Source organism: Jaculus jaculus, chromosome 1 (assembly GCF_020740685.1).
Source record: "Jaculus jaculus isolate mJacJac1 chromosome 1, mJacJac1.mat.Y.cur, whole genome shotgun sequence".
Taxonomy (NCBI): domain Eukaryota; kingdom Metazoa; phylum Chordata; class Mammalia; order Rodentia; family Dipodidae; genus Jaculus; species Jaculus jaculus.
In genome coordinates this window covers 204,240,778-204,312,866 of record NC_059102.1, presented here as the reverse complement: position 1 = coordinate 204,312,866, position 72,089 = coordinate 204,240,778, and positions in this window count along the sequence as shown.

The following is a 72,089-nucleotide window of genomic DNA, read 5'->3' as shown; positions in this document are numbered from 1 at the left end:
TACCTCCTAAGTGCTGGGATTAAAAGGTTGGCCTGGGCTAGAGCGAAACCTTACCTCAAAAAAAACAACAACAAAAAAAAAATGTATTTCCTACTTTTTTAAGATGATCCATTCATACCAAAAACAATTTCTGTAACTTACAATGAGAATTTTCCAAATGGCTTTGAAATCCAGATTTGTATATTTTTATTTTGTTCAACATTGATTCAGTGTTCCATAAGACTCTCTTGATATATAAAAGTAAATATAACTGTGCCTTTTTGTAGTTATTTAAAATTTAGTGATGAAAATATGATATGTTCATAACTAACTATATTACTAAAGGCAATTCATGATAAATTCAGCATGGAGGAATAAGAAAGTGCTACAGAGTTAGGAGAGATGTGAAAATGAAAAAGGAAATGAATGGTTGCCATTTTAAAATGGACTCTATAGAGTAATATGTCAATAGGTTGTGATTATAGGCACAAGACAGGCTGAGAATATATAGATCAGTGGCTAAAAGTGCTTGCTATGTAAGCCTGAATTCTGATATCCAGAAACCACCTAAAGTCAGATGTGTATGCAGTATGAGTCTCTAATCTCTACAGCAATTGACAGCAAATTCAGGAGAATATTTAAGATTCTTTCAAGAGAGTTCATCTGGCATTGACAAGAGTAAACAACATAAGGGCTGGAGAGATGGCCTAGCAGTTAAGTGCTTGCCTGTGAAGCCTAAGGACCCCAGTTCGAGGCTCGGTTCCCCAGGTCCCATGTTAGCCAGATGCACAAGGGGGCGCACGTGTCTGGAGTTCGTTTGCAGTGGCTGGAGGCCCTGGAGCACCCATTCTCTCTCTCTCTCTATCTGCCATCTGCCTCTTTCTCTCTCTCTCTCTGCCGCTCTCAAATAAATAAAAATAATAAATAAATAAATTTTTTTAAAAAAAGAGTAAACAACATAAGAGGTTTTTCTTCCAACAAGATAGAAGAATAAACCAACATCACAAGATAAGCCTATGACCTGCACATGCATGCCATGGCACACACACACACACACACACACACACACACACACACATACACACACACAAAATACATATAGATATAGATAGATATAGATACACATCACATACAGATAGACATGTATATATACTGGCACAAAATATAGAAACAATGAAATTAAAGTCTGATTAGAAGAGTAAATATAGAAGGAAAAAAAAACAGATTGATAATAGTAAAATTTAAAAAGAGGCCCCTGTCTCAGATTCTTCAGACTTACAAAGAAAAATAAGGTGACATAAGAAAAACTTATTTATGATCACAAACTTGACAATCTAGGTTAAGCAAGCATTCTTCGAAAGGCCCCAGACTACCAATGCTCAGTGAAGAAAGAAGAAGATAGGAAGGAAGGAAGGAAGGAAGGAAGGAAGGAAGGAAGGAAGGAAGGAAGGAAGGAAGGAAGGAAGGAAGGAAGGAAGGAGAGAAAGAAAGTAATATAATTAGTCTAAAATCTAAAAAGACTACTTTAGAGCAGGGATATCTAACCTTTTTGTTTATCTGAGACATATTGGATGAATAATTATCTTGAATATAAAAGCATTATGAAAACTGATGAACAAAAATACGTGTGCATAACTTTTATGACAGCTATCAATATAGATAAACAAAAGAATCCTTACATAATAATCCTAAATATATAGCACCCCAGTTCAAAGAGTCTTCTAAACTTGTTAAGCCACAGCTGGGGTGATGCCTCTGTGAGTAACAACACTTCCTGTGGAAGAATGAAAGCTTGAGCAGGCCTGAAATACCACAGGAGGTTGACCCACAGGACCCACATAAACACCTGGATATTGCCACATTCATCTGTAATGCAGTGCAGTTGGAGAATAGAGACCTTAGAATTGCTAGAGTTAACAATAAAATGGCAAGGTTCAGGATCAATAAAAGACTCCAGCTCAAAAAGGAGCAGGTTGAGAAGTAATGGAGATGGACACCCAATGTTCCTCTCCAGCTACCTCAGGCAAGGGCATCCCACTGCATACAGTTGCACAAGGTACCATATACATATGCATACACTAACACACACACACACACACACACACACACACACACACACACACACACACACACACAATATCTGTTGGGCAGGTCAAGTTTACAATCACTAATAAAGAAAATGAATATATCTAAGAAATAAAACTTCACAGGGGCTAGGATGATACCTCAGTTAGTAAAGTGCTTGCATTATAAGTATAAGGATTTGCATTTGATTCCAAGAACTCCCCCAGGACTGTAATCCCAGGACTGTGAAGCTGGAGACAAGAGAATTCTTGGAGCTAAAAGGTCAGATAGTACAACCTTAATGGTGAGCTCCAGACCAATGAGAGGCCTGGCTCAAAAATGTGAATGAAATTCCCTACAAAGGACACCTGAGATTAGACTCTGGCCTGTACGTACACGGGCATATGCTCACATACACATATACATGCACCATGTACATCAGCACATGCACAGACATGTACTATGTATACCTGTGCACCCACACAAATATTTACACACATGACCATACACTTTAAAACATTAAAATTGTTCACTTATATTTTTATTATAAACTTAAAGGAAAAGAGGACAGCATAAAACTAAAGGGATACTTGCATTGTACTTGATAAACTAATATCTGATTCAGTGGAAACAGTGGCAATTATCAGTGAGTTCCCAAAGTGCTCATAAGATAGTTTGGTTTTATTTTTCTCTTAGTTGTTTCATTATTGAAAATAGTTGCTCACAAAGGTAAGTGCTCTCAAAAATCAATAACATGAGCCGGGGGGGGATGGTGGCACACACCTTTAATACCAGCACTCGGGAGGCAGAGGTAGGAGGATCTCCGAGAGTTCGAGGCCACCCTGAGACTACATAGTGAATTCCAGGTCAGTCTGAGCCAGAGCAAGACCCTACCTCAAAAAACAAAACAAACAAACAAACAAAATCAATAACATGAATAATGGGTGATTGTAAAAGCAGGGATACTTGTCTCTGAGAAGACAGAACCTATAAAAATCTAATAAAGAGACTTGACCATATTTTTCTTTAACTTGAATGCCAGATTGGAGCTGTAGCTATTCTGTTGGAAAATTGGCCCTTAATATATTTATATCAGCTAAAAGTTAACTCTCAAAAAGCACTAAAATATTGATTAATTTCCCAGAAATCTTGAAATCTGTTTCACATTCTTATATCAAATCAAAAAGCAAGGCCACATATTTTTCACTGCTCATAGGACTGTGTTAGCCAACATGTTGAAATGCATAAAAATTTTTGCCCAAGTTCCATATCTTCCATATCCTCAGTTACTATTATTGTCATTTGTATGTTTTGATAAATTAGTTTTCACTTTGAAGATGCATGTTTACCTCCTTTAAACAGCAGTTAAATCAATTAAAATGCTGAATCTGTAAACAAATATTCATCAAATTCTGACACAAGTTTTGTTTTAAAGGTCATGAATGACTTGATAGCACATCACCAATCATAAAATCATTTCAATGTTTGGCTTTGATTTAGCCATCTGACTTCAGAAAAATAAATGATATCACAAAGTCAGTATCAACACTTTTAAGTAATGCCTGGAATTGGTGGTGATTTAATCTCTTGGCTCTTAAATTCAGTTTTGATGACAATATGTATGGTGTTATCCATCCTAAGGTTTTGCTCATAAATTTATTAATGTACTGTGCAATGATACTTAACTAAGCGTATGTAATGATAGTTCATGTGGTGTGAGTTTATGGTGTCACTTAACTCACCTTCTATTAATTTCCTAAGTACTTCTCTTTTACTTACCATTACTAGGGCACAATCAGTAATGACACCAGCTATATTAATAACAGAAAAATAAAATCACTTTTACATATATTTCCTGCTTTGTATACATCTATCAATTAGGTTCTGGAGAGATGGTACAGCAGCTGAGATACTTCCCTGCAAAACCTAACAATCTGGGTTTGATTCCCCAGTTTCCCTGCAAAACCTTACAATCTGGGTTTGATTCCCCAGCACCCAGGTAAAGCCAGATGCACAAAGTGGAACATGTTCCTGGAGTTTGTTTGCAGTGATTAGAGGCCCCGGTGCCCCCATTCTCTTTCTCTTTCTCTCTCACTCTACCTCTTTCTTTCCTCTCTCTCTCTTAAACAAATAAAAATATTTTTTAAAAGAACGAGTGTGTCTTTTAGTTTTACTGAAGAAATTATTTCAGTGATATCATATTGATCATTAATATCTCTAATAAAATTGGCAAGTTGAGTCATATTTGTAATATTAGTGCTGTCATGCATCACCAAAATATAAAACTTTAAGTTAGTGGCTCTATTCTCTTAACTTTTTAGAGTTTTTTTTCCAGTTTCTTCAACTCTTGTAGCTATGGTCTGGTGAAATAACTTCATTTTAGGGCTATTCCCCTTTTGATCAAGACAAAACTACTAAACAGTCCATATATTGCTCAATAAATTCACTGTCAGTATATTTAATATGTTTGCAATTAAATAAGCTACCACATAACTACATTTTACCACAGAATCTAAGTTGTACATTTTGTAAAAAATTATTGTTGAGAAGACAGACTTGAAAAAACTTTGCTATATTTGTTCCCTATAGCACAATTAACAATAGACATAATATTTCATAGCATGTTTTTTTCATGGAAGTTATACAAAACCATGAATTATACATACACAAATTGTAGTCTTTTAAACCTTGTATAAGTTCCTTACAAACTAAGAAGAGTCCTTGAAAAATAAGTAGCTATCTGTACACTTTTCATTAAAAAAATTTTTCACCTGTAATTTTTTTTCTTTTGGGGTCATGGTTTCTTTTTATGACAGTATAGAAGCCATGCTATGATCACAGTAAGTGACAGATAAGAGACCATACTTAGCCTTTTGGCATGCAAGTAGGTGTGATGTGCTGTTTATGGTATATGCACCAAAGCTCATACCCATGGTCATGCATGTGGAAGCCAGAGGAAATCCCGGGTGCTCTCTTTTTCCTCATCTGCCTGTTACTTTGAAATGAAGTCTCTTCTCAACCCAGAGCTGTTTTGGTTATTTAAAAACAAACAACAACAAAAAAAATACCCTCTTTTCTCCATTACTGTAGTATTCTGTTTATTGGAATTCTTAATTTTATGTTTTTCATTCTTTAATCAGTATTAATTTTCTCTTCATAAACTTTAATCTTCATAGTTTGATCTCCATTATTTTTGCCTTTTTATTTTGTATGCCTATAAGTGGTATAGCAGTTACTGGTCTTATTTTATTTCTCTATCTGGTTTATTTTTTTGTTTCTGTTATTGTGGTTCATATTCTCCTTCTCTGGATGCTATCAAGGACCAAGAACTCAGCCCTCAAGAGAAGTCTGCTCTTAACTAAGAAGCTAGAAGAGACATTCATGATGATGGATATGCAAATGAGGACACAAACACAGAAAATACAGGAAGGCCAAGCAATGCAAGTCCTTCAAAAGTTAATAATCCCTTAATACATGAGTCCAAAGATAGTGAATCAGGTGAAATTCCAGAAAAAGAATTCAAAAGTGTAATATTAATAAGATATTAATGACTTCAAGAGAATTCAAATAAACAGATTAAAGAAGTAAAAAAATCAATTCAGTGCAGTGGCTCACACCTTTAATCCCAGCACTCAGGAGGCAAAGGTAAGAAGATGGCTGTGAGTTCAAAGAATACTGTGAGTTCAAGGTCAGCCTGTGGTTACATAGTGAATTCCAGTTTAGCCTGGGCTAGAGAAAGACTCTACCTTGAAAAACAAAACAAAACAAAAAGAAAGAAAGAATAAATTCAAAACTTGGATGCTGGATAAAAAATACAGATACTTAGAATACAAAAGCCTTCAAAGATATAGATCTTAAAAATTTCCAATGTTTGAAGTGAAAACAAACTAAAAAATAAATGTAAATTCAAGGACATTATTAGCAATAATCTAGATAGGTAAAAGAAATTACATCAGGCATTAAAGGCAAGTATAAGGAATTAATAACATTCATATTGCAGTAAGGAAAAGAAATGGTCATGACTGCAACATTCAAGACCTGTTAAATATAATTGTAAGATCACATCAATGAATCTATTGGCTAAAGGAGTGAATCAAGCTAAAGACTAAAGGGGTAGAAATCCTATTTGTTGCATTAAACTTTTTCCCTAAAGAGATATAAACACACTTCTATTCATGCCAGGTAGGTCACAGATGACAGACAACAGCGCAATTGGTGAATAGGCTTATTAGGGTTACTTACAGAGTAGGGTGAGAGGTTACTTGGAGTAGCAGGGTTGACTCAAAGGCAGTTGCATCACTGAAAAGCCCACCCCAGCACAGGCGATACTCACAGAAGCTACACTTCTGGAATACACTGCAAGACTTTCACGTAGCTTGTTTAGTGGGAAGTCTCTTCCCCAGCAGTTGTTTAGTGCTTCTGTAACCTACAGTAGGGGTCTTGTAACATTTTAAGTTTTAGCTTTCCCTGACTTCTTTAATCTCCTGAGCATCCTGCCCAGAGTGAATGCTTCAGATGGAAGGAAATTGCTCCATATTAGCCAATGAAATTATAACTAAAAATTTCCCAACAGTAGGGAAAGAAACAGATACTCAAGTACAGAAGGCATTTAGCAACCCAAATAAACATTACATTATGCTTAAAGTTACAAGACAGAATTTCTAGGTTGCTTCAAAATATAAGCATAATAAATTGAGGCTTCTGAGCAGAAAGAAACCCTATATGTCAGAAGATTATAACTGAAGTTTTTCAAGCAATGAAAGAAAATAGCTGCCAGGTTAGTATAGATTTAAAATTACCCATTAAAAAGCTGAATCAACACTTTCCATAGGAAGTATAAACTAGAACAGTTTGGGACCACTAAACCAGAATTTCCAATGCCAAAAGATACTTCACATAAAAAATGCATGCATAATCATGAGAGCCTCAGAAAGAGTTAATAATATTAAAAGAATAGGTATTAAAATCAAGAAGTAGGACAAAATAAAATATTATTAATATTTAATTAATTAATCTAAATATGGAAAAATTAGTACACACCTTAAAATGAGAATACTAAATTTAATATCTGAAACTGTCCACATCAAAGATGCAGACTGACCAATTGAATTAAGAAAAGCAAAATTCTAGAGGTAGAAGGACTGAGTGTTCAAGGCCACCCTTACACTACAGAGTGAATTACAGGTCAGCCTGAGCTAGAGTGAGAGCATACATAAAAAATAATAAAAAAAACTGTTTTCTCCCCATAAGAAGCTTTGCATTGACAAGGACACACAGACTATATTTGAGAGAATGGAAAATGATACTATAAATAAATAGAATCTAAAAACAAGCAGGATTAGCTATACTCATATATCATAAAGAATTCACTAATTCAAGTTTAGTCAGAAGAGATAAAGATTATTAGATATTAATAATTATTGATTGTGATATATATATATATATATATATATATATATATATACCAAATTGTTGTAGTCAATTTAATAAAATGAACACATCTAGACATAAAATTCCAAATAGATATAGATATAATAGTAATGAGCAGATTGAGAATCCACTGCTAAGACTAGATAAATCACTGTGACAAAGAAAAATCAACAAAGAAACTTCAGGATTACTGCACAATAAATCCAATGAACTTAGCAGACATCTGAAAAGACATACTTTCTTAGAAGTGCATGAAACTTTGTCCACATGCTGGTGAAGATAATGTGCAATAGCAGTTTATCAAAGAGTAAAACTTATAATCACCTTACTTGACAAAATAGCTTACAGACATTACAAATGTTCAGTATAAAGGAAGAAAAACCTCTCTTGAAAAACTAGTAATGAAGGAAACATCAATTACTGAAGGACATTTCAAAAAAAATGACTTCTAATATCATACTCATTGTTTCATGTTCAGCTTAGGATTTTGAAAAAGATGTCCACTATTGCTACTTTTAGTCAATACCATCTCATCATATTAGCATGTGTACATAATATGACCAAGTAACCCATGTACAAGATAAAAAAAATATATCACTAATTGCTGGTAACATGACTTTCTACCAACAAGTGAAAATTAAATCTGAAAATAGCATTAGAGACTTTGTTGTCTTATAACGTGATATCAACTTGTCTTTATTGGAAACCAACCCTGAAAATGGAATAAGCATCAACTCAAAGAGAACTTCCAAAGGCAGCAGGAAAAATATAAGCTACTTGAGAACTCCAAAATGAAGAAGCAGCAGTAGGGCAGTGCATCTAACACTCCCTACAAAGCAAAATGGGGCCATAAACTTGTTTTTAACCAGAATTCTGACCTGACCGGAGGCAATTCTTTCTTCTCCAGAGTTGAACAGTAGCCTTTCTGATAATGCTCAGTAAATCCAAAATCAACAGTAATAGAGGTGTCTGTTGGGAGTCCTCCCAATATTTAATAGACCAGTAGAATCATTCTCTTTCCTCTGCAGGGCCTGGGCTTATACTTTCCTAGTATGCATGGAAGACAGAACCAGTGATAGGAGTACATATGTCACTGGAACCAGATGCAATAAAACTAAGCCAAGACAACTGTATTTGATCTAAATAAGACAGGTGTGCGCTTGAATAGACCATTAGAGACACTTGCAGTCTTCTAATAAAAACAAGAAGAAATGTCCAGAACACAATAGTAATTTGCCTGTCATACCATGACTTCTGACCAAAATTTTCCAACCAGTATATTTCAAATACCACATTAAAACAACACTCAAACAATTTATGATTAATTATTCTTATGTAACAAATGAAAAATTAAAAATAATAGAAATAATAAGGCTCTTAGAAATGAACCACAGAAATTGTGGAAAGGAAAAACAACTGACATGAAAAACTTTATTTGAGTTAACAGGAGAATAGAAGCAATAGAAGACAATATGGAATTGAGGGTAAAGTAGAACCCATTCATCTAAGATATAGGAAGAAAGTTCAAAAGGAAGCCCACCAATCAAAAGAAAGTAAAGACAAAAGGGTCTGTGATATAATGAGAAAATAACAAGATACCAAGTATTATATACTTGAGCTCTCAAAATGCCAAGGAGGATAGTGTACAGAAGCATAATTTGAGGGGCTAATGAGATAGCTCAGTTGGGAAATCCACTGTTTTACAAGAACTGAAGTACTGAGTTCAATTCCAAGTGGCCACATAAATAAATTCAGAACTTGTGAACACATGCCTGTAATTCCAGTACATCCCTCAAAGTCATGGGGCAACCAATTTAACCTAATCAGTGAGTTCTAGGCCAATACAAATCCCTATGTCAAAAAGAGTAGGTTCTTCCTCTGACCTCCACACACACTCACACAAATTCACCCACATCATGCAAACCACATGCACACATATGACATATGCATACATATCCAAAAATAAAACAAACAAGATCATTTTCAGAAAAAAAATCCATAAATTTTCACAAATCTGGTGAAAGACACACATCTCTATTGCTAAAACTCTAAGCAAATATCAAACATGATAAACTGAAGGAAATATATTGCCAAATCATGACAATTAAACTTTGGAAAAGAAAGAAAAGCATCTCAAAAGTAGCAGAGAAAAGACATATTACCCATTTGAATAATACTGATGTCTCATCTAAAACTAGGGAGGCCAAATGGACTAGAACATACTTTGTAAGTGCTACTAGGAAAAAAAAAAAAAAAAAAAACTATGCTGGGGTAGGATGGTTGGGACACTGCACCCTTGTGTAGCAAGAGTAGGCCCAGGCTTCCTATTCCACAACAGAGTAGGGAGGGAACAACTGGTTCTCCACAAATTTTGTTGATGCAGGATTTGAGTGGTCAGGAGAAGTCCCAGAATTTATGAACCCCAAGTTTTCAGTTCTGTCCTACCTTTACTACAGAATCAATAAAGGGAGAAACCCTGTTCACTGGGAATAAGTAGCCACCAGGGAAGTAGCAGCAGAGAACCACAAGGGTAAAACGTGCTCACTGGGAGCAGATAAACACAGGTGAACCCAATCCCTCACAGCCCACATCCCCTAGTAGATGGCCTCACTGCTGACTTTGCTCCTAGCTCCAGCCCCAGATTGGGAGTATAGGAGCATCTGGCAAGTTTAAGAGGTTATTCTTACACTTCCACAACCTGCTCAGCTGGGGTGCAATTGGGGAATAATGGAAAATTCTACTGCTCCTGAGCCCCACAGTCAAAGCACGGCTGTGACCACAAGCTGAAGAGATTCTGGACCTTCAAACCAGCTTTCCTGTCAGCAACCAGCCAAGATCTCGTTCTTTGAAAAAGTAAACAAGATTAATAGACCCCTGGTCCATTCGATCAAACAACAAAAAAAAAAAAAAGAAGTTTCAAATTAACAAAACTAGAAATGAAACAGGGGAAGCCATAACAGACATAATTGAAATTGAAAGAATCATCAGAACATATTTCCAAAACCTCTACTCCACAAAATTGGATAAGATGAAGGAAAAGGATGATTTATTAGACAAATACCACCTACCAAAATTACATCCAGAGCAGATAAATCTCCTGAACAAACATATTACACTCATTGAGAATGAAAATTTAATCAAATCTTCCCCAAAATGAAAAATCCATGACCTGATGGATTCTCAGCCAAATTCTACCAAACTTTCTCCAAAGAAATGAAACCACTTTTTCTCAAGCTATTCCACATAATCTGAGGACAGGGAATGCTCCATAACTCCTTCTATGTAGCTAGTTTCACATTCATACCAAATCCAGACAGATATAAGAAAATTATAGACCTATATCCCTGATGAACTTGGATGCAAAAATCCAGAACAAAATCCTCACAAACTGAATTCAACAACACATCAAAACAAGCAGGCTTCCTCCCAGGGCTGTGGGGATGGTACAACATATGGAAATTGATTAATGTAATACACTTCAGAAATAAACACGTGATCTTTTCCATAGATTCATAGAAAACCTTTGACAAAATACAACATCAGTTCATGATTAAAATTATACCTCAACATAACAACGCACCTAAAGTCCAAATCATACTAAATGGGAAAAGACTCCAGGAGTTCCCACTGAGATCAGGGATAAGACAAGGGTGCACTGTCTCACCACTTTCTTCAACAGAGAACTAGAAATCCTATCCAAGTAAAAAGGCAGGAGAAAAATATGAAAGGGTTACAAATTGGTCAGGAAGAAGCCAAACTAGGCCTCTTTTCAAATGACATGATCCTGTACCTAAGTGACTCAAAAAGCACTGACATAAAATTTCTAAAGGTGATAAATTCTTTCAGCAAAGTGGGAGGATACAAAATCAACACACAAAAGTCAGTAGCCTTCCTACATGCAAAAGATAAATATACAGGGCTGAATACATGGCTTAGTGATTAAGACGTTGGCCTCTGAAACCTAAGAACCCAGGTTTCATTACCCAGAACCCACATAAGCTAGATGCAAAAGGTGGCACATGAATCTGGAGTTCTTTGGCAGTGGCTGGAGGCCCTGGCATGCTCATTCTCTCCCTCCCTCTCTCTCTCTCTCAATCTCTCTCTCTCTCTCTCTCTCTCTCTCTCTCTCTCTCTGTGTGTGTGTGTGTGTGTGTGTGTGTCTTCCGCACACTCTTTCTCCAATAAATAAATAAAGTATATATTTAAAATAGATAGATATACAGGGAAAGAAATCAGCGAGGCTGTCCCATTCTCAGTAGCAACAAAAATTTAAAATACCTTGGAATAAAACTAACCAAGGATGTGAAAGACCTATGTAACAAAGCATTAAGACACTCAAGCAAAAAACTGAGGAGGACATGAGAAGGTAGAAAGACCTTCCATGTTCCTGGATAGGTAGAATTAATACTGTGAAAATGGCAATCCTACAAAAAGCAATATACAGATTCAAAGCAATGCCAATGGAAATCCCATCATAATTCTTCACAGAGAAAGAAAAAGTAATCTCAGTTTTTGTTTGTTTGTTTTCTGAGGTAGGGTCTTGCTCTAGCTCAGGCTGACCTGGAATTCACTATATACTCTCAAGGTGGCCTTGAACTCACAGCAATCCTCCTACCTCTGCTTTCCAAGTGCTGGGATTAAAGGTGTGTGCCACCATGCCTGGCTTTAATCTCAAAAATTTTATGGAATTGCAGAAGGCCTCAGATATCCAAAACTAGCCTCAGCAAAAGAAACACCTCTGGAGGTATCAGCATACCCAACTTAAAGCTATCCTACAAAACCATAGTAACAAAATCAGTATGGCACTGGCATAAAAACACAGACCAATGGGACAGAATTAAAGACCCAACTCTTAGTTCAAGCAACTAGAACTACTTGATCTTTGACAATGGAGCTAATAGTGTACACTGGAGAAAAGACAGTATCTTCAACAAATGGTGCTTAACAAATAGGATAACCACATATAGAAAAATAAAAGTAGAGCTGCTCCACTCATCATGCACAGAAATCAACTCCAAATGGATTGAAGATCTCAACATAAATCCTGAAACTCTGAATTGTCTGGAAGAATAAATATGCCCATGATTTACGAATGGGGAAAGACTTCCTGAACAATAGGTCAATAGCCCAGAAAGTTCAACATCATTCAACCAGTGGGATCTAATGAAGCTAAAAAGCTTTTGCACAGAAAAACATACCATAATAAGAGCCAAAAGACTACCCACAAAATGGGATAAAATCTTCACCAGTTATTACCACTGGCAGAGGCTTAATATCTATAACATTAGAACTCAAAAAATTAGGCAGTAAAATAAATCAAACAATCCACTCAAATAATATGGTAGAGGGGCTGGAAGGATGGCTTAGCAGTGAAGGTATTTGCCTGCTAAACCAAAGGACCCAGGTTTGATTCCTCAGGACCCACATTAGCCATATGCACAAGAGGGAGTTTGCAGTGGCTGAAGACCCTGGTTTGCCCATTGTTTTCTCTCTCTCTCTCCCTCTTTCTCTGTCAAATAAATAAATAATATATTTTTTTAAAAAAAATAGGCTAGAGAAATGAATAGGGAATTATCAATGAAAGAAATACAATTGGCTAATACCTAAGAAAATGTTCAACATCCTTAACTATCAAAGAATTGCAAATTAAAATAACTATGAGATTCCACATTACTCCAGAAAGAGTGGAAATCATTTAAAAAATCAAAGGACAATAAATGTTGGCAATGATGTGGGGAAAGAAGAATCCTCATGCTCTGCTGGTTGGAGTACAAACCTATACAACCACTGTAGAAACCAATAGGAAAACTGAAAAAGATGAGAATAGAGCTACCAACTGACTCAGATATTCCTGTACTCAGCATGTATCCTAAAGGATACACTCTTCACTGCAGAGATATTTTGCTTAACTATGTTTATAGCTGCTCAGTTCACAAGAGCTAAGAACTGGAATCAATTCAGATGCCCATTGTTTGAATAATGAAGATGTGGTACATATATATAGTGGAATTCTACTCAGCATTAAGGATAAATGATACAATGAAATTTGTAAGAAAATCAGCAGACTGGGAAAAGATCATACTAAGCAAACTCACACAAACACAGAAAGACATATGCCACATGTTCTCCCTAATATGTGGCTCCTAACCTGGAACACCTTGAGTTGCAGGCATACCTGTCAGGCAACTTGAACAGATAGCAGGGATGGGAGTGTTTGGAGGAAGGAAAATGGGAGTACAGGGGGACATACACACAAAACTAAATCCAAAATTAACTCATGCCATAGAAATCTTTTGCCTGGATAGCAGTCTAAAATATATAACCCTCAACAGGAGCATAAAGGGGTTGTCTGGAAAGAAGGGCATGGGAGAGGATGGGATGAAGTCTAATGTTAAAACATTTGGTTCTGGCTTATAACTCCCAGTGCCAGAAATTGGTCACAACCTACATAGAGCTGTTGATCAGAGGACATACAAAGTCCCCCAAACAAGACAGGCTTATGTCAAAGCACTTTATTACCCACCTGAGATAGAAGGTAAGAACCAGTTGCTGAAGATACCACAAGCTGCTGACATAGAACGTTGACAAATCCAGCAGGATCTGGAAGGAAGCCAGTTCCAAAATGGTCTGCCCATACAGTGCTAGAAAGCACTACATAAACTACTGGGGGAAAATGGCCAACAACCTGTGTGCTACCAGCAGACACTGCTACACAAAAGCAACCATCCTGAGTAGATGGACACACCTGTGCAATAGTGGCACCCAGCCTTGCTGGGTAAACAATGGCTCTCTGATTGGCTAAGAGATCCACTCAGTGGAAAGAAACCCATAGTTGGAACTGAGAACTAAGTCAGATTCCTATGTAGACCAAGATTATAGACTCCAATGAGAAGATCCCATCAATCACTAGCCAAAAGAGAGGCTATGCCCATCCGAATTTCTCTAAATTAACAGTATTTATCCCATTTAATCTACACTGACCTCATTCTCTATTGGAGAATATGTTTTACTTTTTCAGGAGGCAGGAAGAACTGAGAAGATAAACACTACCCTTTACACATCAGCCAGGGTCTATGTGAAACCACAGAGAAGTTGGCAAGATGGACAAGATTGGTGCTTCCATTGGCCAGCCTGATGACCTGGGCCAGGGTGATGGAGGCAGACACAGAAGATATGCAAAACAGAGAGTACAATACTAAAGTAGACTTAAAACACACCCACCACAGCTCATAGAATCTTGAGGAAGAGGGAATAGAAAGACTGTAAGGGTCAAAGACTGAAAGGGAATGTCCCGAGGCTTTGCCCCCACCCACAACGGCCGACTGCTGTTCTCACATTTCATAACCCACCACCCCCAGAGAATATCAGCAATCACAATGAGGAGGGCCCTCAGCTGAATGGAGGCAGAAAAGAGGAAAATGATGATGTAACCATAGAGTTTCTACTTAAGAAAATAAATAAATACATACATAATAAATAAAACAGGACAGGTAAAATATTAAAACCAAAAAAAAAAAAAAAAAATCCTTCAGGGGCTGGAGAGATGCCTTACCAATTGAGGCAATTTCCTACAAAGCCTAAAAACCTGAGTTCAAGAGTTCAGTTTCCCAGTAACCACATAAAGCCAGATGTACAATGTGGTTCATGTATCTAGAGTTTGTTTGCAGTGTCTGGAAGCCCTGGAATACCTATTCTCTCTTCACTCTATCTGTCTCATCTCTCTCCTCTCCCCCCCCCCCCCTCTCTCCTTACAAATAAATAAAATATTTTAAAAATAAATAAAACTACTTAGAAAATGGAAGCAATTGTGTGTGATCTCTGGTCAACATAGTATTAAAGTAGAAATTAACAACAGAAAGACAGCAAGGAAATATTTAACACTGGGAAATGAAATGACACATTTCTACATAACACAGTAAAGAATTTATAAAAAGATGTTCAAAGCACACACAGATACATGGAACTAACTTGTTTAAATCACTGTCAAATGTATTAGATGACACTGTTCTAATAGTTAAAGAAATTGATAGCATTTTATTCAATATTGTTTTGCCTATTCTGGGATTGTGCCATTTCATGTAAATGTTTTAATAAACTTGACTATGCCTCCAAAATCATAGTGGGATTTGACAGGAATTGAATTAAATCTTCAGTTTTGACATTCTGCAGGATATAATAGTTTTTATTACATTTGGAAACAGTTGGCTCCCTATCTTGAATGTTTTATCTACTTATGCATATTTATGTTATTTTCACTGACAATGTCATGTTTCAGTAAAATTGTAGAGCAATTGGATGTCTCACACAGGAAAAGTAATTCAGACAGATAAGAAGTTATTTTTCAGTTTCTCTTACAATTAAACACATATTCCAAGTGACCCAACAATCTTCTTCAATATAAAAGAACACTATGTCCAAACATATATATGTTTGCATTTGCTTATAGGCAACTTTATGACTATAGACAGTTTATTATTCATAATTTCACCCAATAATAAACAAAACAATCACTATCACCAGTAAAAAAGTAAATTATTATACCATCACAAAATGGAAAAATAGTCAACTATACAAAAGAAAGAATGATACAAGGAATACTTCATATGAATTTTAGTGCTAATCATAACAAGTGAAAATAATTCATATTCAGAGTCCTTCATACTACCATTCAATTTATATAATACTTTGGGAAAAAACAAAAATAAAATAAAACTGAAGGGATGGAAAATAAATCAATATCAGCCAACAGCTGCAAATCTATATTTACTATAAATCCTCCTGAAGTAGAATAGGGGAGATATTTTATGGTCATGAAAATAACCTGTATCTTTATTACATTGATGGTAACACATTCTATATATATTTGCTAAAATTTATAGAGCTGTATAGTAAAAGGATTATTGTATTCATGTGATATATGATCTGCTGTATATGTTACATGACACATACTATTCATTTTTTTCTCAATTTTTCTTAACATTTTCCATGATTATAAGAAAATATCCCATGGTAATACCCTCACTCCCCCCCCCCACACTTTCCCCTTTGAAATTCCATTCTCCATCATATCCCCTCCCCATCTCAATCAGTCTCTCTTTTATTTTGATGTCATGGTCTATTCCTTCTCTTATGATGGTCTTGTATAAGTAATGTCAGGCACTATGAGGTCAGGGATATCCAGGCCATTTTATGTCTGGAGGGAGGGCATTGTATGGAGTCCTACCCTTCCTTTGGCTCTTACATTCTTTCCACCACCTCTTCCGCATTAGACCCCGAGCCTTGCAAGGTGTGATCGAGATGTTACTCAGTACTCCAGTCACTTCTTTCCAGCACTATGATACCTTCTGAGTCATCCCAAAGTCACTGCCATCTGAAAAGAGAAGATTCTCTACCCAAAGTGAGAGTAGCATTAATATAAGGGTATAAATATTAAGAGAAGTGCTTATTGGGAAGTTTGATAAGCATACTATATACATTTTTCCATATATCAGCAGATGTTACACCCCTAGGGCTCATGACTACCCCTGTTTTAAGTTTTCAGTATCAGGGATGTGTTTCCCCCCATTGAGCAGGCCTCCAGTCCAATTGGAGGGCAGTTGGTTTCCACCATGATAGACGTGCCACTGTTGCACCCATTGGCTCATTTGAGCTGACTGGCAAGTTATAAGACTTGCAGTGTCTACTGTTGAGTATTTTCACTGGTGGTATCTCTTTTTTCCATTGAACTACATGTAGAATGGCTTCTTCCAGCTTTCTGTCAGCTGGTCTAACAGGAGGTTACCAGCTCAGTTCCAGCAGAATTTCTCAGTGGATGCATACTATTCTTAATGCCATATACATGTAACATATTTCAATAATCCATAGCAAATGCTATGGATCAACTTAAAATTATCATTTAAGGATCTACAGAAGAGGTCTAGGTGGTTGGCTCAATAGAGAAAGAGCTCCCCACTCAAGCTAGAGTAGCTGAGTTCAACTCTTCAGACCTTGTATAAAAAACCATAAGTTGTAGTGAGCTTCTATAATCCCAGAATGCTGATGATGAGATGGAAGGCAAAGACAGAAGTTCTTGGAAGCATGTGGCTAGTTCAGTAACAGTATAACAAGAATTCAGAGAGAAACTTTGCCTCAAATCAAGTAAAAAGGAAGAAATGACCCCAAAGTCCTCTCTTGTCCACACTCTCATAATGGCATGTGCACACACATACTCATACAGACATCAAAACATAAAAATAAAGAATAAAAGATTAGAGACGATGAACTATATGAAGAATTTCATTCCTATATTTCCAAAGTATGATGAGTTAATGTTCCAGTAACACTTAAAAATGAGCTGAGGGGCTGGAGAGATGGATAAGCAGTTAAGGATTTTGCCTGCAAAGCCTAATAAACCTGGTTCAATTCGCCAGTGCCCATTTAAAGCCAGATGTACAAAGTACCACATGCACTGAGTTCATTTGCAGTGACTAGAAGCTTTGGTGCACTTATTGTCTACCTGCCTCTTTTACACATTCTCTCTCTCTCTTTCTTTCTCTCTTGTAGGTAAATAAAATAAAATTATTTAAAAATTTGGCTGAAGGCATTGTTCAGTTGGTACAATGCTTACCGTGCAAGTGGAACGGTCTGAATTCAAAGCCCCAACACCCACATGAAAATGCCCAGCAAAATGATACACTTCCAATGCTGCGGAGGGGGGAACAGGAGAATCCCCAGAGCTTGCTACCTAGCTAGTCTAGACAAATTGGTGAGCTTGAAGTCCATTGAGAGACCTGCCTCAGAGTATAACATGAAAAGTAATTAAGACACTCAACAAACACCTCTGGCTTACACACACACACACACACACACACACACACACACAAAGTAAATGAGGTTCTTTATCTCATAAATTAAAAATACTCATGGAAATAGCTAACTAGAATGTTGAACATACCTATATTTTATTTTGAGACAAGCCCAATGGACTGCCTTTCTTTTTTATGCAAGAGTAAGAGGGAGAGAGAGGGAGAGAGAAGTAGGTCCTCCAGCCAGCAATCGAGCTCCAGACGTGTGTACACCATTGTGTGCATGTGAGACCTCCTCGTGCCCTGTGTTACTGTGTGCCTGGCTTATGAGGGACCTGGAAAGTTGAATGAGAGTCCTTAGGCATTGCCAGTAAATGCATTAACTGCTAAACCATCTCTCTAGCCCCATACATGTTTTTTAAATAAAATTGATTCCTCCCAAACGAATAGGACCAGGTATTTTCCATATATATCTTAGTGTTACACAACTCAAAATGAATAAAAAGGGTAACAATAATGTGTGGATGTTATTTACCAACAAATATTGTTTTGATGTTATAATATCTTTACATATATATATATATATATATACATATATATATATATATATATATATATATATATATATATATATATCAATACATTGTTTGGTTTTGCCAATTTTTGAAACCTTCAAAGGAATAAAAATGTCCACTTGAAGACATATCATTATTTGAATAATGATGTAACCATTCACGACTGCATCTGCTGAAAGTTTCAAGTGACATTCTTTTCAGTTTTATTCATAAGTTCTATCAGTCAATGACATTTGAAGGTATTTATTATTGAGTGACTTGTATTAAGAAAAGTAAATGTAAGCCAGGTGTGGCGGCACATGCCTTTCATCCCAGATCTCAGGAGGCAGAGGTAGGAGAATTGCCATGAGTTGAAGGCCATCATTAGACTACAGAGTGAATCCCAGGTCATCCTGGACTACAGCAAGACCCTACCTCAAAAAATAGAGAAAAGAACAAGAAAGAAAGAAAGAGAGAGAGAGAGAGGGAAAAGAAAAGAAGAGAAAAGAAAACAAAAGAAAAGTAAATGTAACCTGAGGTTCTAGCATGAAACAGTAGATATATTCCATTCTATTTCTGGGTAATAAATTAGTCATACTCACAACCTGCTCCTCCCAGAATTTACTTTCTATAGTGTTTTATGCTCATGCTCATCAATAATTTGCATTTGTGGAACAATATGGCTCCAAATCTTTGTTTCCATATATTTTACATTTAGTTTCCTAACGGAAGCACTGTTTGATCAAAACACTTTACTACAAAAACCCAAGAAAAGTCAAATAAATATCATATTAACTGAATTGGTTCAGACATTTACTCCCACCTTTTTACTATGCTTTTAGAATTTTCAAATATTTAAGTCAAATTCCATCGATGTATACATAAGTTAAACAATTTTGTTTAATTTGGTGCAGACGTTTATTTCTTCCACATTCAGTGTGTTGGCTCTGCTCAGAAGACAGAGTGCCCTGCCATTCTGGAACAGATTAACACAGAAGTAGAAGAAGCCTAGTTGCCCTTCTCCTGCTCTCTTCTTACCACAGTTATCCTCATTGCTGCTAGACTGTTGCTGGAAATAAAGAGAAAACAGTGCATATCCACATCAATACAGACATGAAAAGTGATTGTATAATGATAATTGGAGTGGAGAACATCCTTGGAGATACTTTGAACACAGAGGCAAATTTAGAGTTTGTAAAGTGGCCTCATAGAACTGTCAACCCAGATCTGTCTCATGTTTCATTCTCGATCCCTTCCCACCCTGCACCATTCCTTTGGTTATTTAGTAGGAAACTCTATCATATAATTCTACTAAGAAAGGGATGCACAGTTCAACTTATGGTGAAATTTTATCACTAAAGTAATGCAAGAAGGTGAAGAAAATTAAAAGTGGTCTAATTTATTTTAGTTGCTATTGGCTGTAGACATATCGAAGACATTTATATTATTCACTGCTTGCATTAATTATAAGATGAACACTCAAGCTCCAAGAGATTTTATTACTTATGATTTCAAAGTCATAGCAGGCATAGGTTGTAAAGGTTTAAAAACTTAAAACTGATGATGGAAATCTCTTAGCCTAAATGTGTCATAACAAAACTTTCAAAACTATGGTGGCTTATTGTGGGAGGGATAATGCGCTCTACATTTAATTAAACACAAGCAGAGGTTTAATGACTTGGTGGAAGGTATAATTCCTGTCTTCAGCTAGCTCACAGTAGGAAACATAGTTTCAGAAGCTTACAGAATTGAGAAGGGTTGCAATGAGTGATAGTTTCTTTCTTAACCATGAGCACACTCTTGTTTTAGCACACACAGCAAAATGATGCAGTGTGACCCATATAGTTCTTTCCTATGAAAAGCTATTGTCCAATCTAAATAATTGTAAATAAATCTTAGAGTTAAAAGCATTGCTTCATCTTTTGCTTCTTCTAAATAAACATTTTTAAACCACTACAAATTAAAAGCTATGTGCATCTCAACCCTTTAGAGCACCCAATTCTGTTATGAATATAAAATAAGGTGCAGTGCATAAAAAATGGTGTATGTGTCTTAGGAAGTACCTTGTGAGTGCAAACATTTGCACTGTCTTCTAGAATATTCCTCCTAGATTACTGGCACACCTTCAATCCTTTTTTTCTGATTTCTGACCTGGTATTTATTTGTGCTCACATTCTGCCTTCCTATCTCACAACAATTCAGAGAATATCCTTCCTGTGTCCTTATTTCTTTCTGCTTTCTGATTTAACATCCAGAACACCATCTTTAAAACAACATCACATGGATTATTTATGTCTGAATCTTGGCTTTTTAAATGTTTTATTTATTTACGGGGGGGGGGGGGGTGGGAACCAGAAGGAGAGAGGCAGATAAGAGAGAATGGGTGAGAGACTTCCAGTCAAGATGCTATCCACCTACCCACACTGTACCTCCTGGGGAAGGAAAGACAATACATTAAGGATTCATTGGGTCTTTTAGGGGAGCAGACTCTAATACACCTCCAGTGGAAGGGTGTGGAGGGGCAAAGAAAGGAATTGGCTGATTCTCATGCTCTCAGGTAGTCCACGAATTCCCCAAAGCAGCCATCTAGCCACAGACCCCGCTGCAGGTTACTCCTGCGTTAACTGAAGGCAAGGGGACCGAGGCCAGCACAGCTCCACCTGCACCACCGTGGATGCCCTCCCCACCCTGCAGTTGACCTCCCATGACTCTACCTCAGGCAACCCCATCCTGCTCCCCCTGCCCCACATGACCTGTGTCACTCAACCCACCCCCACAGCCGCAGTCCCACTTGCTGCCACACCAACACCTTCCCACTCGCCTCTGAGCATGCTGCCAATGTCTTCCCGCTCGCCTCTGCCCCACACCCCATGCCCAGACTCAAGCCAGTGGGCCAGCATAGCTCCACCCATGCATCTAGGCTTGGTAACTCCACCACTCCCCACAATTTCCCCCCATTCCCTTAAGCAGCCCCAAGTCAGCATAGCTCCACCCATGCCTGGAGGCTTGAGATCACCTTTCCACCCACTGTTGAACCCCCCATGCCCAAATCCAGGCAAGCCAGTGTAGTTCCACCAGTGTATCCAGGTTCAGGAACACTATCCCACTCGCAGCTTCCCCCCCACCTCTGTGCACAGGCCCAGGCAGACCAGAGTAGCTCCCCAAGCACCTCCAGGCTTGGGAATACTGTCCCACTGGGCACCGCCCCCACCCCCTGTCCACTTTGGGACACCTGGCCACTCACCCCATACCTTGAATCATGGAACAGCAAGACTCTACATCAAGTCTGTGGGCCCCCAATAGAGCCTCATGGGCTCCTTTCCTCTAAGCAGACAGGCCCAATTGCCACCAGAAGCTGAGTGGAAGCAAACATAAAAGGGAATAACCACTGTACAGACTTCAAGGATAGACTATAGCTTCCTCCTAAATTAAATAAAGCTCCTACACTGTGATGGGCAGACACAGCACAAAAGGAATAACATGAAAAATCAAATGCAAGTAAATCCAATAAGATCACCTAGTCCCACAATGGATGTCTTTAATGAAAGCAGAGAAGAAACACTAGGATCACAACCCCAAAATGAAACTATAAGCTATGCAAACCTGACTAAGCAAATAGCAGAACTTGCAGAAAAGCAACAAAGGGCCAATAATCATATGAATGCTGTCCTCACTAGACCAGACCTAATAGATATGAACCTAGATGGGCTCCAATGACAGTTAAATGATCTGTAGGAGAGACAAAATAATTATACATGTATATATATCACCTCAATAAACAGCTGGCCTTTTTCAATGAAGTCATAAAGCAATGCAAGGATGAATTCCAAGAAGCATCAAGAAAATCAGAAAATAAAATAAGGGAACTCAACAAAGGGATGAAAAGAATATATAAAAAATGTAGAAAATGGGGCTGGAGAGATGGCTTAGCAGTTAAGCGCTTGCCTGTGAAGCCTAAGGACCCTGGTTCGAGGCTCAGTTCCCCAGGTCCCACATTAGCCAGATGCACAAGGGGGCGCATGCGTCTGGAGTTCGTTTGCAGAGGCTGGAAGCCCTGGTGTGCCCATTCTCTCTCTCCCTCTATCTGTCTTTCTCTCTGTGTCTGTCGCTCTCAAATAAAAAAAAAAAAATGTAGAAAATGCAAGCCAAATTGAACAAGCCCAAAACTCTAGAAGCTCTCAAGAATAGAGTCAGCCATGTTGAGAAAAGAAACTCAGAGCTGAAAGACAAAACAGTAGAGGCAGTTTGTGAATCCAAAAGTTTCAATAAGTTCAAAAATTTTTGTGAACACTGTAAGGTTGGGGAGTAACCAAGACCACAGGGACCATTCTGAGGCAAAGATGGAAGCTTTTATTCAGGGAAAACATGAGCTGCCAGGAGTGGTTCTCAAGAGCAAAGTACAGCCAGCTTTGAGATTACAAATAGTAGACTATATAGAATTCTTCAGTTGGGGGAACTTGAAGAAGGGAAAAGAACTCCATTGTTCTTTACATTTCAAACAGCTAAGGTGTGAGCCCAGAACAGTGACCAGGTGTCCTGAGAGATAAGGAAACAGGAAACCTAGACCTGGGGCATTCTTAGGCAAGGAAGGGACAATGGCTGGGTGGTTTCTTGAGAAATGTGGATGACCCACTTCCTTATGTCTCTGTTGCCCTTCTGCTGTCATTGGTGACTCCATTTTGTCCTGACATAATGAAAATAATATGAGGTAACTCTGGGATACCCTTAAATGTCAAAATTTGGACCCTGGGAATACCAGAAGGGGAAGAAATCCAGACCAAAGACATGGAGAACTAACTCAACAAACTTATCGAAAACATTCCCTCTCTCTCAAGAAAAAAATAAATAAATAAAAAAGGCCCATCAAGGTACAAGAAGCTAATAGAACCCCAAACAGACTGGACCAAAGGAGAAATTCTCTAAGGCATATTGTCATTAACACTCTAAACTCGATACCAAAGAGAAAATCCTAAAAGCAGCTAGGGAAAAAGAGCACAACACTTTCAAAGGTAACCCCATCATAATTACTTCAGACTTCTCAATGGAAACCCTGAAAGTTAGAAGGGCCTGGAGGGAAACTCTCCAAAGTCTAAGAACCTATGGAAATGGAAAGACTTCCGATACTCTTGGATAGGCAGAATTAACATTGTGAAAATGGTAATCTTACCAAAGGCAATATACAGATTTCATGCAATACCAATCAAAATCCCAACATTGTTCTTCACAGAGATAGAAAAAATGATCTCAAATTCATATGGAAATACAGAAGGCCTAGGATATCCAAGAATATTGCAGTAAAAGAAACACCACTGGAGGCATCACCATACCTAATCTAAAGCTATATTACAAAGCCATAGGAATAAAAAACAGTATGGTACTGGCCCCAAAACAGGAGTATAGACCAATGGAACAGAATCGAGGACCCAGACTATGGGTCAAGTAACTACAACTATTTGATATTTCACAAAGGCCCTAAGAAAATAGTATGGAAAAAGACAGCATCTTCAACAATTTGTGCTGGACAAACTGGATAACCATGTGTAGGAAATTGAAACTTGATCCACACATCTTGCCATGCACAAAAATGAATCCAAGTGGATCAAAGACTCAATATAAGACCAGAAACTCAGCTATTACTGGAAGAAAAAATAGGAAGAACTTTCCATGATATAGGAATGGGAAGACTTCCTGAACAAAATCCTAGTAGCTCAGAATCTTAAACAATCATTTAACCGTTGGGATCTCATGATGCTGAAAAGTTTCTTCATAGATAGATAATAGGCAGGGCCAATTGATTACCCACTGAATGGGAGAAAATCTTTGCTGGCCATCCAATTGACAGAGACCTAATCTCTAGAATCTACAAAGAACTCAAAAACCTAAACAATAAAAAGGTAAACAATCCACTCACAAAATGGGGCAATGAACCAGACAAACAGTTCTCAGAGGAAGAAACAAAAATGACAAACACACACTTAAGAAAATGTTCATCATCCCTAATCATCAGGGAAATGCAAATTAAAACAACTATGAGATTCTATCTTACCCCAATAAGGATAGAAAACATTAAAAATCAAATGAAAATAAATGCTGGTGAGGATGTGGAGAAATAGGAACCCTCATCCATTGTCAGTGGGAATATAAGACAGTATAACCACTTTGGAAAGCAATATGGAGACTCCTAAAAAGATTGACTATAGCATTACCAACAGACCCAGTTATTCCCTTACTGGGCATTTATCCTAAATGCTCCACACCTCAGTTGTTCAAATATGTTTTAAGATGTTCAATTCATAAAAGTGAAGAGCTGGAATGAACCCAGATATACATTATTAGATGAATGGATAACCAAGATGATAGAATTGTATACAGCAGTAAGGAAAAATGACACAATGAAATTTGAAGAAAAATGGTTGAACCTGGAACAGACCATTCTTAGTGAACTCACCCAATTACAGAAAGATAATTGTCACATGGTCTCACTCATCTGTGGCTTCTAACCTGAATCTACCTGAGATGCTGACATAGGCAATAATCATATTGAGGACCGGACAGTAGGGTGGGTGGGATAGGAGGGGAGGGTAAAGGTAAGGGTGAGGGACACAAAACTGAACCCAAATGGCAACGGTACCATAAAATTCCACATCCCTAAAGACAGACTAAATGGTTGAACCTTCATCAGGTCCTTAGAGGGAACACCTGAATCACAAGGCCCTGAAAAGTGTATGATGAAAACTGACCTTAATCTTCTCCTGTTTCTCTCTCTCTCTTTCTTCTCTTCTACCTCTTCCCTATTACATATATTTTTCTTCCTTCTTTTCTTTGACACTGACCTATAACTCCTAGTACCAGCATGTGGCTTACATCCACAATGAGCTGTTGATCAAAAAGACCTACAAGGTTTCCCAAAAGAAGACATATTTCTGTTAGAGTACTTGATGACCCACTAATGGTTAGTGGTAAGAGCCTACTGCCGAAGACACCATATGCTGATGGTATGGAACATGGAGAGACCTGGCTGGACCTTGGAATGTCAGTTCCCAAACACTCAGCTCATCTAATGCCAGAAGGTACTACATGAATGACTGGGGGAAAATGACCAACATCTGTCCAATCAACTAATCTACTCAGCAGCAAACAACCTGACATGATGCTCATACAAGTGCAATAGTGGCACACAGGCATGGTAGAAAATTGGGTAGTTGAAATAGATGGCACCCAATATATTCATTGTTTTACCACCTGGCTGGAGGTCGTGTCACTGGGCAAATCTTAAGGTGTGGTGGTGGGCTTGAGATTCAATCTAAATATATGCAAAATGTGCCAACCTGGAGTTCCTGAAATGTGCTGTGCTGTGGTGGTTTTGGGATTTTTGGTTTGTGCTTCTCTGTGTGTGTGTGTTTGGTCCTGTAAAATCAGGTCAGTTTCTTCTGCCATTATGGAACTTCCCCTGAATCTATGAGCTTCAATAAATATACCTTCTTTCATAACTGTGGCTGGTCTGGAAGTTCATCTCAGTGAACCAGAAGCTGGCTGCTACAGAAATCAACTGTTCTTTATTTGGCTAACTGATTTGCTCCGTGAAAAGGAACCCATAGCTGGAGCTGGGCAACAAGTCAGAACCATAGGCAAAAATGAACCCTCCATTATCAAGCTCCCACCAATTGTGGGCTACAAAAGGGCCTACACCTATTAAAAATTCAAAATAAATAAATAAATAAAACCAATGGTTAAACCATTTATCTGGTGCTAATTTCACTCTTTGTTGAAGAATTTGTTTCTTTTTCAGATGCGTGCAGATCCTAAGGAGAAAACAGCTCATCACACTTCAAAAGGGCCAGGGCTGAAACTACGAGTAATTGGGGAAATGAGCAAGAGTGCCACTTTCTTGGTGGACCTGGTACCAGAACAAGAGTGAAGGGGAGAGACACAGAGAACACTCAATTCCTACCAACCCAGATATCCCATGACACAGAAGCTTCCAAGACCTCATTACTGAAGCAGACTTAAATGAACCCAACATGGCTCAGGGATATTTGCAGTAGAGGGGATGGAAAAAATGTTAGAGCCACATGTTGGGTCATTATGCACAGAAACATTTCCTCTTACCCATAACTGATGGCTAACCCCACAATACACAACCCATATTCCCCAGCAAGGGGGGTTTCTGTGGAGGGGGGAGGGAGAATGGGGGCTAATGATGGTATCAATATGACTGTATACACTGTGTACATAACTAATAAAATAAATAAATAAACAGCAAAGAGAGAGAGAGAGAGAGAGCATGCCAAGGCCTCTAGCCACTATAAATGAATTCCAGATGTATGTGCCACCTTGTGTAGCTTGCTTATAGGGTTACTGTTGAATTGAACCTGGGTTCTTAGGCTTCCCTAAGTTAAGTGCCTTAACTGCTAAGCTATCTCTTCAGCCTAAAATATTTTATTATTCTCTAACATTCATATTTTTACTTAGGGTGTTACCTTTTTGGTTATCCATTCAGGCTTACTGAATGTAGGAGGGACAGTGAGGGAAATGGAAAGAAAGAATGTATGGACATCAGTTATCCTCTCTCTTTATCCACTTCCCATTTCAGGAAGCTTTTCTGGCTTGAGATTTCTTACCTCCTGCAAGACTCTTTTCCTCACCTTCTTAATATGTATCCTTTTCACTATTACCTGCTCTATCCTTCTTTGTGTGTAGACTGCGTGTAGACTTCTGTATATGAAAGACAGACAGAGGAACAGGAGAGAAAAATGAAAATGAAAGAAGTTATATGAATATAACTAAATATGTTATAGTTTGAATGTAGCCCCAAAGTTCATGTGTTCCCCCAAGTTTATGTTATAATTTTGGTCCCAAGCGCCATGGCATTGAAAGATTGAAAGGTGAGATCTTTAAGAAGTGATTATCTCTTAAGTGCTCTGCCTTCATGAAGGGATTTATTTTATTTAGGTATACCAGGAGTTGTTTCCCAATTAAAAGAAAAGATGAACCTGACCCCTTGCCCCTTCTTCTACTTTCACCATTAGATGACACACCAAAAGGCTATCATGACCTGTACAGACCTTGATGACAAACTTCCCAGCCTCCAAAGTATAAGAAATGAACAGCTTCTTTATATTGTCTATTGTTGAGTATCTTCACTGGAGAATTCTCTCTCTCCTATTGACCTGCATGCAGTGTGGCTTTTTCCAGTTTTCTATCAGCTGGTCTACATGGAGGAGGTTTTTCAGTTCAGCTCCAGCAGGATTTCTCAATGACCTTGCAGCCCAAGTATGTGGAGTCTTTGGCAATAGTATCTGACCATCTATTTCTTGTGGGAAACCAAGGTCCTCAGCAATGGCCTATAATGTTTGGGGAGTACCAGGGACATCCCTGGCCAACAACTCACTGGAAGGTACTCCATCCCTGGCATTGAAAAGTTTCTAGTAACAGTCTATGGATCCTGAGGTTTCCAATGTCCAACAGTATGTTTCCATATGACCTATTTATATCCTCTTAGATTTTGATTAGGTCTTCCTCTACCTTTCCTTTACTCAATCTATTGCCCTGACCTCACTTAGGCCTTAACCCCCATTAATCTGTTCTTCTTACATATATATAATACCATTCTATTAAGTCCCCCCCTCCCTTTCTATTCCCTTTATATCTCCTTTCTATCTTACTGGCCTCTGCTACTGAGTTTTCTTCCTACTCACGTAGAATTCCAATCATTTGTAGCTAGGATCCACATATGAGAGAGAATATGTGATATTTGGCTTTCTGGGCCTGGGTTACCTCACTAAGTATAACACTTTCCACATCCATCCATTTTCCTGAAAATTCATAACTTTGTTCTTTACCACTAAGTAGAACTCCATTGTGTAAATGAGCCAATCTCACTTGTCTTGTTACAGCAGTACCCAAGGTATGGACACTAAGCAGCCAGGTAGCTGGCCTCCCACCCCCAGCATCTGTAAGAGTGATGGTGGCTAGGATGCAGGGGATGGGGGAGAATCTTCCTCTTTGTCCTTCTCTCTTTTAGTTTGGACCAAAATAGTGACTTTATTGCATGGGGTTAAAAGGGAGAAATGCCACTAAGTGGTTGCTTTTGTGATGAAATTTGCATACCCCCTATTGGCAGAGTACAAGCCTGATGCTGCAAACAAGAAAGAAGAACTGATACTGAAGCTAGCATTTCTAGCTGCAAGCTTTATTATTTCTTGGCAGCTGAAATTTCTATTCCTATAAAATTAGAGGGTACAATCCAAAAAGACAGAACCAAGGTATTCTTCCTTTCTTAGCTATAATGGTTCCTAAGTAGCTCTATCAGGAAACTAGTGTACCACATGCAGACAGAAATTAAGTACAGTACAGTTTTTATTATTCTAAGAAAAACCTAGAAGAAAAAATAAAGCTTTCTTAATTGTACAATTTTTAGATGTGTTTTGTTCACTATTATTAAACTATGCTACTGACAAACTTAGTGTTGTTTTGCCTCTGTCATTTGTTACAACAATTTCACCTATATGTTAGTAAACAATTTTAGTCTTTAAGATTTCATATTGTTTCTAAAACTCATAAGGTACTGGATGCTAATGAATGATTAGGGCTATATCCAGGAATTGAAATATTTTTAATTGTCGATGAAATGTCATAATTTCCATATAAAAGTATATTCTATGTTCTAATACATTGTGCTACATTACAGTCACAGGTACACAGACATCATGGTTCAGAACTAAACACATACACACATGCATATATACTTACAACTTGCTCTACTTATTTTTTCCAGTTTTTCAACGAAGTGAGTTATGTCCCCATTATTCCTGAATTTCCTTTAGCCTTTGGAATTGTCCTTGAGATTATAAGCAATAAGCAAGATGCCAGAAGACAGAAGTGCACTAAACTCTTGGGTGTCCTTTCTTCCTAGAGCAGTCAATATAAAAGCCTCCTAAAATGGCAGAAGCTTCTCAACCATATAATTCATGGCTGCCAGTGTATTTGAATATGCTTGAAGTGGTTCACAAATAAATGATTTAATTCAGGCACCTGTATCTGGATTTCTTCCAAACATAATGAAATGGATAACTACTTCTGAATTTCCCTAATAAGTATTGCAACAAGGCATAATAAAGGCACTGACTGGCATATTTGGGCAGAAAAGGGAACATCATGCATCTGGGTTCCACCCTTGAAAGAAAGTCCTAGCCTTTTCCAGCTCCCGAGGCCAAGCCCTTTGCTTGAATGATGTAGAATTTTCTCATTACAAGCACTATTATAGCCAGAGGAATTCCTGTCAGCTTTCTAATTATTTTCTTAGTTTGAAATAAGACCTTGTCTTTAATAAGAGAGAGTGTGAAAGAGAGGAGGGGGAGATTTTGTCATGTGATTACTTTCACCATCAACACAAAAGTAAAGAGAGGTGTGTACTGGGACCAGCCACAAGGACTCACACAGAGAAGGTCTCCACTGATCGTCACAATGTGAGTCTTCTGTGGCAGTCAATTACTATGATTACTAAGGTTATCAGAGAGACAGATTTAAAAGGTAAAACCAAACAAAGCATTGCTTTAGCCATCTCTCTTTGATGGCTATGTTTTCACAAGTATTGTTGTTAAGGTCACAAACCCCCTAGCCAAGATACATTTTGTTTTGTCAAGCCTTTTCTTTTATTTGCTGTTTTAATTTTATTAATGTTTTTAACTGACACATATAGCCATGCAAATTAATGGGAAGTTATTTTACATTTTGAGACCAGACTTTCTTCCATATAACCTACAGTCCCACATAATTGGTAATCTATATGGAACTCAGTAACATATACCAGACAGCCTCAAACACTCTGCCCATTATAATGTTGGAGGAAAAAAAAAATTATTTGTACTGTCTGATACTGACAAAAGAGTCCAGAGCTATTGGGCACTTAAAATGTGACTGGAAAGCTGATGGACTGACTTTATAAATTTATGTAAATTTAATTAATTTAAATGGCTTCATGTGTAGTACAAATGGAATGTTGCCAAATGCCAGAATTTGGTAGCAAGTGTAAAACTGGACATTATACAAAATTTGATCTTGAGGTTTGTCACATAGACTTTAAAAAAAAATGAGTAAGGAATTTCTGAAAAGGAGAGCAAGGGCTAATGATGGGTGAGATCAAAGACAGCATATTCAAATGGCATGGATTCAGAGAGAGTGGAAGATAAAACAGCAGCTCATAGGAGGGGCTGAAGGAATGACTGAAATAACATAAGGGATGTCTATTCTACCCACAGGAATGCAAACCATATACATAGTATCAGTAGACTAGCTTGTAGATTTCCTGACAGAAAATTAAATTCTTTGAGTATTGCATTTCCTTTGTATCCTAGGAGGAAAGAGCCTCTGCCAAGAGAAGAAAGGGAAAGTGAGAGACTCGATGTTTCATTTTCAGAAGATGTTTACCTACCTCTTCCCCATATCTCACCTGAGTGCTCTCACCTCCCACGCTAGCTCAAACAATTCTCTAGAGCTATTTACTTATATTGTATGAAAGCAGAAGCCATGAAAGACCTGTTTCTTAAGAAAATCTCTCAAAGAGTACTTCCTCATGAACTTCCATGGGTATCAATTCTTGTACACATTTCATATACTATAAACAAAAGATAAAGAACATGTAGCCTTTTATCCACACTAAAACTAATTACTTCATCTAATTACTCTTTAAAAAACATTGCCAGAAAAGTCGCCAGTAAGAAAGGAGCCAGTAAGAAAGCTTTTTGGTCATAGAAGTCTCCTGCAACCTACTCCATTTGTGTCAGGTGTCTATAACTAGGAATACAGGAACAGTCTGATCATGAGACTAGGTCACCCCCAGAAGGAAAGAAAAAACAATTGTTCTGGAAGAGATTCCTAAATGCTATGTGGCATATTCTGTGTATCCAGTATCTCATCCCATTAAGCACCTTAATGATGAACAGTTCAGAGAAGATGTGGCAGACCTGAAAGGAAATGCATAGTTTTCCCTGCAGTGGCACACAAAAGCTGTCATAGAGGAATACCAAACTTATGTAATAAACTCTTATGAAAATTCATTGCAAGGGTAAAAACCACTTGCTATAATAGAAGGAGTGTGAGATCTGATTCCAGCAAAAAACTTGGGAGGGGATGATGAGTGGAAATCAATGACTTGTGTATTGGTAATTTTATCATTGCCAGGACATGATACCTGGAAAAAATCAGTTTAAGGAGGAAGGTTTTATATCACCTTATAGTTTTGAGTTATAGTCCATGATAACAGGGAAGGCATGGCTGAGGAAATGGATGCAGAGTTGGTCACGTTGCCCACAGTGAGGAAGTAGAGACTGATGAATGCTTGTGCTGAACCAGCTCTCCCCTTGTTACACAGGCCAGGAGCCCAGCCCATGGACTAGTACTACCTGTAGTTAAGGTGGGTCTTCTCACCTCAATGAACCCAGTCAAGATAATCCTTCACCAACATTCCCAGAGTCTAACCTAATCTACAAAATTTCTCACAGCTCCTGTCATGTCAAGTTGATAACCAGTATAAACCACCAAAGCTCATAGGACAGGCTTTAAAGTTCATTAATTCTCCCAGCATGATATTATCCTGAACTTCACAAAGGAACTAAGGCAAATGATGGCAGTAAAGGAAAAAAAGGAAGCCAGTATCCATGCTGCAGGTGTAAGAGGAGGGAAAAGATGGTGCCAGCACATGATGTAGCCATACAAAGAATGTTCTAAATAAAAAAGCTCATGTTACTTTCCTTGGAACTTAGTATTTCATAATTACAGTAGTACCTCTCTTACTGTATTTTTCAAGCTATAGAATGTAATATAAAACTATACATCTTTAACTAAAATTTTGCACACAATTCTTTTGCTTTACAACTTCTTGGCCCTAGCTTAAACATTCCCTCATACTTGTTGTCAATTAATTCTATTTTTTTTTTTTTTTTTTTTTTTGGTTTTTCGAGGTAGGGTCTCACTCTGGTCCAGGCTGACCTGGAATTAACTCTGTAGTCTCAGGGTGGCCTTGAACTCATGGCGATCCTCCTACCTCTGCCTCCCGAGTGCTAGGATTAAAGGCATGCGCCACCACGCCCGGCTATTAATTCTATTTTTTTAATACAGATGTTTAAAACAATTTTGCCTAAGACCTTCATTTTAGCCAAAAACTGTCACAATAAATTAACTAACCCATGTACTAAAGTATTCCATAAATTGAAAAAAATGATATTTTCCACACATATTTACTGAGAAACAAAATTAAGAAACATGATAAATTTTATAAGAACACATGTATTAATAAATCATAAAAATATTTATTGGTTTATACACTTTTCAGCTTTCTCATGTTTTCAGCCTGATTAATGATGATGAACATGCTAATAAAATCACTAGCAGGAAGAAATATATGACTTTGTGAGCTACAGGGTCAATATGTATGTAAATATGGATGTAATCCTAATACCAGCATAGTTTCTGCAAGTCACAGTAACATGGACCTGTAACAAAAGATCTTGTCACCTGTATAAACTTTCCTGAGTATGATATCCTGCCATAAGACTATAACTTGAAAATGTATATTGCATTAATCCAATTCTTTCCTAATGCAAACCATGATGTATGATGTATTTCTCAGTTGCACTGTTTTGGCCAATTATCTCAAAAGACTTCAGTTGAAAATTATTGCTCCTCTAGAGCATTGATATTTTGATTGGCATGTATGTCTGTTTTTCCCCATGATGGAAATCTTGCCCTTCTATACTTATTTATCTCTAAAACATAATGATTCTATATATTCTAATTATTTATAGAATTATAAATTTATAAAATAGGAGCAATGCATAGAACTTATAAAAGGACTGTTTGGTATTTTAGTTGAAATAGACATCATATGTGTTTTAGTTATTGCCCTTAAATATTTAATAATTTTAATGAATGACCTGCCTTGACTTCCAATTCAGTAGCTGTTACTGTTTTCTGACCATGGGGTTGGTATATTATGTATGTTTAACCCTCTGACACTGCCCTTAAAAGAGTTACTTCAGAAAAATTTCATATACAGAAACCTGAAGAGAAATTTTTCTCCACACTTCAAAGTGGAGCAAGTTATATTATTTCCTCTCACTTATCTGTTTTAGGGACTTGTTTTCCACAGATTCTATTACTACTATTGGCCCATCTGAATAAAAAGTAATAAATAGATTTCCCCAATATCACTGTGGGTATCATCAAAAATTATTTATCAAGCACTCTCACAAATATCTTAACTAAATCAGATTAAAATAATCTTAACACATGCCTATTTAATTTTGGAGACAGCCAAGTTTCAAATTCAATATACAGCCAAAGTCTATCCTGACCTTCTGATTCTCCTCTGCACTTCCCATGATACCTGGTTTTATATATTGCTGAGGGTCAATCCAAAGTATTTATGCAAGATAGGCAAGCAGTCTGCCAACCGAGTTACATGTTCAGCCCTGACTTGTCCATTTGTGAGGCTTTTCAGTCATTACCTTTTCTCCTTTACTATTGGCTGGAAGAATAACCAATGTTTCCACCAAAGAAGCAGCATCTGTGAGAGAAAGTGATAACTAAGAATAATTGGCAAAACAAGCAAGGGTGCTGTTTTCTTGGTGAACCCATTACCAGCACAAGCGTGAAGGAGATCTACACAGAGAACAATCAGCTCCTATCAAATCAGATATACAGAGACAAAGAGGCTCCCAACATCTCATCACTGAAGCAGACCTAAAATGGACCCAACATGGCTCAGGGAAATTTTGCAAAACTGGAGATGGAAAGAATGTCAGAGCCACACATTGGGTCATGACACACAGAGACATTTCTTCCTACCCATAACTGAAGGCTAAATCCACAAGGCATGACCCATATACCTCAATAAGGAGGGGTGAGGGGGAGGGGCCAGGACATGGAGGAAGTTAACAATGGTACCAACTTGACTGTATTCACTGAGTACAAACTAATTTTAAAAATAAATAAATAAAATAAACAAATAAATTCTAATAGTTTTCTATTTTCAGAAGAACATTTGCAAATGTGCCTGTAAGGGAGCAAAATAAAAATCATGAGAATCTAGCTGATCCAATACTCGTTTGTTTAACTATACTTAATCAGTAAACCACACTGAACATAAATAAATGGGAATATACTACATATATCTGTATAATAACATGATATCTATGTGCTTGTGCATCTGTTTTCAGTGACTAGTTTGTGATATACAAATATTGCCTAAAATAGCACATAAACAAAAAATATTGACAAACATACAGAGAAAGCTTCTGTAAAAGTCCTACAGAAATGATTTATTTGTACCATACAATTATTACATTATTTGAACATATAAAATTGGCTAATGTGAAAGAGTTTGAATTCTGAACTCCTTAGTAGTTTGACATTGTTATAGTCCCATAGAAAATTAAGAGCTCCAAGACTACCAAGATAAAGATGAGAACAACAATTTCAGAGGCCAGCTGGGGACTGGATACTAAAACAGGCTTGGCAAAGTGTTGAAGTCAATTTCATGTGGCAGGTGTCAGACTGGGCATGCAAGATCTGTGTACAAGTATAATGGGAAAAATTGAGCCAAATGCAAATATAGGCAAGGAGTACACTAAAGCTTCGTGAATAAACGTGATATTAACACCAGCCAGAGCTATAAACTGAAAGGGAGGAGAAACTATAAGAGTGTAATTGCTAGACACAGATTCATTTGAATATTCTCGGTTATGGAAATAATAGAAGGGATGGTGTTCTACTTTTTGGAAACATATCTGTCCATTTTACAAACATACTCTGTATAAAAATTCACTTATTTAGAGTCCACTGTAACACAATATTACCTCATTAAGTAATTGTGGCTTCAGATAAAATAATGATATAAAAGCCATTATTATCATTTTATGCTTTGTATATTTCTGGTTTTAGTGACTGCCACAACTCACACTGCATGAATAATTCACATAAGAACTTTAAAGTATTATCTTTGGGTTTTTCCTATACTAATAAAAACTACTTGAAAACTAGGCAAGTAAAAATCGCATAAATTCAAAGCACAATAAACCAAATTATATTAACCTATCTAGCAATAAATTCAAAATGACATTTTTTTTTAATCTGATGTTGTTCATCTCTATATGCTACTAGATATTTCTTGGCATTACCTGACAGAAAATATACAATATCTTATAAGTGTGTTAAGCAGCTCAATGAAAGCCACTTTTATTCCTAGGCAAGATATACTGTGTATGGAGTAGCTCAGCTATTTTCTAAAAATTAGATAATGTACATATTCAATAAAACAGCAATAAACTGATGTGAGATTGCCCAGATTGGAACATATTTCAGCTTATCAGTAATGTTCTTGTTCTTTCCAATTTGATGCTGGTTTTAATTATTGGTTTCATTTCAAAATATAAAAATCATGAAATTAGAAGAACTTTGAGGTACTAAGAATTAGTAATCTGACATGCACATGAAACCTGGCTTTACTTGGCAATAGGACACCATCAACTGCACACTAAATAACGATTGCTCTCCTAGGTCCCATAGAGTGCTCTCCATTATAAGCGGAAGCATCTGTTCACTTCAGCAGGCAGAAAGTTTTGGAGCTTTTCCATACATCTATTTATATCTATTTAAATATGTTTGTAAATATATTTATGTTTTTGGTAGGGGAACTTTGGTCCCATAGACAATTTGGAAAGCCAAGAAAGTACAGGTTTATGACAAAAACAAGATTTTTTTTCTAGATAAAAGACTTGTTCTAATAACATTATCATAAAAATCAGAATTTAAGGTCATAATGATTGCTAATGACATATAAGAAATAAATTCTTACTAGGGTATGGTGGCATATACCTATAATCCTAGCACCAGAGAGGCAAAAGCAGAAGGGCCACAGGTTTATGCCAGCCTGAGCTACATAATGGGACCCTATCTCAAAATCTTTGTATGATCAATACAAATAATACTAGTGAACAATACTAAGGGCTTGCCACAGAGCAGACACTGAATACTTCATAGAGATTATTTTATTTAAACTTCCAAACAACTAAAAAAAATGAGAACTGGTATGTTTATTGCATTAATGGTGGAGTAGAAAGCCTCACCTTACTGGGAGGAACCTCTATACTACACACAGTTTATGGGAGGGAAAGGGGATTTATTTGAAGCTTACAGATCCAGGGAAAGTTCCATTATGCAAAGGAAGCTAGCCCACATTCACAGGTCCATGCCAATGCTGAGAGAAAAACCATCATCAATACTACAAATGAGCATACTTCAGAAGCTCTGGCAGAACTCAGGCATTTCGCATAATTTATGCAGGAATTCAGATCCACCCCCAGTGACACCTACTCTGTTGTTTTAATGTAAAACAGCTAGACCATCTTCCTTAAGATTACTAATGTGCTTGACAATAACAGGTTCAGCAACCAGTCTCAGTGCCTGTAATTTTAAACTTGCTGAGTTCTTCCAACTTTAATCTTTAATCTCTCAGCCCCATATCTTCAACCAAGCATTTCATACCATTATAAATCTAACCTTGATCAAACTGTTTGGGCATGGGCAGTAGAAAACAGCCAGCTCTTATTCCAGTAGTCTAGTTCCAACAAGGTTGTCTGCAGTCTTTACTTCCACTTAGAAAGTACATAAGTCTCCAAATGCAATTCTCTCTGCACTTAGCAATTTCAAACTGTCATCAGAATAGTCCATAATACTTGTCTTACTACTCCAGAAGGTGTCTTGAGTTGCAAGCACCAAGTTTTCCATTGCTTCAGCATACAAGCTCCAAAATACCAAAATCCATATGGTCAGATTCACCTCAGCAACTCTATCCCACTCATTAGTACCAATACTGTAGTAGACCTCCTCACATTGCTGGGGTAAATGTCCAGACCAGCCACAGTTTATGGAAAGGAGAAGGGATTGATTTGAAGTTACAGCTCCAGGGGAAGTTCCATAATGGCAGAGGAAGATGGCCCACTTTCATGGGTTAATACTGAGAGTGCAAAAAACCACCACCAGCAGTACAGGCAAGCACAATTCAAGAGCACAGGCAGGACTAAGGCAATCTGCATATCTTAGGTTGGAATTCAGATCCATCCCCAGCGACACCTCTTCTAGCCAGGTAGCTGGAAATCCAATAAAACTCCTGAATCTACTGAGGGACATCCATTCAAAGCACCACACATGGGGAAAGCAAGATTTAAACAGATGAACTGAGTAGCCAGGGAAAACTTCCATCCCTAGCCAACAGCCTCCATGGTAGCCCTTGCACAGTCCTGGTATATCTGCTTTGTTCTGTTACATTATGGTATGTGACAATGCCTAGACTAAATCCAAGTCAGAGACTCCATCAGCTAATATTCTTGGACATAAAATGGTGTTCTTTTGGTCATATTGGTCATAGATATTTTACATATGGTATTACTTAATTTCATTTTCTCCTTTGGATATCTAGTATGATCATTTACATAAGCAATCTAAAAACTGCAGAAAGACTTAGCCATCTCAGCTTCTTCCGGATGAGATGAGGAAGCTGGAGGAGACCATTTGTCATTCATACAATTTTTCTACAACCACTTGTGATGCTCTGTAATAGTCCCCAGATGGAAGTCATTAAAGTTTAATTTGTATGCATATGTGACATCTTGCTTTTCAAAATCTTTTTGACTTTATTCTTTCCATTACTGAAACTAATTGACATATATGAGAAATAACTAATTAAAATGAGTGTAAAGCAATTTTATCAAATATAAAACATGCTATAAAATGCTAATACAACTATAAAAGTGTATAAAAAATCTGTCAATTGCAAAATTAACTTCATATGGGGAAGCAAATATAACTTATCCTCTACAGAGTCCAAATAAATTACTTGTTCACCATCTAAATGATTTTTCTTTAACTTTAATAAAATCTAAGGAACAATAGTTGCATTTATTTCATAATGCTAACAAGAATAAAATTTTCAAAATGATTATTCTAGTCATAAATTTTTTCAAAACTGCAAATGACTTGTTTATGATTAAATAAATATAAGATACTGCTTAGCAATGAATATGAGAAAGGAAGTTTCTGTTTGGTCATCATAAGTGACTGATGGCTTAGTAATATGAATGCAAGAATCTATAAGGGGGAAAATACCATTAATAACTAGAAGAGGGATGGAGAGGTGTTTTAGCAATTAAGGTACTGGCCTGCAAAGCCAAAGGGCCCAGGTTCAATTCTCCAGGACCCACAGAAGTCATATGCACAAGGAGGGCACATGCATCTGGAGTTCCTTTGCAGTGGCTGGAGGCCCTGGTGCATTGATTCTCTCTCTCTCTCTCTCTCTCTCTCTCTCTCTCTCTCTCTCTTTCTCTCTCTCTCTCTCTTTCTCTCTCCCTGCCTATTTCTATCTCTCTCTTTCCCTCTAATAAATAAAAATAAAATATTAAAAAAATAACTAGAAGAACTGAGGATACCAACTGGTCTCAGGTATAAAGGATCAAAAGGAACAGACAGAAAGGAGCAAGGAGTACTGTACATTATCGTAGAGTCCCAGTGGTAATTGTGAGTTACCATTTCCAAAAAAAAGAAAAAGGAAAAGGAAAAGAAATAAAAAGGTCAGACCTATGTTAAAGATTCTGGAAGGCTGATGAACTGATTAAAATTTTGTGATTGTGAGGAATTGGAATGCTACAGATCCATAGCCAAAATTATCTTGGGGCATCATTAGTTCTATTGATAGCAATACATTTCCTACTTGTTTATTTGACCTATCACTCTACTGAATATCAGGTAAAAATTTTTGGTATGTTCTTTGGGTAGACCCATATCTGTCACTTACACAAATGCTAAGGATGCTATCTGTAGTAGACAGCTCCATGATGTTGGGATAAATATCCAACTAGACAGTGTTTATGGGAAGAAGGCATTTTTTGAAGCTTACATATAAAGAGGAAGTTCCATAAATGTCAGAAGAACATGGCTCTCATTCATAAATCCAAGCAGACAGAGAAACCATCACTAGCCAGTAGAAACCAAAAGCAGCAAGCAACCGGAATTCTGCCAGAACTCATACTTCTATGCATAAATTTGGGCTGGAATTCAGATCCACTCTAAAACACCAAAAATATACCTTTGAGGAGTCCCCAGGATCTGCCCCAGTGACAACTCCTCCAGACAGCTGGCTGGAGGCCTGAGTTACAAGTTTAATTTAACACCAAAGTCCATGATGGACATATATTTAAGCCACCATATGATCAGGTGACATCTGAAACTTATAGTGGAGCTTTCTTGACTTTGTTGTGATATACTGCTACTATGTATTTGCTAAATGCCTGTATTCATGACTGTCTTTCATCCTGTAAATATACAAATTCATATTCATAAAACTGCTTCCATATTGGGATGTTATTCAAGGCAAACTGAATCTGTGTTCCCTGACCATGGTCAATCACATTTGCTCAGAATGAACTCTTGTTCCCTTGTGAGGAGAGCTATTTTGCAATGACATACTATTGCTGTGTGTACACCAAAGAACAAAACGATTGCTCCCTTTATTTGTTTATATCTCTTCCAATAGAAACTAAAATAAGAAGCCTCCAAATTATTAGGAGAATGTAAACTGTTTGCTGCATTTGTAACTTTCTCATTGTTGTATTATTTTTCTTGATGTTCATTTATTTCTTTGTTCATATCTTTACACATTGTGGTTATTTTGCAAAAAAAAAAAAAAGTCTATCAAGAAACGTGAAGGGAGAACAGCAGTGAACAAAGGAGGAGGAGCACATCACAAGGTAGAAGAACACATGGACCAGCGAGAGAACCAAAGCCAGCAGCAGCAGCCTCCCATTCCCCACCGCCAGTGCCCAGCTCCAGCAAACAGAGCAGCAGTCCAGGGACCCGGCCACTCCTACTTGAACTGACAGCAGGATTCAAGCAGAAGCAGAAACCAAAATCATCCTAAAAGGTAACTGGGATTACACCAGGTCTGGTACATAGGCCTGAACAAGAAGTGCTGATTGCACCTTCCAGATCAGGATAAATTATATGTTAAATAGGATGGATGGGCAGATTTGCCATTCTTAAAAGAGCTGTATTTTAGGCTTGTTACTTGTTGTTTCTTGATTTATACTGGCTTTGTTTCCTCTTCTGTTACACATCAGGGAGGGTCTCACCTGGTCACAAGCTGACTTGGGACCCTCTACAGACCAGAAATCTTAGCCTCCTTGTTGTCAGGATTAAGGGAGTGGGTGAGATACCACACAGCCTAAGGGACAGACAGAAGATCTGGTTGTCATAATACCTACTCTTGGATAAATATTCCGTGCTGTTTTTCATTGAAAGTATCCATTGTTTAGTTAAATATTAGAAACTATCTATATTTGGTTCCACTCAGCCTACTTGAATATTCTCATAGCAGGCAAACCAAACACCTAGAGTCACTTTTGTAGATACTCTGAGAGTCTTTAGAGCCACACCTAGCATCTTAAACACATACACTGAAGATATATAACATCAGATTGATTGATACATCTAATAATACCTAGCTAACTAGAAAATCCAATCATTATATAATCCAGAATGCAAAAATATCTACACTATAACACAAGAAACACCAAAAATCAAGACAAAAAAATCCCCTCAAAAGTATTAATGCAGGCTGGAGAGATGGCTTAGCGGTTAAGCGCTTGCCTGTGAAGCCTAAGGACCCTGGTTCAAGGCTCGGTTCCCCAGGTCCCACGTTAGCCAGATGCACAAGGGGGCGCACACATCTGGAGTTTGTTTGCAGAGGCTGGAAGCCCTGGCGCGCCCATTCTCTCTCTCTCCATCTGTCTTTCTCTCTGTGTTGTTGCTCTCAAATAAAAAAAAAAAGTATTAATGCATGAGAAATGTTCTCCATTAAGAATGAGTTATAGGAAATGCCTGAGAAAGAATTCAAAAGAATGATTATAAAAATGTTCAAAGACCTTAAAGAAGAAATCAAAGGAAGCAAAGAAGACAGAGAATGCCAATTTAATGAAATAAAGAGGTCAATAATAGACATAGATAAAGAAATAGAAATAATAAAGTGTCCCGACCAGCAGGACCTCGTTATTCATGGGGGCGAGGGGGACCCTAACCTGAAATAAGATGGGCGAGAGAGAGGAAGAGACTCAAGCAAATGTACACTTGTCAAGAGTCCAATTTTATTGAGCCACAGTGGCCTTTTTAAGGGTTAGGGTCTTGGGTGAGAGGGGGGCTGGAGGAGGCAGGTGGTGGAAAGTTACAGAATCTTCTTGGCCTTTGGCCTAGGACAGTTTGCAGTTATTCCAAGAATTCACGGTATAGTTCTCATGTCTCTGCAGTTGCCAGGCAGGATGTTAATTAGTTAGGTGTGGCGGGGTGAGGGGATGGAATCAGTTAGGTATGGCAGGGTGGGGGGATGAGGAAAGGTCAGAAGTTGCTCAGGGCAGAAGTTATCTCAGGGCAGAGGTTATTTCAGGGCAAAGATCTGTTCAGGGCTCATCTCCTCGTCTCCAACATCTCCCCCTCTTCTGTATACAAGGACCAGGATAGGGAGGTTACCGCGACCCCTTAATGATGTCCCAAAGAAGGGCTTGTTTTGGTGGCTGATTATTTTTGTTTAAGAGTAAAAATGGATCCAGAGGAGCAACCTGACAGTAACCTGACATCAGAGAGGCGAGCGTTCCCCAGAGTAGGTTGAGCGCTGTTACTCATAAGTCATTGATTTTGATAAAGTCATTTGGATTGACCTTAGAACAAGGGGCACAAATGGTCTGAGCCTGTTAGAAGGGCAGTGCTGGACCCTTACCCGTCATTGGATCGGCCTCCTCTCGGCGAGGTCGTCCTGTCTTAGGCGGGTCGAGACTTAGCCACCCGTTCCGTCGCTGACTTACCAGACCACTCACTTTGTGGAAATGTAACGATTTTTCTCTCAAAAAGACCGTCAAAGCCCCATAAGGATCCTGGAGGAAATATGTTTGGTAGCCAATTAGTATGAGTGGTCGCGGAGACCTGAGTTATTATTTGGAGGGGCGGGACCAAAATTTCCACCCCAGGGTGGGTTTTTGCAGGGAGGTAAAGTCTAAGGGTCGAGATGGGGGGTTGTCTTGTTCTTTTGGCAGGTCAGCGGCAGATGTTTCTTCTGTGGCGAGGCGAGGTAGTGGACTACCACCGGCTTGATTGCAGAATCTACCTGACTCTTAATGAAACTGGTTAGTCGTCTGAAGGCCCAGGGGCCAAAGGAGATAAGCAAAAGGAATCCAACAAAAGGGCCTAAAAGACTGGGAAGCAAAGTAGTTAGCCAGGGAGATATGGAAAACCAATTTTTATACCAAGATTCTTGTTTTTCTCGAGTCCTTTTTCTATCCTCTAGGTTTCTTTTAACTTTATCAAGGCTATTTTGTATTAGCCCAGTCTTATCTAAGTAAAACAACATTCTTCTTTGAGGGCTACACAGAGTCCCCCTTCCTTTAAGAACACCAAATTTAGCCCTCTCCGGTTTTGAAGTACAACCTCAGAGAGTGAGGCCAAAGAATCTTTGAGATCTTGTATCCCCTCATGTATGAGGTTAAGATCTCTGTCCACTAAGGCACTGAGTTGTGAAAAATGCTGTTGGGAGGTTACCAGCGAGGCAATACCTGTCCCGGCCCCTGCAGCACCTAAGTCCCAGGAGCACAGTCAGGGTGAGGGCAGTTAAAGGCTCTCTTTTTGGTCTAATGGCAATGCCTTGATCTATAGTAGTTGTAAAACTTTCAGAATCATGAATGAAAAATCGTGGCAAAACTATAACTACAACACAATAGTCCTTAGTCTGTAAAAAGTCCTTGTTGACAATAAAGGGAGTCAGCCCTGTGGAACAAGCAAGATAGGAGTTACTAGGGGCTTTAGTATATATAAAGGAGTCATTGATAATAGCAGTTTGGTTGCATACCGGTTCAAGAGTCAGAGGAGGGAGCATATCAGGGCCTAATAGACACAGTCCAAGGCCGGAAATGGATGCAAGAATAATACCCCCCTCTGGGGCAGAGTGCCAGAATAATCCCTCTGGACTGTTAGTAGACACAGGAGATGTAAGGATGGCAATTCCCTCATAAAAGGGAGGTCCTAGAACTTTTAATCTGTATGGCATTTCAATCAAGCTCTATAATTTTATTTGAGGAACTTTAAATAAACTTATTTTAAGTAAACTTTATCTATGACAACAGGAACGTATGGTATAGACAGTCTATTTCCCTTTTATTTCTCCCTCTCATGAGAAGACACTCTAACTGCTTTAGGGGGCTGGGTCGAAGACATCAGATCATTTACTACTTCCTGCTGAACGGGACACGAAGTGGAGACTTGTTGCAGTTAGAGAATCTCTCCTAGAGAGGGGAACTATTTTAATGTACCCCAGAGTGTAGGAAGATAATCTTGAAAGACAACTTTGGAAAGAAAGAATAAAAGTAAGGAGTTACTGAGAAGTGAACACACAGCAAACTGGTCTTTTTGTAGGTTGAGGGAATCCAGGTAGACAGGCTTGGATCATCTCAGGACCATCTGAGGATGAGCTGGCTGAGATTTTCTTTCAGAACTGTTCATTAAATGGCACAGTAGTATTTAACATGGCTTGTAAAACAGATGAGATGCTAGCAGAGTTATCAGAAACATATACATAACATTTAATCTTAATAATAAAGAGCTATTTTTTATCTTTGGTTATACATTTTTCTCTGAGTGTTTAAGACCTTGCAGATAGCCAAAAGTTAATTAAGGATTAATTTTGGAGGTCATTAATGGCTCTCCAAAGAGACTTTAGGGACACAGGAGTAGCCCCATAGCTTACTGGTGTCTTTTGCCTGTTAGGATGAGTCAGGGCCATGCTGGCCAAGTAGTTTTCCCTTCTTTGGGAAGTCAGGAGGACTGATTGCTTCTCAATTGTGACTCTCCTGTTTTACATTGTACACCACTTTTGTTTGGGTCTCCATATCCTCCCTGCTCAGGAAGACAGGTGACTTACCAGGGGGCCAGTGTAGAAGTGTCCCATCATCTCCAGTGGCCTCATGACATGGGAGCACAGGCCAAAATATTGACACTTTTTACTCCAATGATTCCAATTGGCTTTGGCTTCTACATAGGTGATTAACACACTTAGAAAGGAAGTTACATCAGCTTGGATGTACATACATATGGAGCACATTCAATTACTGAAATAGACTTAACTAAAGAATGGCACAGGGCTTCTAAAATCATTTTGTCCTATCTTTAAAATTTTTGTTGTACTGTGGTAGCATAAGCCATATATCTGAGGTATAGAAAGTAGGCACATCTCCCATTTTAAATATCCAACATTTATAAGTAAAGGCAGAACCTGTTATCAGTCTTGAAAACAGTACCAGTTGATTTACAAACTTAACTTATTTAACCTAGAAAACAAGTAAGACAGTATAAGGTCTTAGCACCTGTGTGAAAACATCTTTGATTAGTCCAGATACCTGTGTGGGTACAAATTACCCAGAGAACATTGGAAACAGAACCATGGAGCTTGATTTTTTTTTTTTTTTCTCAGATGAGGACCATTGTTTGAGCATGAGGCTGTGCCCTAAAGTAGGGAATATGTCTTAAGGGTTAATTTTGTTATAAGCACTGGACTTAAGATGCCAAAATTGAGATAGTTACTTTACATATAACAGAGTAGAATCTGGTCTTTTCTGAGCCCAAACAGCTAGCTAAATATTAATATAACCCTTGATAAATCTTTTTGAAAGAAAAAAACATTATTTGACAACCAGTGATTTTGGCTTAAACTGGATAACTATTGATTTCATGCACCACAGAAATTTTTTATTAACATAAAACAATTTTATGTTTTACCCATGACTTAAATTTGATAAAGCTCAAGCAAACTATCCCAACATACTTCAGCCTGAAAATTTTCTTTTTTTTTTTTTTCACATCCACACATCTTCATCTACATACTTTAACATTCTGATCTAAGTACCACTCAAAAGACATTTTTAATAAGCACTCTATGTCCCAACATTGAAAAATTCCTTCCCAGTTTTTTTTTCTTTTTGGGGCATTCGTGAACCCAAGATCCTCTTTCCTTGCAATACATACATTGATCCTTCTCAAGGGGCTTCCTAAAGCCCTCAGGTTTTTTTTGTTTGTTTGTTTGTTTGCCTGTTGCCCAGGTACCCTGGCTGTCTAAGTCTTCCTGATCCTGATGCTTTTTTTTTTTTTTTTTTTTTATCACTGTATCCAATATCCTATTTAAGTTCCTTTCTTGTCTCCTTTTCCCATTATTTTTTCTCTCTTCTGCTTCCTTTTTTTTTTTTTGGTCTTTCTTTTCTTTTTCTCTCTCTCTTATGCTAAACCTTTCCAGCTTCCTTAATTATGTCTGTCAAAGCTAGATCTTGTAAACCCTCCAGATGTTGTAATTTCTTTTTAATGTCTGGAGCGTACTGCCTTATCTATGTCATTGTTATTGCTGCCTGTTGACTCGGAGAAGTAGGGCCAAAAGGAGTATATCTCCAGTGAGCCTCCATCAAGCATTCTAAAAAGATAGAGGGAAGTTACTTTAGCCAGATTCGTGGGGCGGTGAGCAGCCCCCCTGAGACCTGCCATCAGAGCCTGGCGGTAGACTGTCAGTTGCTCCCTACCTTCTGCTGAGTTGTAATTCCATTCAGGTCAGGTGAGAGGGAATCCCACATCAATCTCATTTGGGAGCTAGGTAGGCTGCTCATTTGGGCCTGAGACATGCTAGGGTCGGGGGAGGACCAAAGGCTTGTACAGTGGAATCAGGTCCTTCAGTTTCTAGTCCCTGCAGTGGGCCCATCTCCTCCTCCCTCGGGCAAAGCTGGAGCAGGGAGAGCAGGGGGCTAAGGTGGGGGAGATGGAATCAGGGCAGAGGGCCACTCGGGAGGGTCTTCTCTCGTGGCTTGTTGGGCCACTGCCAGGACTCGGGAGCCTGACCGTGGCGGGGGGTGGATCCAGGGCTTGACCCATGCCAGGGGATCCGTCACTAGGCTCTCCCAGACTAGGATGTATGGCTGTTGATCTGGGTGAGAATGGGTCCCTTCTGAAAAACAATATTCTTAACAGCAGAAATAATGGTTAGATCAAATGCTCCCTCTGGCAGCCACTCAAAGGAGCAGAAAGTCTGTTATTTACCTTTTTTAATTTTTACAGATAAGTCATGAGCCTTACTTCTAACTTCAGAGAAATGAGATACCGTCAGAGTCAGGGGGGTCGTCACAGTCTGTACCATAATTAGAAACAAGAGTCCACAAACAAACACAAAATAAATACTGACAAAAAGAAACCAAAAACTGTGACACCTCCTATGCATCCAGAACAGAAAACCAAATGCAGTTTCATATGGAAGATGCCTCTGTGGTTTCTCCTGAAGGAGAAATACACAATCTTCCTTTACCAGATAGGACACTGTCAGCCACCCTGACTCTCCTCAGATCCTGGGGCGTCCCCCAGGATTGCAGCCTGTGGTCCTGCCAACCACCGTTATCAGGTCCTCATGGTCCTGAACAACAGCTGCCCAAACTGAAATTAAAACAGATAAGAGCAACAGAAATCACAGAAATCACTCAAACACTCAGACAAACACTCAGACAAGCAGCGCTGCAGACATTTACATTGTTTACCTCCAAGGGGGTCTCTGGAGTCTGGGGTAGATGTGCAAATCCCTGGATGAGTCCTCAATTGAAAGACCCCCAGAGGGAGACCTTCACTCAAGTCTCGAGATAGCACGCACCCAAAGACACACAGGAGACCCAACTTGCTGCAAAAGCATGAGGCTTTATTTAGGAAACCAGAGCTCTGGGGTCGACACATATCTCACGCAGGAAACAGAAGTGTCGACTCTTTGCCATTTCTTCAGTAGTAAGTTTTGATTTAATTTTTTACTGACACTTTGTCATTTCTTGGGATGAATGTTAAGTCCATCAATCATAAACCATGGACATGTCTTATCAACAAAAATAAAAAACTGTATAAGATCCTTTTTCTATACCCGTATTCCTCACTCTCTGAGAGAGGCTTTTAAATCCTTTATGAAAGAAGCCTCTTTAGACAATGAATGGCCCATCTTGATGGGACAGAATGAAGAGGGAAAACTTACCAGGTCTTGCCGTCTTCTTGGGTGGAGAAGCGGTGACCACTTAACAAATCCTCCGGAGGTCGCTGAACTGGGGGGTCTCCATCCGGTAGGAGTCCGTGCCTCGAGCCCCACGTTGGGCGCCACTTGTCCCGACCAGCAGGACCTCGTTATTCATGGGGGCGAGGGGGACCCTAACCTGAAATAAGATGGGCGAGAGAGAGGAAGAGACTCAAGCAAATGTACACTTGTCAAGAGTCCAATTTTATTGAGCCACAGTGGCCTTTTTAAGGGTTAGGGTCTTGGGTGAGAGGGGGGCTGGAGGAGGCAGGTGGTGGAAAGTTACAGAATCTTCTTGGCCTTTGGCCTAGGACAGTTTGCAGTTATTCCAAGAATTCACAGTATAGTTCTCATGTCTCTGCAGTTGCCAGGCAGGATGTTAATTAGTTAGGTGTGGCGGGGTGAGGGGATGGAATCAGTTAGGTATGGCAGGGTGGGGGGATGAGGAAAGGTTGGAAGTTGCTCAGGGCAGAAGTTATCTCAGGGCAGAGGTTATTTCAGGGCAAAGATCTGTTCAGGGCTCATCTCGTCTCCAACAATAAAGAAAGAGCAGTTGGAATTACTAGCAATAAAGAATACAGTTAGTGAAATTAAAAAAACTGTGTAGAAAATCTCATGAGTAAAATGGATGAAGGAGAGGACAGAATATCTAAGCGAGAAGACCAGGTGGCAGATCTAATACAGTCCAACAAAGAGAAAGACAAACTAATAGAAAAGTAGGAGTGAGAATTTCAAAATATTCTGGAAACTATGAAAAGATCAAACATAAGAATTCAAGGCATAGTAGAAGGAGAAGAATTTCACTCCAAAGGCATAGTAGGTTTCCTCAACAAAATCAGAGAAGAAAACATCCCCCAAATTGTGAAAGAGGTGCCAATGCAGATACAGGAAGCCTTTAGAACACCAGACAGACAAAACCTGGAAAGAACCTCTCCTTCCCATAGCCAATTTGATCAATTGAAAAAAAAGATACACTTTAAATTAACACTAGAAATGAAAAAGAAGAGGCCATAGCAGACATAAGTGAAATTGGAAGAATCATCAGGACTTACTTCCAAAACATGTAACGAGGATCAGCCCAAGTTTCTGATATATTTGATATGCATCTTGAGGCCTGTCTGATCTGAGGAGAGGGCTTGAGGAGAGAGGAAAGGTATCAGGGGACACAAAACTGAACCCAAATTGAACTGGTATCATAGAAACCTATATCCTGGAAGTTAGACTAAGTGGTTGAACCATCAACAGGACCTTAGAAGGGGCACCGGAATTGAAGGGCTCTAAAGAAGGTGAGATGAAGCCTACCCTTAAGTTTCTCCTCTTTCTTTTCTTTTTTTTCTTTTTCCTTGGCACTGGCCTATTACTCCCAGAACCAGAACACAGTTAACACCCACAAAGAGGTGTTGATCAGAGAAACCAGCAAGGTATCCCAAAACAAGACAGATTTCTGTCAAAGCACTCGATTACCCACCAGAAGTCAATGGTAAGAGCATAAGACCATACTGATGAAGACACAATATGCTGTTAGCATGGAATATAGAGAGACTGTCTAGAATCCAGAAAAGAGCCAGTCCCCAAACAGTTAGCCTGTCTAGTGCTGGAAGGCACTACATAAACTACTGGGGGAAATTGACCAACATGTGTTCAAACAACTCGAGGTCTAAGCTACTCAGAAGCAAACAAACTAAGATGATGCTCACAGTCATGGTAGGTAACTAACTGCTCTTGGATTGGCTAACAGATCCAGTCAGTGGAAAGGGACCCATATCTGGAACTAGGAAACAAGTCAGAATCATATGCACATAATGAATTTACTTTCCAATATCAAGCTTCCACTAATCTTGGCTATAAGTGGGTCTACACCAAATTAATAATGGTGATCCCCTTTAACTTATGCTGACTTCACTCTCTGTTGGAGAATCTGCTTCTCTTTTGCATATGGGAGCAGGACCTGAGGAAATAAACCAGCATACTTCACTCTAGTCCCAGCTGAAACCACAGAGGAATTGGGGAATTGAGCAAGAGTGATGCTTTCTCTGTGAACCTGATATCAGCAGAAGGGTGAAGGTGATAGACACTAAGGACACTCATTACCTACGAAACCAGAGATCCAGAGGTTCCTAAGTGCTCATCACTGTAGCAGGCTTAAAATACCCCAACATGATTCAGGGAATTTTGCAGAAAAAGGCGGCAGAAAGATTGTTAGAGCCACAAGTTGGGTCAATATGGACAGAGACATTGCTTCTCCCCCATAACTGACTAATGCCCCCACAATGCATGACCCATAATCCCCGAAGGGATGACTTGCATCCCCAATGTGTAGGACCCCTTGACAGAAGGGGTAGAGGTGAGGGAAATAATAGTGCCAACATGTGGTGTTTACATACTAAATATGTACATAACTAATAAAAATAAAATTTCTAAAAGTTTGCCTATATTATACATAGAACATTATAAATTAAGGACATTAAAAACTGTTAATCAACATTTTTGTCTGAATTAAAATAAATCAGGCTAGATGGGGACCTGAGGTTTAGGTATATATAAAAAATACAAAGGCAAGTTTACTATGGTTTTACTTCCCTGCATTTCTTTGGCATCATGACTATAAATGGTTATCATCCGTCTGCTTCAGACTATCAGCAAAAGGAGATATGGTTATGAAAGTTATCAATTACAAGGCTATTACTAATAAAAGCCTTATCTTTACATTAGCTTGAACCTTACAAAAAGTCTAAAAGTAAGTTTGAATGCTCAGAAAATGTTGAAATATTTAAAAAGTACTATTGCTTTGTGAGCCAGTAAATGAGAGATTACATGTGAAACTTGTCTGCACTTCAATCACAGAGACAAAGAGGAAGCTACCAAGTCTTCTCTTCATTATTTATATGCCTGTTAAATAGTTTCCTCATTCTGCTGCACTGATTTGGGAGTGAAGATTGTAGCCAAGCCCTACATTTGGGCCTCCAGTGCAAAAGCAGCCATGCATCTTGTTTGCACCCACTCACATTAACCTATCAGACATGATGCTTCTTGTGGCTCTCTAGATTCTAATTAACATGAAACCCCCAAGCTTTGATGCTCCAGTTCCCATCTTGTTCACATCCCATAGTAGCTACTTTGGAAAGAACATTCCCATGTCTCTGTGATTCTCAAAAACTGAATTCAGAAACATTTAGTAAATACATTTGTAAACTCAGCTCCAACCCATTTTCTTTCATTCAAGAAGAAAGGTGCCTTAAAGGAGTCTGACATGGACTCTGTAAGTCTGGCATAGAATCCACATTTTAATGGTTTCCTCTCCTACATTAAACAGATGATAGGTTCTTATCACAACAGAGCAAAGTGGGTAGGCAGGGTAGGTCTTGGGAATCTAATCAGGTTAGTGGTGGTCCTCCTTTCCTCTTGTCAGCCTGACATTCACTTTATGGTAGGAAACTTCAAGTGCCAGTACAACTGGGCTGAGAATGCCCAGGTAGCTGCCAAAATATTATTTTGAAATATGATTATAAAATACATTATCATTTAAATTAGTAGACTGAGTATAGGTAAAGTGAGTAACCATCATGCAACCCAAGGAAGACTTCTATATAAAATAGGGCAAAAAAAAGGGAAATTTTCTTTCTCTGCTTGAGAGGAACATTCACCTTCTGCTTTGAACATGGATTTCCAATCTTCCAACATCGCCTTCCCCCTTCATGCACATACTTACACATGCACACGTATACACACCTGTTGGGAATTTTCTCAAACTAAGATTTACACCACCAGCTTACTGTACAAAGTATAGAAAGCAAATCTGACATGCTCTTACTTCTGTAAATAGCTCGATCCAATTCCTATACACACTCTGAATCACAGAAAATGGAAATGGACTTTTAAAAAGAAGCCTTGCTGTTTACAGTTTGCTACTGTTCATATCATTTGCAACAGCCCCTTCCCAAATCCTCTGCAACAAAACAAATATTTGCTATCCATTTCCTCACTACTAGTATCTGTGAATCAACCTAATAATTTATTTTAAACAGGCTACAATATAATACTAAATGTAGCTTGAGTGTATATCCATGAGAAGGCTACCTTACTTCTGAAAAGGAGGCTAGAGAGATAAGAAGTATTATATTTCAATAAAAGTAAGTTGCTATAAATTTTAAGTTATATATTCACTAAACAGGGAAATAAGTCCACAAGTAAACATGAAGCACCATCAAATATTTCCCACATCAATAGGTAAAAGGTGATAAAGTAGAAATGTTCATGTTATAACAGATGAAACAAGGTAACTATTTCAAAGTTATTATTAAATTGTAGAAGTCTCAAATGGAAAGTTATGCAGTTTAAGACAAATCAAAGGACTATAGTTGAAGACACATGGCAGGCTGCCTTCCAAAACAGATGCCCAGAAAATGCATTTATCTTCCTGGATTTGTCACAGTTTTAGGTCTGCCATCTGCCGTAACAACTCAGAAATTTTATTTTATTGATGTTCCAGAGATGATTGGCAAGTAGATACTGATTTGTGTAACCAAAATGCACAAGAGACTTTCTAGGTCAATTTATTAATTTGTCATGAGAAATATATCTGCTAAGACATTCTAATGAGTAAGTTTTACTTATTTTTGTCATAAGCAGGTTTTATAGAAAGATGAATTTTGGGGAAGTTGCTCTGTGAGGAAGTATGGGAGGATGTTTTTCCCCTCATAATTCATGTGGAAACTTTAACCTCTAGTACCTCAGAATGTGACTGTGTCTAAATACAGGGTCTTTAAAAGTGATCAAGTTGAAAATTAGAATTTTGGGTTAGCCCTTATCTAATTTGACTGGTGCCATTATCAAGAGAGGAAATGTGAATCAAAGGAGATTCCTCTAGAAATGTACATACAGAGAAAAGAGAGCATGTGTGGACACAGCCACAAGGAGGATATCTGCAGGCAGGAAAAGCCTCTGAAGAAACTAAACCTAATGAAACCTTGATCTTGGACTTCCATCTTCCAGAACTACAAAAGTCACACTTGCTACTTAAATTACTTGATCTTTATAATTTTGTTATAGTAGCCCTACCAAAATATACAGAAAAGAAAAAAAAACCTTAAATACATGAACCCACATTTTAATGAAGTCAATCTATATGAATTAGAGTCTTCTATTTACGCATGTGGGGATATATCTAATCCTCTGACCACACTTGGAACTTTTAACACTGGAAAGAAATCAATGAGTTATTCTATAAGAACTTGTCTGGATGGGATTCTAAGTAAGAAGGCCATTAATAAAGAGGTATGAAATTCTGTTTGTATGTTCAGAGGTTTATATTGACATATGTATGTATTATTTCATTCTGGCTTGTGAATAACCTCAGAAAACTTGTTAAGGAAAGTTTTGCCTATGTCTAATAATCTGTGGCATGTTTTCTTTATAGTATTTACACTAAGAACTCATTTTTACATTAATGATTGATCATGTATAACCAATCGTATATCTAAATCCATAAAATGAGCATAGATGTCAACATAAGATAAATATCATAAACTCAAAGTGCTATACAGTATCTTCAGAGAGACAAATCCCATTAAGGGAACCATTAACATATTCCTATAAAAATGTCTTAATGAATGGATAATATTTTGGAGCAACTTGCAAACTTGAAGCCTCACAGACAAGACAAAAATAAATAAAGAAAAAGAAAGAAATCAAGCATAAGCATATAACTAAACACATTGTTCCAGAAATATGTTTTATAAGTAAGAGAGGAGGGAACCAGTCCATTGGCTAGACTATTTCAAGGTCATTGAACAGCAGAAATACAACCCATAATATACTGTGGGTAACAATAAGGAGCACAGTGGCATACGTGTACACTGAAATGCCACTCTGCACTCAGGAAGACTAACACATGCAGCACCTCAGAGAGCTCTCTGGCATGTTGTGTAAGTGACAATCATAATGGATGAGTACATTTATGTGGCATTCTGATGATGAGAGAAATATAGGGACAGAAAGCAGAGCAGTTGTTCTCACAGGTTAGAAATGGAGAACTGGCTTGACTGCAAAGAGAAAGTATAGAAGACTTTTGAAACATACTATATCCTGATATGATAGTATTTACAAAAATCTATGCAGTCATTCCCCATAAATCATCATTTTTCCTTCCACATTTTGATCTGTCTGTGATCAACTGTGGTCTAAAACTATTGGACAGAATCCAGAAATAAACAATTTGATTTTTTAAATAAATTTATTATACCTTATAATAATATTTTACCCTTTGAACTTTTTGTTAATATCTTACACATATAGAAAGATAGATAGATAGATAGATAGATAGATAGATAGATAGATAGATATAGGTAAATAGGAAAATGCTATATATCATGTTTTACATAGTCTATTTTGTTAAAATATGTGATAGTTTTCTTTTTCTGTATGGCTCTGCAAATTGTAGCATATATACCAAATTCACACAAACATGAGTTAGTTTGGAAACTTTTATAAAGGAAAGAAAATGGGTATATATTCAATATTTTTGTTAATTAATTTATTTATTTAAAAATGTTATAGTCTTATATCCCTCTGTCCTGGACCCATTTTTCTTGAGGGTTCTCTTCAGAGGGTTTGTTGGTATTCATGAGGGATAATTAAGGCTCAGTCCATCACCGTGTAGGGGACTGTGTTGCAAGTAATTTAACCCTCCCTCCAGCTCTTATAATTGTCCTGCCCCCTCTATTAAAAGGATTTTCTTTGATTAATTTAACAGTACAGCATAACCAAAAAAAAAAAGAAAGATAACCAGATAAATCAGAAGTTCAATCCTAGGCCAGTTGCTAAGTACTTTTTGTAATATAAATAATAGTGAACTCAGAATGTGGACTCTACTGGACACAAGAAAGATGATTTGCCTTTAACATTCTTACGTAACAAAATGTTGTGGATAACTGATCCCCTCAGTGGTACGGGACCCACAGCTGGAGCTGGGAAACAAGTCAGAGCCATATCCAAACATAAGCCTGTCTCCACTTTCCAGTGACCACCAATCGTGGGCTACAAGAGGGTCTACACCTATTAAATTCTCTATAAAAAAATAAATAAATAAGGGTTATCTCATTTGTCTGGTGCAAACTTACTCCCTTTAGAAAATCTGCTTCTCTTTTTCAGATAGATGTAGATTCTAAGGAGAGAGCCACCCCATCATACCTCAAAAGGGCCCCGGCTGAAACTATGAACAATTGGCAAAACAAACAAGGGTGCTGTTTTCTTGGTGAACCGGGTACAGCACAAGGGTGAAGATCAATACAGAGAAAAATCAACTCCTACCAAATCAGACATCCAGAGACCCAGAGGCCCCCAACACCTCATCACTGAAGCAGACCAAAAATGAAACCAACGTGGCTCAGGTAAATTTTGCAGAAGAGGGGGTGGAAAGAATGTCAGAGCATGTTGGGTCATGATATGCAGAGACAGTCATCTTACCCATAACTGTGGGCTAACTCCACAAGGCACTACCCATATACCAGTACAAGGAGGGGTAAAGGGGAGGGGGTAGGTCATGGATGAGCAAAATAATGGTACCAAATTGACTGTATTTGCTCAGTACAATACTAATTAATAAAAAAAAATGTTGTGGAGATATATTGGGCTGGGACAATGGATGTGGGGTATAAATGAGCAGTTAGGGAAGGGAGGTAACTTTAAAGACACCGAGATGTTAAGCAATATTCATTTTTTACAAAGTATTTTGTAAAAAATTTTACATAGTATTGGGAAATATTTTGATATTTTTAACAACCAATAAGCATTTATCCTTTTAAAATATTTATTTATTTGAGAGAGAGAAAGAGACATAAAGAGTAAGTATTGGCATTCCAGGGCCCCTTGCTACTACAAACTCCAGATGCATGTGCCATTTTGTGCATCTGGCCTTATGTGGGGTACTGGGGAATCAAACCTAGGGCTTCAGGTTTTCAAGCAAGCCCTTTAACCACTGAGTGATCTCTCCAGGATTTTTTTAAAATAGTATTTATCTTGGATTGGATTCAGCCGTATTTATTCACTAAGTATGCATAGCATAGCCACGATGTACAAGAGATTACAAGATGATAGTATTCGTTCCTGGAACATAAGTGTGGCTTTTATTAAAGTCCAGATGTTTGAATGGAACAAATTATCCAGGCATTTGAGCCACTTGCTCATTCTTTCACTGAATAGAAGTGAGAAGGTGAAGTGCTGAGCATAGGCTAAAGTATAGAGAGTCTACTACCTGGTAGACTGGATTTTAGACATATAAAACTGTAGACTCCTCACTATAATAAAGATTTTTTTTTCTCAGAAAATGTGTCCTAAACTTCAGAAAGTTTCATTTCATGTGTCTAAACACTCCTCAGTTCCCATAATATGATTCATCACCAAAAGTCCCACAGCCTAGCTTTCTTTCTCCATTGCTGTAATGCATAGTAGTGGGCCACACTGGCTTCAATGTCAGGTTGAATTACCCACTCAGACCCACCTTCCAGGAATGGGTGTGTGACAGAAGCTATCCAGACATTTTTAAAAGGTCATGCTTTCCATGCTGACATATCTTTATATAGGAATCCTAAGAGATTATTGAGAAAAGCATCCTTTAAATGGAGTTATGCATTATGATTAAAGTATCTTGAGTAGGGCAGGTTGAATAAAACTTTGAGCTAACTATGCTAGTCACCCCAACACTCAGGGAGCTGAGGCAGAAGCACTATCAGTTCAAGACCATCCTCAGTTACATAACTAAGATTTAAACAGAAAATCAAAGATTTTTTTAAAAACTATCATATCATATTTTTTTTAGACCTTTGGGTCTTTCTTCACAAAAGTACAATAATTTTTTATGAAATAAAACCTAGATTAACTACAAGTATTCTAAAATAGAATAAAAACTATTGGATATTGTGAGATGATAGAAATGAGTTGTACAAAGTCTCAAGATAATTGTCCTTTCCCTCTTTGACAAAAAAAAAAAAAAAAACACACACACACACAAAAAACTATGTGTTCTGTAGACTGTTTCATTCCAACTGCATTTCACTTTCCTTCCAATGGTAGACTATGGAAATAAAAGTGAAGCAAAGAACAAAAAGACAAAGAAAAAGCCGGGTGTGGTGGCGCATGCTTTTAATGCCAGGGCACTCGGAGGACAGAGGTAGGAGGAATGCAGTGAGTTCGAGGCCACCCTGAGACTCAATAGTGAATTCTAAGTCAGCCTGGGCTAGAGTGAGACCCTACCTCGAAAAACCAAAAAAAAAAAAAAAAAAAAAAAAAAAAAAAAAAAAAAAAAAAGCCAAAAACAAAAAAGACGATTTGCAGGCTCCTGGAGCAAGGATTCTGAGGGAAATGAGATCTGCCCATCAAAGGCATGGGCATGAAATTTGGAAGGTGAAAGCGAGGTACAAGCCATCTTCCTGTCCCACTGTGTCTCCTTCTGCTTGGAAGAACAGAGGGACATAGACATGTCTCTAAAATAACTGAGCAACATCCATCCCTAGCTCTGCATGGGTTACCATGCAGTGACTATAAGCATGGAATTAATAAGCACCTGTATTAGGGCCAGGCCAAATACACTGAAATCGTGACACTGTGTTCTATCCCTAAAATAAGTAAATAATGTTTTCCATTAATCTCATATAAATTACACATGAAAGACCTTCCAATTTTTTGTAAAATAGAAGATGCCATCGAAATAATTCTACCTTGGTTGTAGAGATGACTTCACAATTAAAGGCACTTGCTTTCAAAGCCTGATAGCCAGGGTTTGATTCTCCAGTAACCACATAAATCCAGATGCACACAGTGGCACAGGAATTTGGAGTCTGTTTGCAGTTGTACAGGCTCTTAGTGCATCTAAGAGGGAAATAACCCCACACCTTCACCCTGCTATCTGTGGCAGCTGCTGCAGAGCTGGGATCACTCAGATGCCTGTGTTCATGCCCAGCCCCTTCCAGGTGCTACACCCAGGTGTGGTGACTTCTTGCAGATTCAGCCCCAGACACAAATAAAAAGCCTGGTTACCCACAAGCCTTGTGGTGGGCTTTTTTCTCTTTTGTGGCTCCTGGGACATTCATCTCTCACCATCTTAGGTTTGTGCACCAGTAAGAGTTGTTCTCCCCACTCTGGCACCTTAGCTGGAGCTTAAATGCTGCCAGGGTAGGAAAGGATATACATGGGTCCTTAGACTATGTGGATGTGTCCACTTCTCACCTCCTAAGCACCCCTGCCATACCTCTTTCTTTGATCTGTGGACTCGCCCTCACTGTTCTTGACTTCTGAATAAATATAATAATTCACAAAATAATCCTTCTTAGTTTTGTTTTATGTCAGATATTTAAGTAAAACAGACATGAGTTCAAGTTTGGGGTTTGAGTTTGAACCCCCAAAGTAAGTCTCATCTCCCTCTCTCACTCCATCCCTTCCTTCCTTTCTCTCTCCCTTCTTCCTTTCCTCCTTCCCTTCATCTCTCTCTTTCTCCTTGCAAGCAAATACATATTTTTTTGAGGTAGGGTCTCATTTAGCCCAGGCTGGCCTCAAACTCACAGTGGTCTTCCTACCTAAGCCTTCTGAATACTGACATTAAATGTGTGTGCCACCAAGCCTAGTTAAATATATATATTTAAACCATTAATTTTGGCACTCCAGGCTGAAAGCAGCAAGAACCGAAGACAACCAAAATCTATTAGCAAGACAGGTAAAGATAGCTGACTGCCTAGCAGTAGATGAACCACCCCTGACATAGCAGTTAGGGCCCATGTTAAACCACAGAGGAATTGATGAGATGAGCAAGAGGGTGGCTTCCACAGTGAGCCTGACAACCTTTGCCAGGGTGACGGAGACAGACTTTGAGGATACTGGAAATGCACCAAAGCATAAATCTGGAAGCTGCTGAGAGCTCAACACCAAAGTAGACTTAAAGCATACCAATCCAGGCTTAGGGAATTTTGTGGAAGAGAGGAAGGAAAGAATGCAAGAGCCACAGGGTGGGAGGGAACATACAAAGGTATTGCCCCTGCCCCACAATGACTGACTACTGCTCTCACAACTCATGACCCACAACTCCATAGTGAATATTAGTAATCCCACTAAGGATGGCCCTAAGTGGAGAGGGGGCAGGGAGGAGGGAAATGTTGGTACCAACACATGATATAGCCATACAAAGTTTCTACTTAAAATTTTAAAAAGAAAAGATTAATTTTACCTGTTTTTAATTTTTCTAATGAAAGATTAGAAAATGTGAAACTGCCAATGTGCCTCACACCCGTATACCTGTGCAATGTGCACTGCCCTGGCTCCCTGTGCAGACAAAACCGTTATCTGTGTAGTAGCTGTGTAGCTTCTCAGTTCCATTTTCTCACTCCCTGGATGGCAGCCATGGAAATAGGGACTCTAGCTCCCTGGCTTCTGAGAAACTGTGGGAGCAGGTTTCTGATTGTGGCTAGCATTATGTGACAACTGCAGATGTAGCAGAGTTCCTGGGAAAGGTACTATTTAAAAAAAAAATCACTTTGAACCCCCTCTTTCACTCTTACCCTTATAAATATCCACTTCTCTACTATAATGCTTCATTTTTTTGAGTTATTGACTTTTTTTTTTTTGCTCCTTTCATTCAATTTAACCGATAAGAGGAGAAATGTCTCTGGAAAGGAAAACCATAAAGGATTTCCTTTGTTAAAATTTTTCTAGTAAAAAAAAAAAAAAAAATCAGGCCAGGCATAGTGGCACAAGCCTTTAATCTCAGCACTTGGGAGGCAGAGGTAGGAGGTTGCCAAGAGTTCAAGGACACCCTGAGACTACATAGTTAATTCCAGGTCAGCCTTAACTAGAGCGAGACCCTACCTCAGGAAAAAAAAAAAAAAAATCAGGTATAATAATAAACCCTCAGGAACTATGGGAATGTGAAATTAGAAATGTAGGTCTACTCTTGCCTGAATATAGCACTTATCACACCATACAAAGAACTAGTCCTGCAAACCCTACAGATAAAATCTTTCAACAATACCTCTACAAGTAACATGGTTTTTCTAAACAAATTCTAAAGAGAATATAGCAACAAAGGAAGAAGTAATGAGATGACCTCAATCTATGATGAGCCATCCCACTTGTTGAAACTGATCTCCATGATAAGGGACTACAAAATTACTTGGTCTTTTTCTCATTTTCATCACCTATTAAGGGGATCAAATTGGTGACCTCCCTTGCCATGTACCTGTGTATCTGTTGCAAAATTGATTCATGAATCTACCTACTTAGCATTAGGATGATTCTATTTTCTATAGAGAGCTTGCTCATTTCCCATACAGGCTTCTTCATATAGTGTTACTGGGCATCAGAGATAATATTGCAAAATCAGAAAAATTGCTCCTCTTGCTTTGCAGTTGTAGAAAATGCACATGTCATCCTCAGCTGTTCATGAATGTAGATATAAGTGTGTGACGTTCTATCTTGTACCTATCACAGTGGGCAAGTGTGTGAGCACTTAAATACAAAGCCAATAAAACCATCATTTGTGTATATATTTACATATGCATATATTTTAACATAAGTTCATTTTCCCTCTATCCTATGTGTGTTTGACAAAACACAAAAGGATTTTTTTGAACAATGTTTGGGGGAAGAGGGCTAGACATTGCTGAATAAAACTGGTGTTCTATGCTTCTTTTCAGTTTAGCTACTTACATTTCTTAGCATGGCTAACACAGTAATGTTGGGATAACAGCTAACAGGCTCTAGAACCATAGGCAGAAAGTATAAAGCTATGACTCTGTTGAAGGTAACATCAATGCAGGTAACTCAGGCCTGGGCAGATCTTTGTGATTTTGCTTGAGAAGATCTCAGGTAAACTGACCCAGAAGTACGGTGGTTTGAACTTTTGGCCCCTTAGACTCAGACATTTTTTATTAAAATTGAGCCTGCAACTTGAGTCTCCAGTGGGTGGAGCTCTGTTGGGGAACAGGAGGAGTTACTGGGGATGGATTCTGTAGTCCACCCTACCAGGTATGTAGAAAGGCAGCTGGAGCTCTGACTGTTAGAGTTTGCTGGGTATCTGGTGATATCTTTTTGGATCTATGGAAGAGAGCCAGCTTCTTCCACCATTGATGGTGTACCCACTGGAATTTGAAAGCCTGAAATAAACCCTTTACTCCCATAAGCTGTTTCTGGTTGGGTGTTTGTCCCAGAAACAAGAAGCTGACTGCAACAAGAAGCATATTGGTGTTTTGCATCTGATATTTCATATAAATTTAATTATGTAGTTAAAATAGAGGAATAGATTTTCTTACACTATAAAAGAAAGGGAAAATGAGAACTTAGAAGATATAATTGGTGAAATACATATTTGTCACTCAAAAGTCAGACTAAATATCAGGCAAAAGGACCCATATGATTAAAAAAAAAAAAAAAAAACATGCTGCTTTACCATGATGAATCTGGTAGCACTGCGTAGGTGGGATTGTAACCAGAGCTCCTATGGAATTCTACCTGAAATATATAGCTGCAGTGTGATCTTGGAAAATCCCTTCATTTCTCAGTTCTTTAATGTCCTTGATTTACAGAATGTAATTATATATGTAGTTTAGGGTTGTTGTATAGACCTACATGGGATAAAATTGTATAGGAATAGAAGCTAACATAGAAATAATAAAATTGTATAGGAGCAGAAATATTGTATTAAATGTAATATGTCTCTGTCTCATATTAGAATAGTTAGATTCTACTTAAAACTAACATAGTATTTCAGTAAATGCAAAATAAGTGTCTGAATGTGTGAACTCACAAATAGTCTAGGAGTGATGAGATATTCAGCATGCTTGCCACAGAAAAACAAAGGTCAGTTCTAGAGGCATTTCCCTGGAAGAATAAAATTTACAGACTTAAAGTACTTAAAGACTGAGAGTATTGGTCCTACATGAGGACCCACTAGGGTCTCAGGTCTGATTGAAGCAGTTGCTATTATAGGTAGACCTACAGGAGAGTTGAAGACTGTCCTTTTTCCTTACTAACCATCAATCTTGTAGCTTTGTTATCCAGGAAATGGAAATGATAAGATGGAATTGCCTATTGTTAAATAAAATAAAACATGTAAGAGGTAAACACAAATGTTCAATAAATGGCCTATCATTCCTAACTTTGTCATATAAAAGCTCTGTTTTACAAAATGTATACATTATTTCTCTTACAAAGTCTTACAAAATTGAGGTTTCTGGCCTAATTGACACTCCACATTAAGTATAAGCATACTACATATGGATAGATAGATGATAGATAGATAGACAATAGATAGATAGATATCCTTATTTTGCAAAGTCAGAGTCAAATTCCAATGACTCTAAGAAGCCTTGTCAAGCTATCCTAAAGAATTTTACTTCTTAGCCAGGCGAGGTGGCACAGGCCTTTAATCCCAGCACTCAGGAGGCAGAGGTAGGAGGATTGCCATGAGTTTGAGGCCACCATGAGAATACAGAGTTAATTCCAAGACAGCCTGAGCTAGAGTGAGACCCTACCTTGAAAAAAAAAAAAAAAGAATCTTACTTCTTAGTTCCACTGAGGAACGGGCAGAAGTAAAATGTGTAATCAAGATTTATTATGAACTAGAAAATATGAAGCACACCACCAATATATTATTTCATTTCATTCTCATTAACAAGATGAACTAAAGTACATAAATTCAAAGAGCTAGTGACTGATTGATTTGAGATTCAAATCTAGATTAACTATTAACCAACATTTACAGAGAACGTTTTTATAGCCTCATATTAGCCCTACTCACAGAGACATATATAGCTGCCTTTGAGAAATAATTTCAATACTTAATGCTTGCAATATGATTAAATATTTGCTAATCTTTACTATTTCCCTTAAAGTAAAAAAAAAAAAAAAAAAGTTTGTTGGTTCCAACTAGTGTTATTTCACAACCACCAATAAGTAACCACCCCACATTTTAAAAATATTTTTGTTTGAGAGAGACAGAGAAATAGGCAGACACACAGAGAGAGAGACAGTATGGGCATGCCAGGGACGCTTACCACTGTAAACAAATTCTAGATGCATGTGCCACTTTGTGCATATGGCCTTGTACAGGTACTGGGGAATCAAACCCAAGCCATTAGGCTTTTCAAGCAAGCACTTTTAACTGCTGAGCCACCTCTCTAGTCCCCACCCAAATATTTAAATACACAAATGTGAAAGATACAATGATACATCTTAATATCTACCTATCCTGCCTTGCTCAAACAACAGAATCTATGCCCCTCTTCCCCCCTCCAATTTCCTGCTACAAAATATAACAGGTATAATGTATATGTGTAATATAACAAATATCAGGTACTCAACATTTGCTGAATAAAAGAATGAATATACTATGTTTTCTCAGAGGCAGAAATTACCTAGTAATAAACTCCCTATGATTGCTACTCTCTCCCTATGATTGAATAATCAGGAAATATCTTTGAACAATTGATTTCTGTGGTCTTTGGTAGAGCTGAGATATAACCCTAGGCCTTCCATATGCTTGACAAAGGATCTACTACTGCTCTGGACCCCAGTCCTAAAACACTCTTTTTGTATAGTTGAATACTTCAAGAGCTTAAAAGTGCTTGCAAATGGTCCATTTGAAAAAAACAATCTGGGGCTGGAGAGATGGCTTAGCGGTTAAGCGCTTGCCTGTGAAGCCTAAGGACCCCGGTTCGAGGCTCGGTTCCCCAGGTCCCATGTTAGCCAGATGCACAAGGGGGCGCACGCGTCTGGAGTTCGTTTGCAGAGGCTGGAAGCCCTGGCACGCCCATTCTCCCTCTCTTCCTCTATCTGTCTTTCTCTCTGTGTCTGTTGCTCTCAAATAACTAAATAAAAAATTTAAAAAAAAAAATGAAAAGAACAATCTGGGGTCTGGAGAGAAGGCTGGAGGTTTAGGTGTTTGCCTATGAAGCCAAAGTACCCAGTCTCCATTCCCCTGATCCCACATAAGCCATAAATGAACATGGTGGCACATGCATATAGAATTTGTTTGCAGTGGCTACAGGCCCTGGTGTGGCCATGCCCTTCTCTCTTTCTCTTCTCTAACAATAAAATGAAAAGAAAAAAATATAACAGAAAAAACAATCTGGGTTGAGTGTTTAGCTCATAGATAGAATACTTTTCTGACTCCCATGAGGTCCTAAGTTAGATCTCCAGCATCATAAATATTTATACATATACATATGTGTGTGTATGTATGTATAGTATATTTTTGATATTTATATAATCTACAAGTCCATTAAAACTCAAGGAAGGGCTGGGGAGATGGCTTAGTGGTTAAGTGCTTGCCTGTGAAGCCTAAGGACCCCGGTTCGAGGCTCGATTCTTTAGGATCCATGTTAGCCAGATGTGCAAGGGGGCACATGCATCTGGAGTTCATTTGCAGTGGCTTGAAGACCTGGTGTGCCCATTCTCTCTCTCTCTCTCTCTCTCTCTCTCTCTCTCTCTCTCTCTCTCCTTTCTCTTTCTGTCACTCAAATAAATAAATAAAAATGAACAAAAAATAAAAGTAAAAAAAACTCAAGGAAAATTTCCAACTCCAAAAGTAAGTATCAGTAGCTTCTACTTTAGATCCTTACTACTCAAATTATCAGCATCATCTAAGAATTTTTGTTTAAAGTGAAGACTCTGGTTGGACCCAGATCTCATAATTTTCCTGTGAATTTTGTTCTAATTTAACACAATCCTTAAGAGAACACGAACACAAAATAAATTTGAGAAATATCGGTCTATACCACAAAAATAATGAAAGGATGGGTAGGGACTAAGTCCAGAAGAAAAGAGAAGAGAATAGGAGAGGAAAGGAGAGGAGAGAAGGGGAGATAAAGAGAGGGGGAAGGAATATGGGGGAGGGGAGAAGAGAAGAGTAAGAGTTATAAATTTCATAATTCAAGTAAAAATGCCCAGTCCCAACATGCTTTGTTCTTCATAACACTCAAAAACCAGAGTATATTTCTTACTACTTAGTGAAGCATCATTTGCAGCTTGTATTACTTCCTCCCCTTGACCAATTTTAGATATAAGAAGTATAAATCCTCCCAGAACATTAAAATTTTTATTTCCTTTTGCTAAGAGGAAGGGAAGGAGGGAATAATAGAAAGGGAAGAAGGAAAGGAGAGAAAAGAGGGGAGAAGGAAGTAAAAAGGAAAGAAGAAATTAGAATATATGTACTAGTATTTACTGTTTTCTGCAGGAGTACTGAGTATTGCTTTTTTAAAAAAATTTAATTTTCTTCTGAATTTATTTTAATGAGTTTCAATGGCATTTTGTAATAGACATAAATATTCCAGAAGCATCTATTATATGTCTTATTATCTTTCCACCAATGACTCAGAGCCCTTCTCTAAGCCTTTCATTTCAGCTGAGAACTGTACCTCATATTTAAGGAGAAATCAGAACTACCTGATAGGAACTCCTATAACTTTACCAAAATTCTAGTTTTCCCCCACCCTAGAGTATCTTCCATTTCTCCCAATCTGTACCTTAACTGCTACAGTCCATCCACACTCACCTGTCCTTCATCATTAAATCTCTTTTACATTCAGCCACTCTGCTTGGCACAGAAACATGCTCTGGTGGCCCCATTTTTTAAAACAAAAACAAAATTAGAATCCATCTGACTTTATATGTCCTTCCTTATACCAGGCTGCTTCCTGTCCTGTAAATCTTGAAAGAATTCAGTGCCTACACACACCTGCACTGTGACCTACATCCATGCCACTCTCACTTCTGCGGCTGCTATATCCAGAACTTTTCCTTTTTTTGCTAAAATCACTGCAGCCTCTATCCATGTGGTTGTTCAGTATACATTCAGTCTTATTTTGATCCTTCAAACATTGTTTACTGAATCATTTTTAAACTAATATTTTTCTTTTAATCTTCTATGACCCATTAATTTCAGAATAATTAATCTCAGGATTTTATTGATTTTTGATTTTTCTTGCTCCCTCAGTTTCTAATTATTGGTGTTCTTCAAGGCTCTTCTCCCTTTTGTAGTAATAATTTCTCCCTTGGTGATGCCTTTTAGTGTTACGTTCTTCAGTTCCATGGGTTGCCAAGGTTCTGAAATGAACTACACATTTAAATTAGTGAAGTCTAAGTTTCTTCATGCCATATTAACTAAAGTAGAAGAGCTGAGGTTCAAATGTGTCTCAGGAACCTGTATGTGTGTGGAAGGGTTAGTCATAGAGATGGAATGCTATTTGTTAGGGTTTTTAAATTATTTATTTAAATTTATTTGAGAGTGTCAGACACAGAGAGAAAGGCAGATAGAGAGAGACACACAAAGAGAGAGAGAGAGAGAGAGAGAGAGGGAGGGAGAGAATGGGCACACCAGGGCCTCCAGCCACTGCAAACGAACTCCAGATGCCCCCTTGTGCATTTGGCTCACGTGGGTCCTGGGGAATCGAGCCTTGGAACAAAGGTCCTTAGGCTTCACAGGCAAGCACTTAACCAGCAAGCCATCTCTCAAGCCCAGGTTTGTTTTTTTTTTTTTTTAATTTTTATTTATTTATTTATTTATTTGAGAGCGACAGACACAGAGAGAAAGACAGACAGAGGGAGAGAGAGAGAATGGGCGCGCCAGGGCTTCCAGCCTCTGCAAACAAACTCCAGACGCGTGTGCCCCCTTGTGCATCTGGCTAACGTGGGACCTGGGGAACCGAGCCTCGAACCGGGGTCCTTAGGCTTCACAGGCAAGCGCTTAACCGCTAAGCCATCTCTCCAGCCCTCAAGCCCAGGTTTTTTAAATTTAATTCTTATAACTTAGGATCCCTCTATTCTTTCTAATGTCAACCAGGTTTAGAAATAATGGTCTGTACAGGACAGGTCTTTATACTATGTCTTCACATCAAGCCTTTCTGCGTACCACATGCCCCTTCTTTATCACTTTATATCAAATACATCAAAACTGCATGTTTCTTCCATGAACATGTATTCTAAATATGCCTTCAGTGATTCTATCTTTCTGCTACTGGTACAAGGCAAGCAGTAGAAGATTACGTCAGTCTTCATCATACCATCTCCAGTACCTTGTGGCTCAAGGTGTTCCCTCTAAGGGCCTGGTGGAGGATCAAACATTTGTTCTGACTTTTAGGATGTAGAATTTTATGGCTCCATTGCCCTTTGGGTATATATTTGTGTCTCCCTCCTCTCCCTTACCCTCACCTCCCTCCCCACCCACCCTACTGTCTAGTCCTCCAGATGCTTGCTGGGCATGTTGGCATCTTGGGGCAGATTAGGAGCTGTAGATGAGTGAGACTATGCAGTGATTATCTTTCTGTGATTGGGTAAGTTCCTGAGAATGATCTGTTCCAAGTTCAAACATATTTCTTCAAATTTCATTGTGTCATCTTTTCTTACTGCTGTGTAGAATTCCACTGTGTAGATAAACCATATCTTAGTTATCCATTCATCTAATGATGGACATCTGGGTTGACTGCAGCTCTTAGCTATTATGAATTGAGCCGCTATAAACATGGTTGAGCAAATCTCTCTGGACTGAAGTTTAAAGGTTTTAGGGTACATGCCCAGTAAGGGAATAACTGGGTCTGTTGGTGACTCTATAGTCAGCTTTTTTTAGGAGTCTCCATATTGCTTTCCAAAGTGGTTGTACCATCTTACATTCCCAACAGTGGATGAGGGCTGCTATTTCTCTTCATCCTCACCAGCATTTATTTTCATTTTATTTTTGATGTTTGCTATCCTTACTGGGGTAAGGCGAAATCTCATACTTGTTTTAATTTGCATTTACCTGATTATTAGGAATGATTAACATTTTCTTAAGTGTGTGTTTGCCATTTGTATTTCTTCCTCTGTGAACTACCTTTCCAGCTCTTTGCCCCATTTTCTGAGTGGGTTGTTTGACTTTTTATTGTGTAGGTTTATGAGTTCTTTGTAGATTCTAGAGATTAGGCCTGTCAGTTGGATAATGAGCAAATATTTTCTCCCATTCCGTGGGTAATCTATTGGCTTTGCTTATTGTATGCTTGTCTGTAAAGAAACTCTTCAGCCTCACATGATCCCATTGGTTGAGTGATTGTTTAAGATCCTGTGATACTGGTGTTTTGTTCAGAAAGTCTTTTTCCATTCCTATGCCATGGAAAATTACTCCTATATTTTCTTCCAGTAGTAGCTGTGATTCTGGTCTTATATTGAGGTCTTTGACCCATTTGGACTTCAGTGTTGTGCATGGCAAGATGTGTGGATCAAGTTTCAATTTCCTGCATATGGTTATCCAGTTTGTTTAGCACCACTTTTTGAAGATACTATCTTTTTTCCAGCCTACATTGTTAAAGCCTTTGTCAAATAGCAAGTAGCTATAGTTGCTTGACCCAAAGTCGGTGTCCTCATTTCTATTATTTTTTTATTTTTATTTTTCTGGTTTTTTGAGGTAGGGTCTCACTCTGGTCCAGGCAGACCTGGAATTCACTATGTAGTCTCAGAGTGGCGTTGAACTCATGGCGATCCTCCTACCTCTGCCTCCTGAGTGCTAGGATTAAAGGCATGTGCCACCACCCCCCACTTGGTGTCCTCATCTCTATTCCATTGATTTATACTCCTGTTTTTATACTAGAACCATGCTGTTTTTATAAGTATGGCTTTGTGATATAGCTTTAGATCAGGTATGGTGATGCCTCTAGAAGTATATCTTTTGCTGAGGATATGCTTAGATATCCAAGGCCTTCTGCTTTTCCATATGAAATTTGAGAACATTTTTTTCTATCTCTGTGAAGAACAATGTTGGGATTTTAATTGGAAATGCATTAAATATTTATATTGCCTTTGGTAGGATTGCCTTCTTCACAGTGTTAATTCTGCCTAACCAGGATCATGTGAGGTCTTTCTATTTTCTCAAGTCCTCCTCAATTTCTTTTCTCAGTGTTTTTAGGTTTTCATTGTATAGATCTTTCACTTCCTTGGTGAATGTTATCCCAAGGTACTTTATGGTTTTTGTTTTTTTTTTTGTTGCTATTGAAAATGGGACCATGTCCCTTATTTCTTTCTCTGTATCTTTGTCTTATGCATATAGAAAGGCTACTGGTTTTTGTGCATTGATTTTGTATCTTGCTACTTTGCTATAGGAGTTAATCACCCTCAGGAGTTTTGGGATGGCGTCTCTCGGGTCTCTTACATACACAATCATGTCATCAGCGAATAGAACTAACTTACCTTTTCTTTTACAAACTATACTCCTTTAATTTCTTTCTACTGTGTTATTGCCTGAGCTAGGACTTCCAGTACTATATTGAAGAGCAGAGGTGAGTGTGAATATGTTCATAGTATTTCTCTCCTGAATCCTCTATTTTATTTTCCAGGGCAGGTCACCATTTCCTTTGCTAGGTGAAAGAACTTTTCCCTGAAGCATCTAAACTTCAGAGCCTTGCTTACCTACTCAAAAGTTGTGAGAGTTTCTTTAGAAAATGGTAAAGCCTGACTGCCACAATCAAATAGTCTCATGTCACTGATCTTAGACCTCATCACAGGCAGTGTAAACAAATGATGCCCTGGAAGCTTAAAGTATAGCTGAGACTGAGGACTATTGATCAAAATAATACAAACCCAACAACGGAGAGGTAGCTTCCATTCTTCTGGGAAATAGTTCAAATCTTCCACATACTTAAATCCTAGTTCTATATCTTACCAGTTTAGGAGGACAATGTAGTTACCTAGGGAGCTTTTGAAAACTAGATGAACTTAACCTTTCTGATTATAGGCCAACAATGCTCATTCCACACTAAAATTGTAAAACATTACATATAGTCCACAATTTAGGCTAGGACACAACTTATACATTTCCCAATATAATGAACTACAGTGAAAAATAAATTAAAATATGAGGATATTTTTGAGAAGGGAGTTGAATTGTATCACAGTCCAATTAAATTCTACACTTCTATAAAAACAAATAGGATAGTTTACCCAGATAAGTCAATTGTTCCACTTTTGTTATCAAAATGAACATTACATAAGCAAGGGAGCAAAATCCTCTATAGCCAACACAAAAATAAACAGAACCATTAATGCTTTTGATAGCAGGAACTTATTCTGTATTTCTTCCTGCTCAATGCAGAGATAAATGTTTATAGGTCAGCTTGAAAAACAGAGACAATGATCACAAATATATTTCATTTTGTGTTGTTCCCTCAGGTCTTGTCCTATTTGATAATCATAAACTTGGATATTTTCTTCCCAGACATAGTATATTGCCAAATAAAGTGCTACTTGGTTTTCCTGACTCCTAGCAGCAGCCAAATGTTACTCTTCTTTGCTTCCTCCCTCGTTTCTTCCTTCCCTTCCTCCATTCCTTTCCTGTATGTCTGAGACTTGCTGCCATATAAATTCAATTTGGGTATATAAGTCCACATTTTCTCCTTTATTTATATAAGCAAATGTATTCCAAAACCAAAATAATTTAAGGCATTGTTCCTGGTAATTTAAGGGAGAGAGAAAAAGAGCAATATTTTGAGAAGATATTTAAATATTGGAGGACATAGTTTTGTTCTTATGTACTTATAGATAGATAGATAGATAGATAGATAGATAGATAGATAGATAGATAGATAGATGATAGATTATATACTTGATTAGCTCTGCCAATGACCTATTTTGTTTAATGATTAAACAAACCAGGTTTAGGTTTTCTTTCTTTCTTTTTTTTTTTTTTTTGAAATAAGCTATCTACACATGTACTTCATTAAAACTTCTTTTTAAAGTCAGTTCAGAAAACTAGCACAAGAAGTGACTTTGTTTTTCAGCTCTAAGTTCATTATGACAAGTATGCAGTCTGGACCTAAGTTCACTTCTTTGTTTGGGGAACAAGGTTACTGAAATCAGTAGTTAACACTCCATTTCATCTTCAAATAACAAATGAGATGCTCTGTGAACATAACATCAAATGGAGCTCTGAGAGAGATTAAATTGAAAGTCAATTTTATGGATATGGTTATATCTGAATAAAGTACATTACTTGATCACACATATTACATTGTCAGACAAAATATATAAATATTTTCTATGAATTAAGAAGATTGATCACAGAGGGGCTATCCCTCTTATGGTATTTTTAGATTGGGTAAACTTTCTATGCCTCTTGCCTCTGCAGTTGGTTTGCTTTCCGTCTCTGTGGGTGAGTTGTTCACTAATGCTGCTTCATCCACTGAGGCCCTGGTCTGCACATGAGTGTTCTTTCCCCAGAAGCTCCAGATCTCTGGTGAAACTTTTAAAGCTGGTCCCACCTCTACATCCTCCACTGCTTGTGCAAGAGCTCCATGGGCTCCCTGTGCTCTTTTCTGCCATTGCATTGCTCCCAGGAAACCATACATGCTCTTTACTGCAGCACGCATCTCCAGCATGGCCCCCAGCACATCCTGGAGGATTTGTACCTGGACCCCAGGCCTTTCTCTCTACAAACTTATATGCTACCAATGGATGTCATCACCCACAATGAAAATTCTTTAAAGTTCACATTCCTAGATCTCTTTTGAATGGGATTTGTTTCTACTTTATTCAGCAACCCATTGAAATGTTAATCATATGCCCACAATGACTATAAGAAATATTTGCCTTCTTCCCCAGTTTAGCCTCAGTGATGGCAAATCTTGTCAATTTGATGGAATTTAGAGGCACCATGGCAAAAAAAAAAAAAAAAAAAAAAAAAAAAAATCCCATATCTGTAAGGATTTTTCTAAATTAGGAGAATTGAAGTCAGAAGACCAAGTGCAGTACCATTCCATGGTCTGGGGCTCCAGATTGTGTAAAAAGAAAAACGCTAGGTGAGCACGACCATTTATCTCTTATTTGCTTTGGGACTGAAGATGACCACCTGCTTCATGTTCCTGCTGCCATGCCTGCCCCATTATCATGGATTTTATTCCCTCAAAATATAAGTAAAAGTAAAGTCATCCTATTCACAATGCTTTTATTAGGTATTTTGTCACAGCAAGGAGAAAAGCATATAATACAGATTCCATCCTCATCATTGCACACCTTTGTCTCAGTCTGGAATCTCATTCCCCTTTATTCCTAGTGTCATCAATACTCATCCATCCCATTTATGCATCCATGCTTATTGGTATGGGCATGGAACTACAGTCT